The sequence below is a fragment of the Mus musculus genome, chromosome 2 (assembly GCF_000001635.26).
Source record: "Mus musculus strain C57BL/6J chromosome 2, GRCm38.p6 C57BL/6J".
Classification (NCBI taxonomy): domain Eukaryota; kingdom Metazoa; phylum Chordata; class Mammalia; order Rodentia; family Muridae; genus Mus; species Mus musculus.
In genome coordinates, this window is record NC_000068.7 from 168969784 (window position 1) to 169041872 (window position 72089).

The window sequence follows — 72089 nt, forward strand, 5'->3', positions numbered from 1 at the left end:
TACAACAGAAATTGTCCTGGAAGCAAGACACAAAGATCTGGTCTGGTGCCGGGCGTGGTTGCGCACGCCTTTAATCCCAGCACTCCGGAGGCAGAGGCAGAGGCAGGCAGATTTCTGAGTTCGAGGCCAGCCTGGTCTACAAAGTGAGTTCGAGGCCAGCCTGGTCTACAAAGTGAGTTCCAGGACAGCCAGGGCTGCACAGAGAAACCCTGTTTCGAAAAACCAAAAAAAAAAAAAAAAAAAAAAAATCTGGTCTGGTCAGCATTCCTGCTTGGCTGTGGGACACTGAAGGTTGTCCTTACCTCTGTCAGTCACCGGAAGAGAAAGTCAGTGCTAATGAGGCCGTGTGCAGCAGAGCACCCAGGGAAGGTCATGGGGGTCGGGAGCGGCGACATCCGGGGAGTGACATCCAGAGAGCGTCATCCATGGAGCAACATTCAGGGTGCATCATCCAGGGAGTGTCCTCCAAGCGCTATATCGACAACATCTGGAAATGTCATCCAGGGCGTGACAACCCGGAAGGTCATCAGGGGAGCGACATCTGGGGAGGGTCATCCGGTGAGCTTCTACCATAGAGCAACATCAAGGGTGCATTGTCCAGGGAGCGTCTTATGTGGAGCGATATCTATCAACATCCGGGAATGTCATCCAGGGAGCGACATCCGGGGAGGGTCATCTATCTGGGAAGCAACCTCCAGCGTGCATCCGTACGTACAGGGAACGTTGTCCAGTGGGGGTGACATCCAGGGAGCATCTCTGACTTAATTCTCTTTTCCTGTTTATTTGTTTTTGTTTTTAACAAGGGCGAGCTCCTAGCTGAAGATCACTGATGCTTCCGGTTCTGAGTTCATTTGTTCATTTTTGTGTTTGTTAGATTTGCCGCACTCTCCCTCCCCGTATTATTTTCCCCTCAAAAATCTTTTGTTTTGTTTTGTTTTTGTTTTTGTTTTTCGAGACAGGGTTTCTCTGTATAGCCTTGGCTGGAACTCACTCTGTAGACCAGGCTAGCCTCGAACTCAGAAATCTGCCTGCCTCTGCCTCCCGAGTGCTGGGATTAAAGGCATGCCCCACCACGTCCCACTTCCCTTCAAAATCTTAGTGGATGGAGTAACAAGGACCTGGGTTTGGTTCCCACACCCACGTGGTGCCTCACAACTGCCTGTAACTCCAGTTCCAGGGGGACCTGATGCCCCTTTCAGCCCTGTAGGGCTCTGCACACATATGGTGCACACATACACATGTAGGCAAACAGTCACACACATAAAACAAATCTTTTTTTTTTTTTTTAAAGTCTTGTCCATCTGTATGCTATTTTTTCAACAGGATATTTTAATTTATTATTTGAGAATTTCACATCGTGCAATCTGATCAAACTCACTTCCCAGTCCTCCCAGGTCTACCCTTCACCCCATGGGCTCCCTACCCCCAAAAAGATGAGAAAAAAAAAAGCGCAAAACAAAACAAAACAAGTTCTATCTTTGCTTCCCGTGCTTTCACTGGAGCTTGGTCAAACTCCTTGTGGTCAGCTCTTTAAAGAAAACGGAGCCCTTCTTCCCCCCCCCCCCCCGTCCCCCCCCCTCCGTCCCCCCGCCAGAACCATCCTTATCTCATCATTAACACCACCGTGAAAGAAGCTTCCTTGGGGTTACAGTCGGGGAGCACAGAGCGCAGACTTCCACGTGGTTTTTGGCCACAGCATGGACAGCGATCATCCACCTGGTCTCCAGTGTCAGCACGTGTCACAGACCTCAGCATGGTCGCCAGTGACGGTACAGGCCGTGGGTATCAACACAGCCCTCTGCTGCAGCCCAGGTCACAGTGGCCTCCAGGACACGGGACAGACATCAACAAGGCCTTCAGGGCCAGCACGGACCTTAGAGGTCTTTTGAGGAGGTTCAGTGCAGAAAATGAACCGTATTCGTCTGGGGCATCCCATCATTGCCCAGAGCCAGGGTGATTGGTTGGTTGGGCAGCCGTTTGGGGTGCCAGTGGGGTGGGGGAGGGACTGAGTCTGCGCAAGCTCCAGGTTGCTGCTCCTCAGTATGTCAGTCTTATTCAACAGTTCCGTGTCTCAGCAGTTCAGCCTTCTCTCTCAGTTACATGTTGCAGTTCTGCCCCTCTCCACCACACACCTTTCACCACTTCGTTCCTCCATCTATCCTTTCCTTCCCCCCCTCCCCCCCCCCCCCAAACAGCTTTATCTGCAAATATTCATTGCAACTAGTCTTTGATCTAATTCAAGGTTTCTGCTTGCTGGAGCAACATAGATGCTGGGCCATTGCTGGCCGCATCTTGCATATCCTGCTGTTGTCCAGAGTCAGGGTGGATGCTGCGGCTAGGCAGGGCTTCTGGGGGCAGGTTCTGTGGGAGCTCCTGGTCTCCACACACACCTCCCTGGCTTCGATGTCTGCCACCCACTTTTTAAAGACATCTTTCCGTTAGACTTGCCTTCTCCCTCCCGCCTTTTAGTTGTTCCAGAGCTACTGTGGGCGCTGCAGACTCCTTTGTTGATCCCACATCACCCTCTAGAGCATCCGTGGATCTCTTGAGTCCTTAGAGCTTTTGCAGTGGGTGCTGGTGGCTGCTACCATCTTTGTTTTCCTCTGAACGCTACTCTTTAATCTTAGCCTGTCTGCCTCAGGATAAGGCAAACAAACAACAAATAGACAAGAAACAGACAGACAAACAAACTCAGGTCTGGAATAAGAAGGGAAAAGGGGAAAACAAAACAAAACAAAACAAAAAACCAAAATAGAAGAGAGCCCAATGAGGCGTCCAGAGCTCACTGCTTGCTAAAGTCTCATGTTTATATTATCTATTTCTTCCCTATGTTTTCCTCTGTGACTCCTGTATTTCTTACTTTTCTGTTCCTGCGTCCAAATTACCTAATGTGAACACCAGAAGGAGGAAGGAATTATTTGAGGTCTGGGTTTGCAATGGTCTATTTACCATGTCAAGAAGACATGAGGGATCAGCCCAGCTGCCCAGGAAGAGGAGGAAGCAAGAAGTAAATAATATACCCCAAAAATATGCCCCAGCACCCTCTTTCCTCCCTCAGCCACCTCCCAAAGTTTCTACAATCTCCAAATAGCATCTCCATCACCTCAGGACCAAGTGTCCAAGACAGGTAGGAGACATTTCATTTCCAGTCCACAACCCCCTACCCAGAAATGTTTAAGGGGACTTGTGTGGTTCGTTTAGGGGACAGCTTCTGTTGTGTCTTGATCTATAACTTCGTCCCTAAAGAAGATGTAGTGGGTTTCCAGCCCTCTTAGCTGTGACTGTGTCTTGGTTTGTTTTCTGGTTCATGTGATAAAAGTAACTTAAAGGAGAAATAACTTATTCTCACATTCCACGTTAGAGTCCAAGTCACAGAGGCAAGAGGTCAGAAGGGTCACATGATGGTTGTAGCCGAGAAGCAGAGGCTGGAGAGATGACCCACTGGTCATCTCTAGACCATCTCACTGGAGAGATGAACAGCTCTCACCGAGAACTTAGGTTTGATTCCCTGAGCCCACACTGCGAAACTCACAACTGGCTGTAACTTCAGCTCCTAGATGATCCCACACTTCAGCTCCTAGATGGTCCCCAAGAGCACTTGCACTCACAAGCACAAATAAAACCACAATTAAAAATAAATCTAAAGAAAGGGAAACAGAGAGCAATGAATTTGGGTATTCAGGTCCCGCCCGTGAAATGAAGCTGCCAACACTAACACAGAGACTGCCTCACTCAGTTGACCCTGATTAATCAATTCCTTAGACTAGGAAAATCTGATTAGTAAAATCCCTCGGAGGTATGCCCACAGGCATGCCTAATCTACACAGACTTCCACTGAGACTCCCTTCCTAAGTGACTCTAACTTCTGTCAAATTAACAATAAACACTGCCTGTCATAGTGACCTTATTTGGAATTGGATCTTTGCCCATGTCCCTGAGATCTAAGTTCAGGTGGGGTCTCACGGGCACGGGAGTAGTGTGTGTCCCTAAGCCAATATGACTGGTGTTTGTACAAGAAAGAGGGGGGGGGGAGAAAGAAGTGGAGAAGGAGGAGGAGTAGGAGAAGGTACAGACATTGGAGGATCACTGCTTGGGCCAATCAAAAATGCCAGTATCTCTAGAAGCGAAGAAAAATATCAGAAAACAGGCTCTCCCTCAGAACTGTCAAAGTGTGCTTACCCCGGTGACATCTCATCTCAGATGTTCAGCTGCTGCAACTGCAGAGAGTAACCTTTGGTTATATTAAGTCACATAGCCACTAGTATTTTGTTTTGGCAGCTTTAGGAAACCCATACTTGCTCAGCTTGGTATATTGACTCTTGGGAGCTGGATGGTTTCCTTATGGGGGCTACAAAGAGTGTGTAAGATGCGTGGTCAAAACCCTGGTCTCTACCTAGTGAAGGTCAGGAGAATCCATCCCCTGACAACCAGAACCATTCCTTGACACTGTCATTGTCTTCCACTCATTGAGGTTGGTTTAAGACTCTTTTGGCCCTGGAAGTAATGGAAATGTACCCAGAAGCAGTGATATAATTGGTTTGTAACTGCGCCTCTTAACCTAGCCTCCTCTGGTTTTTAATCCCACTTGGTGAAATATTTATTTCTCAGGTGTTATATTCAAGTTCTGAATTTATTTATTCTATGTATATGAGTATACCATTGCTCTCTTCAGACACACCAGAAGAGGGCATCAGATCCTATTGCAGATGGTTGTGAGCCACCACGTGGTTGCTGGGAATTGAACTCAGGACCTCCTGAAGAGCAGTCAGTGCTCTTAACCACTGAGCCATCTCTCCAGCCATCTCCATCTTTTTTCTTTAAATGTCAGTGTTCACACTCAAACTTCTGTTATGACGTATCCTGTAAGCTTTGGCCTACGTATTGTGTTTTGTTTTTGTTTAGGCTCAAGATATTTTCTGCTCTCCCTTGAGATCTGGTCTTTCACCATTGGTTGTCCAAGACTGAGGTCTTAGTTCCCATATGTTTGTTAATGCGGTGCCTGGGTTTACATGTGAATTTGCCACAACCTATAATCACCTCAGAATAGGGGTTAAGTTGAAGAATTGTCTAGAATAGGTTGGTCTGTGAGCTATTTGTGGGAACTGTCTTCATCCCCCCACCTCCACCCAAGAATATAGGCCTGGCTGGCCTGAAACTCTCTGTGTAGACCAGACTGGCTTCAAACTCACAGAGATATGCCTGCTTCTGCCTTCTAAGTTCTGGGATAAAAGGTGTGTGCCATCATGCCTGACTTGATAGTCTTGATTGTAAATTGACTTAGAAAGACTTATCCCATTGTGGGCAACACCATCCCCTAGGCAAGAGGTCTGAACTGTGTAGGACAGGAGAAAACTAGCTGAAACAAGCAGGGTGCATGATACACTCATCTGCGTCTGCTCCTAACTGTGAAGGTGATGTGCCTAGATGCTTAAGTTCCTGCCTTGACTTCCCCAAAATGATAGACTGAAACCTGGAACGGTAAGTCCAATGAACCTTTCCCTCCCTTAAGTAGTTTCTTGTCTGTTAGACCTGACTAAAAGTCCTCTGTTACCTTATTGATCCCTCTGGCCGGTCTATGCATTTTATAGCTATGAATACAGTATTTCAAAATGGAAACCACTCGACTTCAGTTGTATAGATAGACTCTATGAAGGCCAAGGGAAGTGACTTGTTCAGGGTCACATGACTGCTTCGGGGATGGGGCCCGCAGGAGTAATTCCAACCCTGGATGAGTTCAAAGATGCCCTTGACAAAAGCGTTGGGACAGAATCCAGCAAGCACAAGGGCATTTGGCTCTCCTGGATCTGGAGTTTGGGAATTCCACTAACCACACGACAGTCCATTTGGTTCCTCGAGAAAGCCAATGTCCTGCTTCTTCCTGTGTGTGTGTAGTCCCATCTATCCTTTGTCCCAAAATAGTGAGTGTTTTGGAACATTCTGGCAAAACCCCAATGATCGTGAATTTTCAGCAGAGGGGTTCTGCTAATGGAATCGTCAACTAGCCCCTGATATGTGCAATTACTATCCCTCTTCCCTTGGATTTGATGAAGCCATTTAGATCCCCCGCAAAGTGGACGCTTCCTGCTGTGTTTATGAAACAATCACAAAAACTAGTGGTTATCCTTTTGGAAGTTGCTTACAGATCCCATCCTCCACTCACCTTATTGACACGTACGCATCAAAGCATGGCTGAGCAACGATGATAATTTTATAACAGCGAAGATGCATCAAATTAATTATGTCAAAACAGCAATCTGCCTACTTCCTCTCTAAAATGTGTAATTATTAATTTGGGGGAGGATATGGAAAGCGCCAGCCACACCGTTAGAGCCAAGGCTCACCCTCGGGAGCAAGGCTTCCGTTTCCTTTTGAGATGCATTATTTGAGAGTTTATGTTTGGCAGGATCCGTTACGTGATTGGCACCCCCAAAATATTTTAAAGATTCTCAAGAAAGTTCTAGAACATTGTCTTGGAATAAAAGTCGGTGGCTAAGACTGTGGGTGGGTGTGTCCTCAGAACATTCTTTTTTGCCTATAATGAGGACCAAGCTGTCCTTGTTTGTTGGAGTCTCTGTCCAGCTAAGTAGAGAGAGTATGTAAGAGGCTCCCCGCCCCTATTTCTTAAGTGCCATGTTAAATATATACACTTAGCCTTCCTCAGTCAGGGCTGAACCTTTATTATTTATTTCCACATAGGTGTATGTGTGTCTCTGCGTGTGTGTGTGTGTGTGTTTGCGTGTGTGTGTGTGTGTGTGTGTGTGCGTGTGTGTGTGTTTGCATGTGTGTGTGTGTGTGTTTGCATGTGTGTGTGTGTGTGTGTGTGTGTGTGTACTGGCCAGAGGTCAACCTCAGGGGTTCTTTTGATAGTGTCCCATCTTGGTTTTTGAGACAGAGTTTCTTCCTAGACAGCGTTCACTGATCCATTAAGCTGGTCAGCCAGCAAGCCTTGGAGATCCTCCTGTCCCCACCTCCCCAGTGATGACATTATTAGCCCTGGTCACTGCACTTTGTTCTTTACATACATAGGTCTTGAGGCTCAGGCTCAGACCTTGTCCTTCCGTGGCGAGCATTTACCAAGTGATCTCTGCAGCTCCAAGGCTATTTATTTAGTTTTAGATTTATTTATGTGTATGATTTGCTTATGTGCATGCATGTGCATACCATGTGCACGCAGTACTCTGGGAGACCAGAAGAGAACATCCATCCCTTAGAACTGGAGTTACAGGAAGTTCTGAACTCCCCGTGGATGCTGGGAACTGAACCTGGGTCCTCTGAAAGAGTGACAAGTGCTCTTAACTGCTGAGCCACTTCTAAAGCCCCAAGGCTGAACATAAAAAAACCCATCTTTATTCATTTTTTGAACTTTTCATATATGTATATAGTATATTTTAATCATATTCATCCCACCCCCTCTAACTTCCTTCCCTCCCTCCTTCCCTCCCTCCCTCCCTCCCTCCCTCCCTCCCTCCCTCCCTCCCTCCCTTTCTTGCCCTCCTCCTTTGTGACTCAGTGTGGGGAATTGCAGGCTGGTCTCCAGTCGAGCTGAGGTTTGAACCCGATGGTCATAATTTACCTACATGACACGGTAGGCGTTCCCTCATGTTCTTGGAACTCCAGGCACTGCCTAAGGTACCACCTCCCACAGCCCCCACAAGAGAAGCATGGTCAGTAGTCATGTAAGCAATGTCCCAAGCTTCTGACCTTCAGGCTAAACTCCTCCCCAGTTACCTAGCAACAGTGAAGACCATAAAAAGGGGTGCTCAGCCCCCACCTCGCTCTCTTACTCCTTTGTCCTCTACCTCTCACTTCTCTCTCCTCTTCCCTTCTCTTTGTCCTCTCTTCTCTCCTTTCTCTTTCTCTCTGAGCCTCTCTCTCTCTCTGTCTCTGTCTCTCCCCTTCTCTCTTTCCCCTGCATTTCTATAATTAAGCTCTTAAACCATGGAGTGTCTCTGCCCTTCAAGTTCCTCTGCGCCCTCTGGTCAGTGTTGGGAACTTCTTCCCCCATTCCCTCTCTTCCACAACCCTGGTGGCTTTAGCAAATTAGCTGGGGGGGGGGGTGTCCCCAGGCAGGGCTGCCCCTTGGCCACCCCTTCAAGAGTGAGATAGAGGAATGCCCACCCAGGGATGAGTGGATAGGGTAGGTAGCAGCCCTCTCACACCTGACTGACCAGAGAATAGGGAAACTCTGCCGGGGCATTGGGCATATTTTTCCTTCCCTTCTTCCCCAGGGCCCCATTCTTTATTTTGTTCCCAACAACTGAGTCTAGTCAGTGCTGGCTGTAAGCGCATGATTGGGTATGGGGCCATTCACTAGGCATGCTCACCCTGGCACTGGCCACACCCTGAAGAAATCCATCTCAAGCTTTCTTAGCGCCCACCAACGCCAACCCCTCAGCGGGAGGCGGAGCCCCGTGAGCCCCTTCCTTCCGGTTCTGGAATGCTATTTAGGTCTTGTGACAGAAACCATGGTAACTGAGTTCCCTAGGGCACATGCAGTCCTGAGGCAGCATTTAGCAGTCTTACTCTACCTCCGGCTCCAAGGACGTTCTTTCCATTGCTTTGCTGCTGTGCTGTCTAAACCTTGGAGAGGGAAGCCTGGTGGAGCTGAGGTCACATTCAGGGCTGAACACTCAGGCACTGTCAGCAGTTTGGTAGCCGGCCTGTGAGTGACTTCTAAAAGCCACGCATTCACTACAAGTTCTGATTTCAACCCCATGGTACAGTTAGCCATAGACCTCACGTCCTCGGGAGACCTCACACCTCAGTAAGCAATTCAGGTTCGTAGGTTCTGGGGGCTGCAACTGTGGCTAAGTTATCTGCTGCTTTTCCTTATCTATTTTCTAAGTTTTAAATATACATGTATGATGTATGCACATGGTGTGTGTTGTACATTCCACGAATTTACCATGCTACTCAGCAAACAATGCTCAAATTCATCTACAGATGCTTTAGTTACCATGAGATCCTACTGCCCTCGTCGGATGCTCGATGCGCTTCCAGTTCAGAGCCAAGGATATAAAGGTCTGTGTCAGAATAATGGTGAATCTGCCAGAATGAGTGCAAGCCAAACACCCCATTTCTTGGTGCTACAACCCGAATAAAACATATTAGCCGTTCCCTCCAGATGGTTCTCTATAGCTTGTTACTATTATAATTTGATATGCTCATATCTATGTGTAAGAAATCTTGGTTACTTATAAAGTCAGTGTCTCACTATAGAACGGGGGTAATTTTATTATTGTTAACTACTACTGTTATGTGTGCATGCAATCCCATGTGTGTGAAAACAGGGATGTGGAAGGCAGGTGGTGACAAGTTTCGGGAATCAGTTCTTTTCGTCCACTGTGGAATCCGGGATTTGAACCAGGTCACCAGGTTTGAGCAGCAGGCATGTTTACCAGCTGAGCCATTTCTTTGGTTCGGGTGAGTAGTTTAAAAATACTGATGCACACCATAAACAAAGTAGGAAAAGTGCAGGTTCGAAGCAAGAGTTGCAGATGTAGCTCAGTTAGTAGAGTCCCTGAGTTCAGTTTTCCAGTATCACATAAGCCTGGTGTGATGTCACAGGCCTCTAATCCAAGTACCTGAGGTGTAGAGATAGGGGGATCAGGAGTTCAAAGTCATCTCCAGCTACACAGAGAGCTAGAGGGTAGCCTGGGCTACATGAGTCTCAAAAGGAAAAAAGGTTTGAGAGGTTTCCTAAAGCATCCCGGCACAAACATTTAAATGAATTTACTTCTTTTTATGTGTATGGGAATTTTGCCTGCAAGGGGCTGTCCACTACACTAATGCCTTCAGAGGCCAGAAGAGGGCTTCAAGTTCCCTGGAACTGAAGTTATGGATGGCTGTGAGCTGCCGCGTGGGTTCTGGGAATTGAATCTGGGTCTTCTGCAGGGACAACCAGTGCTCTTAACTGCGGAACCATTTCTCCAGCCCCAACACAAACATTTCAAATTAAAAATAAAGAAAAAAAAATAAAAATAAAGAATTGGGGGTTGGAGAGATGGCTCACTGATGAAGAGGGTGGACTGTTCTTTCTGAGGGTCTGAGCTTGGGTCTCAGTTCCTGTGACAGACAGCACACTGCGCCCTGTAACTTCAGCTCCAGCGGAAGGAATCCACTGCCCTCTTCTGGCCTCTGTCGGTAACTGCACCAGCACGCGCACGCTCACACACATGTGCGCGCGCACACTCCTTAAAAAAAAAAAAAAAAAAAAAAAAAAAAAAGCCGGGCAATGGTGGCTCATGCCTTTAATCCCAGAATTTGGGAGGCAGATTAAACTCAGGCGGATTTCTGAGTTTGAGGCCAGCTTGGTCTACAGAGTGAGTTCCAGGACAGCCAGGGCTACACAGAGAAACCTTGTTTCGGAAAAACAAACGAAAACCTCGAAGTAGTAACAATAACAAGGCCACCCTTGTCCAGTTTTGTACCACATGCACTAATTGTGTCCTTGTCCTGGTTTAATTTTTCAATTTTTAATTTTTGTCTTTGCTGTGATCTTTTTTAACCCGTGTCCTAAGCCACCTTTAAAATAACTCATTGATTCTTTTAGATCAAGGCCATAAAGTTACAAAAAAGCAAAATAACAAATACGTCTTAGTTATTCTAAGATCCTACCGCACGTTATCGGATGCTCGTTGTGCCTCCTGTTCAGAGTCAAGGATATAAACGTCTGTGTCAGAATAATGGCGAATCTGCCAGAATGACTGCAAACCAAACACCCCATTTCCTGGGGCTATGAACCGAATAAAACATATTAGCGTACACACACACACACACACACACACACACACACACACACAGACACACACGCAGAGGGCGTTGGATCTCATGGAGTTAGCATTATGGGCGGTTGTGAACAGCCTCCCCTCGATGTAGAGAACCAAACAGGTCTTATGGAAGTGCAGCAAGTGGTCTGAACTGCCAAACTACCTTTCCAGCCCTGGGTTTTTACATTTTAAAAAATTAACATAATATTGGAATATTAGCAAATGATGACGGGGCCAATGTGCCCTGTTTGATTCTTGCTAGTGACCCATTGTTTGCTGTGTTTTGAATGTGACATATGCCAAGCGCCTATGTGTTTGAACTGAATCCTCAATAGGTGCTGAGGATGGTCTTTGGGAGATTGTGGAAACTTTAGCAGCCAGAGCACTGCCGGAGGAAGTGCGTCACTGAGGACGGTGGGCTGTACCCTGCTGGAGGAAGTGCGTCACTGGGGTGGGGAGATGGTGGGCTGTACCCTGCAAGTGGAAGTGCATCATGGGATGGTGTGCTGTTCCCTGCTGGAGGAAATGCATCATGGGAGGGTGGGCTGTACCCTGCTGGAGGAAATGCATCATGGGAGGGTGGGCTGTACACTGCTGGAGCAAGTGCGTCACTGGGGAGGGTGGGCTGTATTGGATTGTGTAAGATGTGAGCTCTCTGCTTCTTAGTCACCCTGTGACTTAACTACCTGTCTTGCCGTCTTCTTGTCCCAGAATTAAGCAACTTCGGCCCCTCCTTTCCTTCCCTGTGATAGACTTTGCACTCTCAACCATGAGCGTCAGTCAGTCATCCCTCCCTCCCTCCCCTCTCTCCCTTCCCTCCCTCCTTCCTCTCCCCCTACCCCCTACTTCCTCAAGTTGCCTTCTTCTTGTCTAGAAAAATAAGTAAGAGACTCTTAGGATGGAAGAAGGATGAAAACTCAGCCGAGGAAGTTCTTCTTGGGGCTCTGAATCCTGGGTACTATTTGGGGATGCATTTGCATTTCTGGAATCTATGGGTGTCGAGATGGTCAGAGAGCTACCATATTAGAGCAGAAAAACATAACAAGGGAAGAGATGCAACTTAGGGAGATGACGGAGACATCTGTCGGCGGACCTGAGTTCCCAGCACCTAAGTCAGGATGCTCGCGACTTCTGTGATGCCAGCTCCAAGGGATCTAACGCCCTCTTCTGGACTCCAGGGATCCCTGTAGGTATGTATGCATATACATAATCATGTTCACATAAAACAAATAAAATCAATCTTAAAAAAAAAAAAGCCGGGCGTGGTGGTGCACGCCTTTAATCCCAGCACTCGGGAGGCAGAGGCAGGCAGATTTCTGAGTTCGAGGCCAGCCTGGTCTACAGAGTGAGTTCCAGGACAACCAGGGCTACACAGAGAAGCTCTGTCTCGAAAAAACAAAACAAAAAAACCCAAAAAACCAAAAAAACAAAAAACAAACCAAAAACCCCCCCAAACAAACAAAAAACCTAAAAAAAAAAAAAAAAAATCCCCTGCTTCTTAAATGTTTCTCTTCTCTGGCAGCATAGAGGAGGGTGAGCGGCAACCTTGGATACACTCAAACCGCTCGGGAACGGATGCTCATCTCACCTGCCAGCCTCCTGCAATGCCAAGTTGTTCTGCGGCCCAACTGGCGTTGTAACCAATGAATTCAAGCCCTGCCAATCAAACAGCTACCGCATCAGAAGTGAGTTAGCACAGTTTGATTTTAATATTTATGACAAACCAAGTGTCAATTTAAAACTTTCTTGCTCTGGGCATGTGTGTACCATACATACACATAACTGTGGTATGTGTGTGCAGGTCAGTTCTCTGCCTCCCCCATGTGGGTTCCAGGAGTCAGGCTTGGCGGCTGAGCCATCACCAGCCCCAGGTACGAAGTTTTGAGGATAGAAAGTTATTCTTTCAGTATCATAAATTTTGCAGTGGTCTGTTCTCCACCCCCCCCCCCCCGCCCCTCCTCCCTTTTGACAAATCACAGACCAGAGAGGCCGGCTATGTTAGTATCATTCTTTATCTCTTTAAAAACAACTTCTCTCAGGCATGTTTTAACACATACTTCAAGGAAAGCATGGCCATTTTTAATTTTTTAATTCATGCAACATCTATGTTTTTGTTTGTTTTATGGTCAAAACGTGAAAGCCACATATATAAATAGTAGGCTAATATTTCTTAACCTTTATGTTTGTACCCAAGAGAATACGTTTTTTTTTTCTGGAACAGATTTTTTTCTTTAAATTCAAATGTTGTGAGTATAATTCTTGCCTTCCTGGTTTCATTTTTTAAACTTGAAAGCATTATTTATATGAATACCTCAAGTATTTCCTCCTGAGAGAGCACCTGGGTTTTGTTTGTTTGTTTGTTTGTTTGCTTGCATAACCACCTAGGTTTCAATAGTCACATCTTGTGAATGGGGATGGTGAAAATGATGTTTCTGGTCTTCGGGACAGGATTCATTCTGTTTGGAACGTACAGAAGACCCTTCCATTTCTCAGTTGAATGGCTGTGCCTCCCACTCCTGCTCACTGCAGTTCTATGATTGATTGCATCGTTGTTCAATCTGGGAAGTTTTCGGTTTGTGGACATGTGTGTATCGGGTGGGTTCATGCGCACAAAGTGCAGGTATATAGAGAGTGTTGCTGTATCATCTACCTAGTGTTAAGACCTGCATGGAGTCAAAGCAGCAGAGATAGCTAGATGGCCTCTTGGAGCGTCAAATGGCAAAGAGGCTGAGGAAGGTGACCATCAAACAGAAGAGCCCCGTGGCCCCTGAAAGGGCAAAGCCCAGAATGGCATAGGAGAAGAGCTGCTTCTTGAGAGATGAGTTCCTGGCATACTGATAGTCAATCAAACACCGTTCCAATGTCAGCCCTCGATCCAGCCACACCACTGTCATGGCCTCAGCACCAGTAAACCTGGCTGCTGTGTCAATGTCCTGGAAGAATCACTGGTCTGGAATCCCTGTCTGGCCATCTGGAGAGGGGAGCTGCCGCAGGAAGGCTGTTTGATGAGGCCTCTGGAATACTCAGGACCGAGACAGACACAGGCCTAATCAGACTCCTCACACAGGAGCCGATCAGAACTGGAGAAACAGTGCCTTGGTGGTCTGCATCTTTCCATCTCCTATCTTTTGCCCTTGGTCTCAGCGCTCAGCTCTCTCACCCTCATATCCCATCCCTGACTTTTTAAGATGGGCTGTGGGCATCACACTGAGGCCTGCTTGCTTGTGTACCTGTCTTCCCAGGCCACGCTTGTGTTTTGATGTCGGGGGGTGACATTTACATTAAGTCACAAAGCCCACGGATTTCTCATGCTCATGTCTGCTTATTGACACGTTTGCCATGTTGATATGCATGGATTCATTACTTGCTTCTTATTGTTTATCTGTCAGTGGACTCTCAGGATGATGCCTGCTATGACTCCATTTGACTATGGAACACCCCACATAGGCTCCTCATTTCAATGCTGTATTTGCAGATGGCTGGTGTTATTTGTGGGTATTTGGGAAACATAGAGGATGGGACAGCTGGAGAAAATAGTCACCAAGAGTGGGTCCTCAGAGGGCATGGTACCTCTTATCATTTCTCACCTTGCTTCCTAGTCAACCATGAGGTGAACTGCTCAGCTATGCCTTCACTGTCATGGTGGACAAAACCCCAGGCAACTAACTAAATGACACTTAGCCTTCTTAATTAGTCCGTCAGCAGGCATTGTGTCACAATTCCATAGCTCAGTGCTTGTGGGTGATCAGGAGGAACCTGGGCATGCAGATCTCTCTCTGACATATCAATTTCATATTCTTTGGTAGTCAGATTACTAGCTCATCATAAGAGTTTTGCATCATTAAGTCAACATCTGTTCCAGTATGTTTTCCCGCGCTCTGACTTCTTGCAAAATGAAACCATTTATAAAGGTGCCTGTGCCAGTTGGTTTTGAATGCCAGCTGTCCAGAATCTAGACTTATCTTGTGGTGGTTTGAATATGCTTCACCCAGGGAGTGGCACTATTAGGAGATGTGGCCTTGTTGGAGGACGTGTGTCACTTTGGGCTTGGAAGCTCCACCCAGGGTGGAAGAGAAAGTCTGCTCCTGGCCTCCTTTGGATGAGGCTGTAGAACTCGGCTCCTGCAGCACCACGCCTGCCTGGAAGCTGCCATGCTTTCTGCCATGATGATAATGGACTGAACCTCGAACCTGCAAGCCCTAATTAAATGTTGTCCTTATAATAGTTGTGTTGGTCATGGTGTCTCTTCACAGCAATGGGAACTCTAAGATACCCCCACCCCTCATAAAAAGGAAGGAGGCAAGAAAAAGAAGGAGGAAGAAGAAGAGGAGGAGGAAGAAGAAAGAGGAAGAAGAGAAGGAGGAAGAAAGAAGAGGAGGATGAAGAAGAAAGAGGAAGAGGAGGAGGAAGAGGAGAAGAACAAACCAAGTCTATTCTGTGTTGTCTATATACTCACTGGGTCATGGCCAAACTCCTAGTGGCCAGCCTCCAAGAGGAAACTGAGACCTCCAGCACCCCTTCCAGAAGCCATCACCTGTAGAGAGCTCCACTTCAGTATCCCCAACACTTTTTTTTTTTTAGTTCTCCTTGATGGCTTCATCTCTAGGCTGTTCTTTTTTTTGGGGTGGTGATGGATGTAGGAGTTGTCATAGAGGCTTTGTACATTTCTCTTTCTCAACTGTGTATCAGCAATCATCAATAACATTGCAAGGGAAGCTTCCTTGCCATCCGTGGTCAGCAGGAGCACCAATCCTAGGCTTCCGCATGGTTGCTGGAAACAGCATGGACCATAAGCATCCACTTGGTCTCCAGCATCATCCTTTGCCAAGGACCACCGTTTCTGGTGGCAGTATGGTCTGTGCACATCAACATGGTGCTCTGCCAAGGTATGGGCCCCTGACCAGCATGGTCTCCAGGAGCAGCATGGACCATGAAGGTCTTCTGAGGAGGTCCAATCCGGTCAGTGGGACATTCTTCATCTTGAACATCCTGTCACTGTTCAGGACCAAGGTAATTGTGTGACTGGGCAGCTTGTTTGGGGCTTGAGTCTGCACCAGCTCCCGGCTGCTGTCTACCAAGCTGCGGATGGTTGGGTACAGACTTCTCTATCAACGGCAGCTGGCAACTGTTTTGGACTCAGAGTCTTTGTAGCTTTTCACCAGTGAGAGTCTTCTCTGCAGCTCAGCTTCACTTCCTCAGGGAGGAACTCTCAGCTTTGGTTACTCTGCCAGGGAGGGCCCTAGTGAATCTGCTCTGTTTCAGGGACTTCCTGAAGCTATTTATTTTGAGTTACCTTTCTCCTTAAAGAGCTTCCTTGCAGGGTGGAATGTTTCACAGCAATTACTTTTTGCTTAGTTAGGATTCTGGGACCAAATGCTGTAGCTAAGCAACTTATAAGGAGATAAGGTCAAGCTGGGCCCCTGGTTTCATAGGGTGTGGTTCTCGTGGGAAAGGTATATCACAACGCACATCATCTTGAGAGAGTAGTAGAGGAAGAGAATGGGGCAGGATCTAGCCTTCCCCCAATGACCTACTTCCCCCAGTGACCTACTTCCCTCAGTGACCTACTTTCCCCAGACAGGCTTACCTTTTACCATGGACCAATGATGCTGTCACATTCCAAGTCCATCAGGATGAATCCATTCACATCAGAGCAGCCATATTTCACTGGACCTTTGAGACAGCCTCACAGACACCAGCAGGTAATGAATGCAGTTAACCACCACACCCAGGGTGTGCAGAAGAACACTACAGCCACGGGTTTTCTGGTCTTGGTTAATTTGTCATTTAGAATGTCAGCTCACAGGTGGAGAAGGACTCCCCCAACTCTAGGACTCTCTCAGTGGTTATCATGGCGTTCCTGGCGTGTTATTCTCACGTGGCCTTCTATCTTCATCAGCGGGAGCGTGGGCATGAAGTGTGTTCTCATGCGCACAGGACCTGGGACTCAGCCGGGAAAGCGGATGCCAGTGTGACTGTGACAGGCAGATGAGGCTATCAGTTGGAAAAGTCAGGTGATAGAGTCTCGCAGACTCTTACTTCAGGTAGGTGTGGGCACCCCAGAAGACCACTCAGTGTGTGGAATGCTGCCTTCACACCAGTGTGAAGACATCGGTTGCCACCTCCACAGTCTTGAGTTGCTCCCCCCCAGAGGGAATGTTGTGATGTGTGGGCAGGTGGGTGAAAGAGAACCTGCCATGGGCCCACAGGCCAAGGGTTAATTTATAGCTTGCAACCTTGATGTTGCCTTGTGTTAGTGACAACCACCACAATCCCGTGGTTAGCTCCATTTGGCAGCTTGATCGTGTGCCACGCGTGAAAGAGATGCTATGCTATGCAGCAGGAATCGATCTTGCAGGCTGGCCTCCTGAACTGAAAAGCAGGACAGACCCATGCGTGAAGTCAGGGGCTCCCTGGGGCATCTAGTAGGCTGCAGGTATGAGATAGAGGATGAAGAATGCCCGTAAGGGACAATCAACATGGGGTTCATGGGTTCCTCATTGGCCTTGGGCATCTCAACCCAGTCACTTCTACAAGTGTCACGAGAGGAGGAGGGGACTTTACAAAGGTGGATCCCCCTTCTGCATTTCAGGGTGTTCCTGTTCTTCTCGGGTGACTTACATGCTGTTCACCCCCTCTCCTGTGCTAACCCATCCCTTGTGGTGCCCCAAGGAGATAAGGACCTCTGTTGGCTCCCTCATTTCTTTCGTGTTTGTGGCTACTGAGGCACAGAGGTTACCTGGTTGCCATGGTAACTTGGTGGACAGCTGATGTCCAAGGTTGCCTTCTCCCGCTGTAATAAACACCACGACCAAAAGCGACCTGAGGAAGAAAGAGTTTATTTCGTCCTTCAGTTTACAGCCTCTCATGAAGGAAGCCATGACAGAAGCTCAAAGTAGGAGCGGAAGGCAGGGCCATGAGGGATGCTGCTTACTGGCTTGCTTTCCCATGGCATGTTCTGCCCTGGCTTACAGATACAGGACAGGCCCACCTGCCTTGGTGTGGCACCGCCCACAGTGGGCGGCGCCCTCCCATGTCAATCATTAACCAAGAAACTGCCCCACAGACTTGCCTACAGGTCATTCTGAGGGCGACAATTTCTCAGCTGAGGTTCCCTCTTCCCAGGTACATCCCCCGGGTTGTTTCACGTTGTTTCATGTTGAGAAACACCAACCGGAACAGTAGTTGGCTGGTGTTTCAGTGACCTGGCACCCGAGATGCGCCGCCCTGCCCCTCCCCATTCCCACCGCGGTTCATGTCTCCTGATCTGAACTTTGCTATCTGCTAAGGATGAGAGAGTTGTGCAGGGCCATGCTTCTTTTGTGTATATCCTACTGCCGTGCGAGCATATGACCTTGCACTGGGTCGCCGGTGCTTGTCTCTCCACCCAGAATTCTCTCCTCCTCTTGTAACAACCTTTTGATGTTTCCCGAAGCCATCTTGTCCAAATGGGCATGGGCAAAGTGTGATTCTTTGCACGGCAGAAGCCAAGGGACTCCTACAGATATCTGAATGGGAAATGTCCCACATAGATTCAAATATTTGAACTTATGGTCCTCAGTCATTGGCACTTTTAGGCAGTGGAACCTTGCCAAAGGAAGTATGTCATTGGGGGCAGGCTTTTATGGTATATAGCCTCACCTCTCTTCCTGTCATCCCCCCTCCTCCATCTCCTGCAGCTTCTGAATTGCTAGGATAGCCTCTAGCTCCCCCTGCCATGCCTTCCTGGTGTTACAGAAGTCTGCCATTTGGAACCATTAGCCAGGGTGGTCAACCTTTTCTTCCTTAAGTTGCTTTTGCTCATGGTATTTTATCAGAACAAACTCAAAGTAACTAATATGTGTCACTTCCGGAACTTTCTCATTCCATTGCAGGCCAACATGGGCAAAGTTGCTACCTGTGATGGTTTGGATATGAAGTGTCCCCCAAAAGACACTTGTTGAGGGTTTAGTCCCCAGGTGGTGGGGGCTGATCCCCTCTGTCCTCTGCCCTGAGCCTGCTGTGATTGCTTCGTGAGAGCGATGACCCAATCACGATGCAGTGAACCAGCCTGCTGCACCATGTCCCCTGAAATACCCTGCCCCATGCTGTTCTGTTCTAACCAGGAACCACATCTCTGAACCTGTGAGTCAAAGCAGGCTTTCCTTTCTTTCTTAATTCCTGAGGGTTTTGAAAAGTAACACATTCTCTCAGCACAGGCCGGCCAGCCTCTCATCAGCACCAGGCAGCACGGTGAACATGGTCCGAAGACAGTGGTTCCTTCTGGATGCTCCACGTTATTTATTTATTGGGTTGTTTCCATTATTTATTTATTTATTGCGTGTGTGTTGGGGGCACATGAGGACATGCATGGCATGGCATACGTGTGGAGGTCAGACGACAACTTGCAGGGGACACTTCTCTCCTTTGGGTCCCAGGAATGAGGTTCTGGTGGTGAATCTCGGCAGTAAGTGATTTTACCTGCTGGGCCATCTCACAGTCCCAAACATCTATCCTGCTTTCTAGCTCATGTCTCCTGTAACCTCTTCTTCTGGAGTCTTCCTCTTCTGACCCGTATGCCCTTTTGCCCACTCTGTATCTCCTTCTTCACCCAATATTACCCTCTCTTGGCTCTCTTTTCTACGTTTTTAAGACTTCTCGAACATTGTTTACCTATGCACAGGTGTGTATTGCAGGCTAAGACCTGCGTATGAGGGAGTGCGTCTGGTTTTTTTTATCATCCTGAATTTGGGCTACCTCACTTGATGCTTTCCAAATCTGTCCATTTTCCTGTGTTCGTTTTCTATGACGGCTGAATAATATTCCACTGTGTATGTAGGTATCACATCTTCGTGGCTGCTTGTCTGTTGATGGCCATCCTGGTTGATCCCATCTCCTCGCTGTTCTGAATAGGGCAACGGTAGCACTGGTTGTCCAAGTGTCTCTGTGGGGACATAGGGAGTCCTTTGGATTTATGCCCAGGAGGGGCCTCGCTGGGTCATACGGTAGATCTACTTTTAATGTCTAGAGGAACCTCCCGGGCCTTACTGTGGCCCCGCCTCTTCTCTTCTATGTCAGCCTTGCTCTGTTAACAAGCAGGTCTTCCTCTGACTTGGTCCATTCGTGCTTGTGGCATGATGCTGCTCTTCCTCTATTCAAGTGGTCGAGCCACTTTAAAGGCAGATGTTGGAGCATAAACAGATGAGGTGCTCATGTGATCAAGACGTGGAAGGGTAGACCCTGGGCGCAAGCCCCGAGACACTCCACTCATAGAAAAGTTCCATGTGCGTGGCTCTTTGGGAACCTTTTTTTTTTGGGGGGGGGAACCCCCTGTGGTTGACTTTCTGACTATGTGCCAGCCAGAGTCCCTCAACTGAGCAGCTTCAAATACTTTCCCTTTGGCGGGCTGTACTGATTAAGATTAATGGCCGCACGCAAGTTGCTCTGCTGAAATATGATGATTCGGCGCTCTCCACACCTCCCTGCTGCCTAAAGATGGTTTTAAATTTGGTAGTTTTTAAATTTGGCAGGCTTTCCTTTCTTTCTTAATTCCTGAGGGTTTTGAAAAGTAACGCATTCTCTCAGCGCAGGCCGGTCAGCCTCTCATCAGCACCAGGCAGCACAGTGAACATGGTCCGAAGGGCCTGCCATCAGCCCCTAAGATGACGTAGCAGCTCTGACCTGAGCATAAAGGAGATGAGGGTTGGAGGCCCCTAAATGTGTCTCCATCATCCGTGCCCCTGGAGTCAGGGTAGCAAGATAGCATTTCCAAACAAAGGGACTTGTCTGAATAAGGAGAGTGACACGCGGTTGAAGTCTTGGTGTTCTCTGAGAAGAAAAGGATGTTTTAAAAAAGGCTAAGCCACAGAATTTCACTGGAGTGGTTGATGGAGGTGGCGGTGCTAACAAAGAGCGCGCTGATTTAAAGGACTATATTCTCAGTACAGTTGATTTTATCCAGCAAAGCCAAGACACAGCATTTTCTGGAAATAGGTCAAATTCTGCATGTTTTGTATACATAGCATGCCTCACTAGAGGGCGCTATTTAGTTGTGTATTTAACATTTTCTTTTTTTCCTTTCTTTTTTCTTTCTTTCTTTCTTTCTTTTTTTTTTTTTTTACAAAAATAATAAAAATGACGATGGCCCAGGCTATGAATTCTGATACAATTCTTGTTGAACATGTTATGAGAATTCCTCCCAGACACTGTTTTATTTTTCAGTTTCTATGTGTGAAATTCCATTTTAGGAAGTATAACATGACCCCGAATCTGTCAGCACCTGTGAAGTCCCGCTGGCATGCCGGCATGACAGAGGTAAAAGACATAAGTTTAAATTACTGCAATCCCATAGGCCTTTGGGCCGTTGTTTCTCTATATACATTACCGCTCAAAGGAAATAAATTGTAAATATTAATTCTATCTGCTTGTCCGCTTAGATCCTTTGTGAAGAGACAAAGAGAGACCGTGTGGTCTGGGGACAAGCCTCTGTCCAGTTTTCCAAGGACTTTTGTCATCTGAAATTGTTTTCAGGACAGTCTTTCAATTGGCTTTCCAGGAGGCTGATTCTGCAGTTCACACCGCAGGCAATAACTCTGACCGCCACCCCCCAGCCCCACTCAGTGTTAGTCTAGCAGCTTTGCCTTTCTCTTTAGACCCAACTCAGACCCTGCCATATGGATACACTGTTTAAAAGAGTGTACCAAGATGCACCACCTCCCCCCACCCCCAGAAAGCAAATGGTATCTCCCTATTGTCAGAAAATAACACAACTCACATCAATGACCTTTCTTCTCCTCCCTCCTTCTCTCCCTCCCTCCCCTTCCTACCCCTCTCTCTATTCCTCCCTCCTTTCCTCTGTTTTGCCTTCCTTCCCTTCCTTCTAACCCCCCCCCCCCCCCCCCCCCCAGCAAGCTCTCTCTACATAGCCCCGGCTGTCTTGGAACTCACTCTGTAGACCAGGCTGGCCTGGAACTCTGCCTGCCTCTTCCTCCCGAGTGCTGGGATTAAAGTCATGTACCACCACACCTGGCAATTTGTCTCAATTTAACCTGTTTTACTGAGTTCCATGTGATTTAATCTGTTACAGTTTAAAGCTCAGGTTTCCTATGATAACGATATGGCAGACCTTGAGAGATTTAGGTCCCTAATCATTAAAAAATGGATTTCTGCATTGTGTAAAAATCTTTGTCATGGTATGCTTGAGAAATCTTTCCCAAAATCATTTATAATTTTTTTGTAAGTGCCCATGTAATACATGGACAGATGTTTTGACAAAACTCAAGCACCAAACATTTAATTTTTTTTTTGTATCTAACATTTGTGGATGTGCATGTGTGCCTTCGTGTAGTGTTTAGGTGTGTCCCTCAGAGCTGTCCATTTTGCCTGTTGGAGCAGGTTCTCTCATTGGCACCTGGTTTCCTTGTAAGTGTAGGGAGCAGCGAGCCCAGGGATACTCCTGTCCCTGCCTTTCTAGGAGCCTGCTTTTTATAATAGGTGTGTGGAGGGAGCTCAGGCAGGTCCCTGTGCCTGTGTGGCAAACACTGGGTCCACGGAGCTCTTTCTCAGCCCCTATCACACACTAAAAAAGAGATTTGTGTGTATTTATGTGAGTGTGTATACCGCAGGTGTGCAAATGCCCACAGAGGTCTCTGCAAGATCTGCCAGTGCTTTTGACTGTCAAGCCATCTCTCCAGCTCCAGCCGCGGTGTTTTTAAATGATAGTTCTTGTTGTTCGAGCTTCTGACACTGCGCCTCCCCACCTCCGTCCCACCTTCATCACTGCAGGGTCACCAGAAATGCTGCCCATCTCTCCAGAATCACCTCTGCCACCTGCGTTCTCTCTCTCTCTCCCTCTCCCTCTCTCTCCCCCTCCTTCCTTCTCCCTCCCCTTCCCCTCCCCCTCCTTCCTTCTCCTTCCCCTTCTCCCTTTCCCACTCCCTTTCACCCTCGTTCTCTGACACCCCCCCCCCCCCCATCTCAATTGTACAACAGACCTTTGAGCCACTCCACTGTCCACCCCGGGAGGAAACTGATTTGTATCCTTACTCCAACCTCTGGGTCCGGCTACTCCCTGCTGTGTGGCACAAACACTACTGAACGTAGATTTATTTTTTATTTGAAGCCACAACAGCTAGTAGATTTGACTCCTCTTTTTAGCTAACCAAACAAAATTTATGCCAGCAAAAACACTGATCACTGTTAGGTTAAAAACTGCAAGATGAGGGGCTGGAGAGAAGAGAAGGTTTGGAGGTTAAGTACCTTGGCTGCTTTTTCAGAGCCCGCCCCCCTCCTTCCCCCCTTCACTTCCCAGCATCTGTGCGATCTGCTGAACTGTCTCTCTCTGCCGCCCTCTTCTGGCCTCAGTAGGTACCACACACCTGAATAAAACATTCAGACAAACTTGTACACATAAAATAAAAATAAATATTAAAAATAAAAAATAAAAATCAAAGCACTGACGACCAAGGAGATGGCTCAGTCATGAAGCTGCTTAGAACGAAAGCGTGAGGACCGAGTCCCCAGAGCCCACGTTAAGAGGTTAGGTGTGGGGTCACGGCTTGTGATCCCAGCTGGAGAAGTGGAGACCACAGGATGTGTGGTGCTCCCTGACCAAAGAGAGCTCAGCCTACTCGTGCGCTCCAGACCAAAGAGAGAATGGACGTCCAAAAACCAGGTCCGTGGTACCCGAGGAACAGCACATGCGATTGATCTCTGCCTGCCCTGCACACACGTGCCGTTCCACACGAAGGTGCGCTCACATACACACATGGACACGTGACAAAACCTCCTCTGAAGTGTGTGCACATGGTAGAACAGTTGGAAAACCAACCCAACCCAACTCCACCGGGAAAAGTCCTACTAATCTGATCTCCGCAGAGAACCAGGGCTGCACTTCTGAGGTTTCTTGTCTATCTCCATGCGTGTTGTGTGCCAGTAGGGCCCATATATGTCAACACCGGGAGTCTGTAATGTGACTGACTCTGCTGACGAGGGTGGGGACAGAGGCTCCTCCTGCCAACCCATTGGTAAAGCGCCTGATTGCCCCTTAAAGGTAAATCAGGCTTGGCTGAGCAAGGCTTCGAGGGCTGTAGCCTGTCTTTACCACATCTCATTGTGTAGTTCAGAGGAGCCTTGATCCTACAATCCCCTTGCCTCAGCCTTCCCAGTGTCTGAGGTCACAGGTGTGCACACCACTATACCTTCATTTATTTAATTTAATTTTTTTTTTATTTTTTTGCTTCTGGAGTGCACATTTGTCAATCTCCATAGGAGAGTTCTAACAAATTGAGCGCACATATCCATATCAAAACATGGAAACTTGTTCACACCTGTCTACGCTTGTCAAGAAGTTAATCAACACCACAGGCGCTTCTCCGTCGCAGAGCTCTGTCATCCCTATGCAGAAGGATAGGGAGGGGCAGGTCAAAGGACTCTCCTCTACAGACAAGTTTCTATTCATTTAAAAAAAATCCTATTCATCCTCTAGGAAGAATTTAGCCTCTACTCTTACTTTTGATGTTTTTCTAAAGTTTTAAAAAACATACTGCATTTATTTATTTATTTACTTATGTGTGTGTGCTGTGTTCGTGTGTGTACGTGGCTGCGCATGGCACAGGTATGGAGGTCAGAGAACAGTTTTGGGGGGTCAGTTCTTTCCTTCTACCCTGTGGGTTTGGGGGATTACATTCAGATCTTTAGCATGGCAGCAAGGACCCTGACCTGCTGAGCTGTCTCACCAGCCCTCGCTGTTCTGAGCGCCAGAGGGTGGGTAGGATCATGTTTGTTTGAGAATGTTTGTCTTGCATCATGGGTAAAGTCATCTCCCACCCTCATAAGGGATTGTCTTGGCTAGTTTTATGTCAGCTTGACACAAGCTAGTCATCGGAGAGGGGGGACCCCCAATTGAGAAAATGCCTCTGTAAAACCAGGCTGTAGGCAAGCCCGTGGGGGACATTCTCTTAATTAGGGATTGGTGTGGATGGGCGTAGCCCATTTCCTTGTGGAAGGAGAGCAGGCTGAGCAAGCCATACGAGCAAGTCAGTGAGCCGCACCCCTCCATGGCTTCTGTGTCAGCTCCTGCCTCCAGGTTCCTGCCTTGTCTGAGTTCCTGTCCTGACTTCCTTCAGTGGCGGACTATAATGGGGACGTGTAAGCCAAATACACCTTTCCCTCTCCAAGAAGCTTCGGTCATGATGTTAGCAATCATAACCCTAATTAAGACAGGGATCAAGTGTTTCCCCAGTGTATCCTGAAAGATACAGAGGACAAATGACTTCTTTTTCAAACTGGAGATCACTTAAAGTCTCAGGTTCTGCTATACATTCTTTTTTCTTTTTCTTTCTTTTTTTAGATTTATTTATTTATTTTTATGAATGTGAGGACACTGTCACTGTCTTCAGACACACCAGAAGAGGGCATTGGGTCCCATTACAGATGGTTGTAAGCCACCTTGTGGTTGCTGGGAATTGAACTCAGGACCTCTGGAAGAGCAGTCAGTGCTCTTAACCACCGAGCCATCTCTCCAGTTCCTCTGCCATACATTTTAAATAAAAAAAATTAGCCAATTATGTTATAATCTTTTAAAATTTTCTTTTCTTCCTTCCTTCCTTCTTTCTTTCTTTTTAAAAAAAAATTATTTATTATATCTAAGTACAGTGTAGCTGTCTTCAGATGGTACCAGAAGAGGGCATCAGATCTCATTAGGGATGGTTGTGAGCCACCATGTGGTTGCTGGGACTTGAACTCAGGACCTTTGGAAGAGCCATTGGTGCTCTTAACCACTGAGCCATCTTTCTTTCTTTCTTTCTTTCTTTCTTTCTTTCTTTCTTTCTTTCTTTCTTTCTTTCTTTCCCTTTCCCCCCTTTCCCCCCTTTCCCCCTTTTCCCCCTTTTCCCCCTTTTCCCCCCTTTCCCCCTTTCCCCCTTTCCCCCTTTCCCCCTTTCCCCCTTTCCCCCATTTTCCCCCTTTCCCCCCTTTCCCCCTTTCCCCCTTTTCCCCCCTTTCCCCCCTTTCCCCCCCTTTTCCCCCCTTTCCCCCTTTCCCCCTTTTCCCCCTTTCCCCCTTTTCCCCCTTTCCCCCTTTTCCCCCCTTTCCCCCTCTCCCCCCTTTCCCCCCTTACCCCCTTTTCCCTTTCCCTTTTTCCCTTTTCCCTTTCCCTTTTTTCCCTTTTCCCTTTCCCTTTTTCCCTTTCCCTTTACCCCTTTCCTTTTCCCTTTTTCCCTTTCCTTTTCCCTTCTTCCCTTTTTCCCTTTCCCCTTTTCCCTTTCCCTCATTCATTCATTCATTCATTCATTCATGTTTTCTGAAGCTTGAGTGTCATTCCATATTCTGAGTCTTTGACATTTACCCCAGAAAGCAGAGTGTCACCGTTCCAGCCTCTCTTGCAGCTAGGACACAGGCACTGAGGGATGCTTACAATGGAGCTGGTGATGGGTTTGAGTGTGGAAGCATAGACTCCACTTCAGTAAGTGCGCGTGGGTTCCCCTGTGGTTCTGGACCACCACTGCAGGTGCTTTTGTGGTGTGTTACCCCCAGTGTGGGAGCCTAATCTATGAATTCGGTCTGCAGGGTGAGGGTTTGTAGGGGCGATCCTCTCTTTAGCCACTCTGTTCAAGGTAGTTTTAAAAACTTTTGAAAAAGTTGTTCGTCCCACAGATTGTCTGGGAAAAACAAAAAGCAAAATGTCCATCTTGAAGTACTCTGAGTTGTTTGTGCTCCTTGTAGCTCTGAGTCCTGACTTTAGAATTGTAAGGGGAGGGTTTGTTACTAAGGTCTTGTTCCCTAATTGGTCCTTGACTTGTCAATAAAGAAGGCAGGGGGCCAATTGCTGGATGGAAGGCATAGGCAGGACTTCCGGGTCCCTGGGGGACAAGGAGATATAGGGAGAGAGGGGGGCTTTTTTGTTATGCTTTGGAGGAAAGTGGGCACTGCAATCATGCAAGGCCTCACACACAAATAAATATATAATTTTAAGTAAAAAAAAAAATGGGGAGAAAGAGACCAGACAAGGTATTCGTGGTGTGATCTGACATCCAACAAATGTCCCTATGGACTCGTGGTAAAGTAATGAAATTTAATAGCCTCCAGCAATTCGTAGAATCTATTACGTGTATAAAATGATGCAGCTCAGTAATTACAAATTTCAAATAAAATTAAGTAGCACTTTTACATGGGATGGAGTCATCTGTACCAGTGAGCGGGTAGGAAAGAAACGCAAGGTCCCATCAGTGTGGAGTTGGTGGAAGACCCTCAGGGGACAAGCTTGGAAATCCTACACTCCTCCGAGCCTCCATTGGCAGCGTCACCTGCAGGGATTTATGGATGGAAGTTTGGACAGGGGCCCAAGAGGGTCATGAGGGGCACTGTTGCTTGGATAGCAAAGGATTCTCAGCTGCTGTAAATTATCTGACGGTGCTGTGACTTTAGTGACATTCATTCAAATGGAGGAAGTGGTTTATTTATTTATTTATTTATTTATTTATTATATGTAAGTACACTGCAGCTGTCTTCAGACACACCAGAAGAGGGAGTCAGATCTCATTACAGATGGTTGTGAGCCACCATGTGGTTGCTGGGATTTGAACTCTGGACCTTCGGAAGAGCAGTCGGGTGCTCTTACCCACTGAGCCATCTCACCAGCCCGGAAGTGGTCTTAAACTACCAACGGAGATAAGGTGCCTGTGGTGGTTTGTATATGTTCGGCCCAGGGGGTGGCACTATTAGGGACGTGTAACCTTGTTGGAGTAGGTGTGTCACTGTGGGTGTGGCTTTAAGACCCTCATCCTAGCTGCCTGGAAGCCAGTATTCTACTAGCAGCCTTCAGATGAAGATGTAGAACTCTTAGCTCCTCCTGCACCATGCCTGCCTGGATGCTGCCATGCTCCCGCCTTGATGATAATGGACTGAACCTCTGAACCTGTAAGCCAGCCCCAATTAAATGTTGTCCTTATGAGAGTTACCTTGGTCATGGTGTCTGTACACATGAAATCCTAACAAAGACAGTGCCCATAACTATTAATAAGCAGTATACATTTGCTGGAATTTTATGGGGACTTGATAAAGTGTTACTTGTTTTTTCTTTTCTTTCCTTTTTTCATGTAAGTTCTAAGTCAGTGGAGTGACGATTGCAAAAGGCATCCAGAAGGATGTGGAAATGTCAGGCTCTTACTAATGAGTTTTTTTAAAGATTATTTTATATGTGCTATGTATGTGCAGTACCTACTGAGGCTAGAAGAGGGCACCAGAACCCCTGGGACTAGAATTACAAATGGTAGTGAGCTACTATATGGGTGCTGGGAACTGAACTTAGCTACTCTGCAAGAGCAGCTAGTGGTCTTAACTATTGAGCCCTGTCTCCAGACCTCACGAGCATTTTATTGAAATATATAGCTTATGTGTGCATCCACACATACACCCAGGCCAAGGTCATGCCTGTCAAAGACTTATTTCAAAGATTCCATGTTTCTGGGGCAGAGTGAGAAAGGGAGCAAGTTGTGACCATTCCTTTCTCTTAGCTAGAAAACTTGGATCAGCAGTTTTTGCTCATTATATTGTGGTGTGTCACTGTGATTATGTTTCCTTCATAAGGAAACATGTGGAACAGAGAACAAGTGTTCCTGATACACAGATGGTTTTTCTCTCACTGCCATCCCTGCTGGTTATTTGAACTGATTTTCTTTGGAGGGAGGGAAAGAGGATGAGAGAGAGAGAGAGAGAGAGAGAGAGAGAGAGAGAGAGAGAGAGAGAGAGAGAGAGAGAGAGAGAGAGAGAAGGGGAGAGACAAGGGGAGGGGAGGGGGAGGAGAGGGGAGGGGAGGGGAGGGGGAAGGAGAGGGGAGGGGAGGGGAAGGGAGGGGGGAGGGGAGAGAGAGATCCTGCCCCAACACTGCCTTGAGTTTTCATTAAAATGACCCTTGTTTTCATCCTCTCTCTGTGTCTTTGGATGTGTGCACATGTGCATGAGGGCGCCTGTAGAGAGTGGAAAAGGGCATCAGACTCCTGATCAGGAGTTGCAGGTTGTTGAGAGCTGCCCAACGTGGGTGCTGGGAGTTGAACACCCGTCCTCTGTAAGGACAGCAAATGCTCTTCCCCGGGGAGCTCTCTCTTCAGCCCCTCATTTTCATTTGAAAATGCATGCATGTTTGAATAGTTTTCTAGTGGTTGGACACAATGGGAGGTGTTCAAGTAAAACAATTATTTGACTTTGCAAGATGTGGCTGTGCACGCTTTTAATCCCAGTACTTGGGAGGCAGAGGCATGTGGATCTCTGAGTTTGAAGCTAGCCTGGTCTACAGACTGAGTTCCAGGACTGTCAGGGCTATGTAAAGAAACCCTGTCTTGAAACAAACAAACAAACAAAACTGACTTAAAACAACTAATCTATTATTATTATTATTTATTTATTTATTATTATTATTATTATTATTATTGAAGAAAACCACCCAAACGTGTACGTTAGAAACCGAAGATTGTGTTCACAATCCGAGTGATTTCAGTTCCTGTAAGTGATACTTACCCAACCTTGCAGCTAGTGTCACTCATGGTTAAACAGGGGCAGTCACAGAGTCTCCACACTGAACCCTATCACCGGGGCTTGTTCACTTCCTGTGTCTGGACAGAGCGGTCCCCTGGGCTCCTTGGGTCTCAGCTGCAGGCTCTCCCTAACTCTCAGAGAAGCTGGCCTCCTCACATGGCTGGGGTTTACTGAGCTGATGAGGTGGCATCCATAGAGCCATTTCTGGATCTTTACTCTCTGGGGGACTCCTAGGTGTGTATCTAAAACCTGGAGGGTTTGCCATCTGGATTTTGCTAGGTAGGTGACTGTTTGTGAAACAGGTTAGCCACACTCAAAAAGTTACAGAAAATTAAAAAAAAAAAAAGTAGAGAAAAACAAGGGAAAAAAGACAAATATTTGAAAAGAGGAAGACTGACTTTTTTTTCCCTACTTGTCTGTTCAGTCCATTTGAACTTAAGATGGAAATAAACTGCTTTGAACCCGCCCCTGAAAATTCAGTAAGATGCAGGACATCATAGTTTACAGAATTTGAATCTGCTACTTCTTTTCTGATGGCTCTTCCTGAAGACCCACTGTGTTCCACCAACCTATGCACAGAGTAGCCTTCCCTCCCTCCCTCCCTGCCTCCCTCATTTCCTCCCTTTCCTTTCTTCCTTTCCTCCCTCCCTTCCTCCCTCCCTGCCTCCCTCATTTCCTCCCTTTCCTTTCTTCCTTTCCTCCCTCCCTTCCTCCCTCCCTCCCTCATTTCCTCCCTTTCCTTTCTTCCTTCCTTCCCTCCCTCCCTCCCTTCTTCCCTCCCTCCTTCCCTCATTTTCTCCCTTTCCTTTCTTCCTTTCCTCGCTCCCTTCCTCCCTCCCTTCTTCCCTCCCTCCCTCCCTCCCTCATTTCCTCCTTTTCCTTTCTTCCTTTCCTCCCTCCCTCCCTTCCTCCCTTCCTCCCTTCCTCCCTCCCTCCCTTCCTCCCTCCCTCCCTTCCTCCCTCCCTCCCTTCTTCCCTCATTTCCTCCCTCCCTCATTTTCTCCCTCCCTCCCTCATTTCCTCCCTCCCTTCCTCATTTCTTCCCTCCCTCCCTCCCCTCCTTCCTTCATTCCCTCCCTTTCTTCCCCCTTCCCTCCTTCCTTCCCTTCCTTCACTCCCTCTCTCCCTTCTTCCTTCTGTCACCTCAGTCATTTTCTTCTGTGTGTGCTGGTGTCTAGATAGCTGTCATGTCTTTCTTCCCTCTCCCTTGTCACTGGGGTCAGCCATCCTTGTCAGCAAGATGGACACTCTGCTTCCTATGAGAACTGATTTCCTAGTGTGCAGTCCTCCCTCCTGCCCAAAGCCCGCCCAGAGCTTCTTTGTCAGGACCGTGTGATGGTCAGGTGTCAATCAGTGCATCATGGATTTCGGGAAGGACACTCGACAAGAGGACGGGCCAATGCTTGTATACTTCACAGAATGTTTTATTTCACTTTACGTAGCAGATGACCCAGGGAGTTGGGGAATCTGAAAATGAAGCTCCTGTGTGGGAGTGCTGAAGCAAGGAGTGGAGGAGGAGTCTGGTCCTGCTGAGAGGGTCAAGTTCTGCAGTTCAGGTGTACCAGAGGCCAGCTCTATCCTCAGTAATTTAAAAATTCCCTGGTTTTTATTTTCTGTTTTTGAAACTGTCTCAAGTAGCCCAGGCTAGCCTAGAACTCCCTACATAGGAATTGCTGTGTAGTTGGGGATGGCCTTGAGTTCCTGGCTCTCTTGCCTCCACATCCTGTGGGCTACAGTTACTGTTTTGCAGGGCGCTAGAGATGGAACCCAGGCCTTCATGCCGGCAAGGCAGGCGTTCTCCTCACTGAGCTATGCCCCCCAGCCTCTACGCTCACTATTTTCATTTTTTGGACTCTGCCAAGTTCCCTTCTCTTGTGTAGTCACTTCAGATAGGATTTTTGTCTCTTTCCATCCAGAGTCTCGGCACTCACAGCAGTGTGTCCTCAGACGATGACTTCTGTGTCACAGGTATGGAATCTAGGCTCCAGTAGTCCGTAGTCTGTGTGAGACCCCCTAGCTTTTGCCTTAGACCTGTCACCCTAAGGCTGCTCAGGAGCCACACTGGGAGATTGTTTGCATTCCACCCTGGCTGTGCTCAAAGTCACCAGGCTTGGCCATCTTGTTGGTGAGTGTGACTGTCACTCTCCTGGGTCCCAGGCTGAGAATCTTCATTGAACTTGGGAAAGAAGAAGAGACAGGTTCCCTCAAACAGACTGATTTTTGGACTTGGCATCTTTAATGAGCTCTTCCGAGTTGGTTTCTGTAACCTCTGTGGGTTATTTATTTGATCCCACATGGCATAGATGCAAGATGGCTTTGATTCGCTTTCTGGGTGACTGGGATGAACCGCATCATTAGGCATTTGGAGGAGGTCTAGCTAATTATGCAAAATAAAAGAAAGGGTGCTTCTACCTCTTTTCTGGAAAACGTGCTTCTCTGGGCCCCGCGCGCGCTCATGAAAACCACGTCACTTAGCAAAACGTGGAAGAGGCAGAGGAACTGGGTAGAAGCAGTTTTACCAAGTGCCTCGGTGACGAAAATGTCTTCAAAGGGAGTTCTATCAATTTTATTAAGCTACATTGTGCACTTTACACGACAGGCCTATCAAGCACAATAGCATTTGAATTAGCAATCAAGTTTTAATAGTATTTGACACTTCCCCACCTTGTACTGGCAGAAACTGTCTCCCTGAGGGAGATGCCATGCGGGGAACAGTCAGCCCCCCAGCAGGGAAAGTGGGTGGCGTCCGAAAGTTCATGGATTTGTTTGAGCATGTATTGCCCATGGGAAGAGTGGTATTTTACATCCAGGGCTATCTCAGGAGAATTCATTTAGCAGGTGAAGCACTCTGTGCCAGGGTGAGGGCTAAAGTTTGGATCCTAAGCACCACGGAAAAGCTAGATGGGTGTGGCAGCTGCTTGTGATCCCAGCACGTGGGAGGTGGAGATAGAGGAGCCCTGGAGCAAACTGGCTAGACAGCCTAACTCCGCTGGTGAGGTCTGGGCCAATTAAAAGACCCTGTCTCAATATAGAAAGTGGGAATGGTAGAAAAAGACACCTGAGACCGACTTCTGGTTGCCACATACATGCAAATAAATGTGGATGTGTACCATTACACACATGCACACACACACAGACACACACACACACACACACACACACACACACACACCACATGCCAAAAGAAGAGCAGGTGCTTACAAATCTCAGAAACCAATTTAAGTGAGATAGAACGTACCAGAAGGGTATTGGAGGTGCTCAGCCAGTGGGAAGGTTGAGGATCTAAACTTTCCAGAGCACACTAAAGCGATGCCCGTGGCACTGGTTGTCATCATAGTTTCTCTTGTCACTATGACTACCAAAGCCCTGCTTTTGCTATTCTCCACCTTGGCAGGTGGTTCTTATCTGTCTAATCTCATTGCATTACCTCCAGACATGATTGCTGTTTTCATTTTAAAAGTTATACTTGGTCTGTCTGTCTGCCTGTCTGCCTGTCTGTCTGTGTCTCTCTGTCTCTCTGTCTCTTTCTCTCTCCTTGGAGTCCTCCCCCACCGTGTGTGTGTCCATGTGTGTGTGTGTGTAGGTCAGACAATAACTTCTGAGAGTCAGTTCTTTCCTTCCACCTCGTGGGTTCTGGGAATTGAACTCAGATTGTCAGGCTCTCCTGCTGCAGGCCATGACATGGCTGAGCCACTCACTGACTCTCGATGTGATTCTCAGGCTTCCAGCTCTCTCACGGCCTCATCGAGCCCCCTCTGACCTCTCAACCATTCTACCTTCCAGACGGGTCTGGAGTCTGACTATGCTCACTGCTCCTCAGTTATACTTCTGGCTCAGGGCTCTTGCACACAGAACCCTGTTCCTTCACTCTGGCTGATATTGCTCCCCCCCCTGCCCCCCAAAAACCCAGGCTCCTTGTTTCTTTGGAATCTTCAAGGGAAGGAAAGGGTTTCATGTACAAAGCTGCTGCCTCCCTCCACTGGTGGGGGGGGGGGTGGGCAATGGGGTGAAGGCGTCTGGACTCTCTCTGACTCTCAGCAGTAGGATGACTAGAACTTTAGATATTCATGAGGTGGCTCCCCCACCCCCCACCCCCCACCCCCCACCCCCCACCCCCCACCCCAGGGCATGCTTAGAGAGTTTTGATAGTCTTCCGTGACAGATAAGGGTTAACACCTCAGAGGAGGAGCTCTACCTCAGAGGAGCTAAAGAGAGCCAACTGCACCAGTCCCCAGGCAGGTGGCCTTTGCGTCCCAGGCAGGTGGCGACAGGCTGGAGGTACAGACAGGTGAGTGTCTAGTTCAGCAGCTGAAGGCTGATTGCTGAGAGTCTCTGTTGTGGTTCAAAATGGCTTGGAGGAGAATCTAAGGCGAGCAAATCAAAGCCAAAAGGAAGCCCATCTCCTGGCTGTGGTGCTTGTTTGTATGTAGGTCTCTGTGTATAACGGACAACACTGTAACAGCAAAGGGACTGTGCGCGTGTGGAGAACCTGGGGTCCCTGTGCACTCTCAGTGGCCATGTCAGATGGCATTACAAACAACAACAACAACAACAACAACAACAACAACACCCCAAAAACCAAAAATACAAAAAAGTCTGTATGGGCCAGAAATCCGATTTTCAGGCATCCATCTTCAAGGACTTGAAGTCAGAACTTTGAAGCAACAGGTACATGTGTGCTTTTCTCATGACATTATTCGTAGTGTCCCTGTTCTGTAGAACACCCAGATAGTCTCCATCTCAGAGATCTTCCTGCCTCTGCCTCCTGAGTGCTGGGGTTAAAATTGTGCACCGCCGCCGCCACCACCACCACCGGCAGGGTTTAAGTTTCTAAGGTGTCAGATTTGAACATACCTTTATCCTAATTGTAATAATTAGGCCGCACTTTAGCTGGATATGGAATCTTTTTTGCTTCCCAGTTTCCAGGATGGCTGCCGTGGCCCTGAGGGGGCCGGGCACCTCCGTGCTGTCTTTAAAGTTGTGTTTATGAGGACGGAGACTGACAATAAGCTTTCCGCACATGGTCTTAGAGACTGATGGTTCTTGGAGTTTCTCCCCTCTGGTTTTGAGAGCTTTTCTTGAATAATTTATTTCTTTTTATTGTTGCTTTCTAGAACTCCCAATACTTGAGTGCTTCATGTTGAATTTTAATTTCCTTAGTGCCTCCATTTCTTTTTCTGCTGCTTCTGTGTCTGGGAGAATCCTTACAATAGCTTTCCAAGCTAGCTTTAAAAATATGTTTATTTATTTTTTTAGTGACAGGGTCTCATGTAGCCCAGGCTGGCCTCGAACTCTCTATGTAGCTGAGGATGGTCTTGAACTTTTGATCCTCCTGCCTCTTCTCCCAAGTGTTGGGATTGCCGAAGTGCACCACCACGCCTGGTTTGTCTGTTGTTGGCGGAAGGAACCATGGTTCTGTGAATGCAAGGTAAGCCATGTATCTAGCCCCTGATGCAATCTTTTGGATTTCCAGTTGCTGTATTATATCTTTATATCTTTCTTTCTTTTCTTCCTTTTTTCTCTCTCTTTTGTGTGTGTGTGTGTGTGTGTGTGTGTGTGGACATTAGGGTGAAGGTCAGAGGGCAATTTGTGGGAGTAGGTTTTCTTCTTCTACCTTGTAGATTCTGGGATAGAACTCAGGCCTTCTTCAGGCTTGATGGCAAGTCTCTTTATCCACTGAGTCATCTCACTAGCCTATACCATATCTTCTACTTCCCCAAAGTTATTTCTTATGGGGCAGTGGGCCGTGCCAGGAAACTTGGTAAGGTAGAGCCGGTCTGAGATCCCTGCACCCAGGTACCCACCTGAGAAGGTAGGCGCTCCTTGCTCCCTCCTAGAGTCCTGGCCCGCAACACGTGACCACACTCCCCATGTTGGTCGTGTAGCCCAGAACAGAGTTCTCCATGCTCATGAGGTACCTAGAGGCCCTAAGGGTTTAACCAATAAGCTTCCCTTCCCAGACATTCCTCCCTGTAAAAGGTATTTATTATCTGGTCCACCCCGAGGAGTTGGCATCATCCATTTCCATGGTGAACAGTTGATAAATGATATGGATAAACAAGGACTGTCTCTTTCATCAGGAACCACCATGGGGAGTATAGAGAAGGCCTTTGCTTACAGAGCCACAGTGACAGAAGGCTACTCTGCACTCCCGGACAACTGCTACCAAGCTGAGGACGATCAATCACCAAAGAGCTAAGCCGGAGCTCCCATTTCCCCAGCCCCGGGCTCATCATCGCCCTCAGCCCATGGCCCTGATTCCATTCCCAACTCTTCATGAGCCAGTGGCGCCTGGGTGTCCATGAGTTTGGGAGCACCCCGTCCCGGACTCATTGCAGGCCTGTGGACCCGAGTGCTTCATTCCCAACTTCTCTGTATGGGTTTTCCGGCCCCAACTGGATGCCTGGGTGTCAGGGAACCCAGCTTCGGCCTCCCACATCTTAGGCTGTGTTTTCTTACCCCCTGAGTGGTGTCTAGGCGCTTCCCTAATGCCTAGCATCTGAGGCAGCAGCGCAGGGTAAATGCAGTCTAGTATGCTTCTTGAGTTTACCTCCCCAGTGGTGCCACCCAGCACCCAAGCAGTGGGGCAGAGCACAGACCCACGTCTGGCACTTCCGCATTCTGCCTGCCCAAGCAGAGTATCCCACACCCCAGTGGCGGGGCGGATGTGGACCCACAATTTCTCACTCTGTGAATGTCTTTTTCTGCATATAATCATCATGAATGTATGCATGTGAATGTGTACGCACATACATGTGGAGGCTGAAGGACAATCTGGTGTGGCTGCTTGTATTGCGAATGCTAATTATGTTCCCCATAAAACTGCAAGGAGCTTCTGGGAACCTGCCCCCAGTTGGTTCTGATTGGTAAATAGAGATGCCAGCAGTCAATAGCTAGGAAGGACAGACAGAGGCGGGATTTTAGGACCCTGCCCCCTCTTGGGACCGGAAGCAGAGAGGAGAAGGAGGAGATCCATCAGGTTGGAAGAGTGTGGAGTGACGCCATGCTTGAGAAGAGAGCAGGACAAAAGAGCACGGCCCTGAGGGTTGCCCAACAGGGTCTAGAGCGGCCAAGATAGAACATAGAATTCAGTAAGTAGAAACTTGGCATTTCTGCCGGGAGGTAGATTCTAACAGCATGGAGGTTAGGCAGTGGCCCAGCTCTTGTGCCATTTAAGGCATATTAACATATAAAGGCTGAGTGTGCGTCTTTGGTCTTTCGTTTGGGAACATTAACCATTGGGGATTGGGGCGAGCAAAACCCGGCCACCAGGATTAATATTTAACGTTACAATGTGGAGTGTCAGCCTCAGGATCATCACCCTCTCATTTGATTCAGGGTCTCTGATGGGCCTAGAGCTCCCCAGTTAGGCTAAACTGACTGCTAGTGAGACCCTGGAGCCTCCTTTCTCCACGTCCCCAGTGTTGGGATTACAAGCATGTGTGAGGCCGTTCCCCCTCTCCCTTCTTTATGGCCGTTTTACTGAGGTGGGGAGGAGGGGAGTTCAGGCTACTGTTTCCCATTGGAGACCTTCTGGCGAGCTTTCTACCCGCTTCAGCATATCTCGTGCTTTCCCTTCTGTCTCACTGATCTGCAGAGCGGCAGAGCACCTTGGCTGAACTGTCTTTGAGGACTTTCATTGGGGCTCCAGCTGAGCACATCACAAGGTCGAAGTTCACCAGTGACGTCAGTGTCAGTCAGTGTCACGGGGCACCGGTCACCAGCCGTTTGGTGTCTGTGGTCCCAAAGGCTCTGGTGTTTGAATCCTTGGGCACCAATTGGTTGTTGGAGGAAGTACATCACTGAGGGTGGGGCTTGGGAGTTTCTAGCCTTCCCTCATTTCCGGTCTGTTTTCTCTGCTTCATGCTTGCATTTGTGGGTATAAGCATGTAGCTTCTAGCTCCTGCCATTATGCCTGCAGCTCCCGGCCATGCCTCCTGCCACAATGGTTTTAACCCTGTGGAACCATGGGCTCAATTTTAAATCTTTCCAATCTAGAGTTACCTTGGTCATGGTGGTTTATTACAGCCATGGGGAAGGAGTAGTTTCTATCCCATTTCCTGTCTCTCAGGAGCCAGGAGAAGAGGGACCTGAACAAGAGAGAGAGAAAGAGAGGAGAGGCTGTGGAGATCTCGAGGACAGATTCAGCTAGCCATGACATGCTGTCTGTGTTGTGGTAGTAATGTTCTGAAAATAATCGTTTTTGTTGTTGATAAAGCCTTCTGTAAAATTTCATGCTGAAGATCCCAGGAGTGAGCATCCAGTTCCCCTCATAGTAGTAGAGAGATGCCTCGAAACACACACACACACACACACACACACACACACACACACTCGTGCCAGCAAACCACTCTGGGAAGCCTTTTTTGATAATCTAAAATATCTTTTAACCAGTTTAAAAAAAGTGAGCCTTTGGGTTCATCTTTTGAAAAACAATCGATTTTATATTTAAGCTCGTCTCTGTGTGCGAGCCCAGTAGGCCTTGTGTCCATTCCCTGGTTATGCCATGGTTGGATTCTAAATGGTACATACACTTCACCAGACTTGAAAACTGGTGTCACTCACTCAGGGGTCCTCCGGACTGACCTCCAATCAGCTCCCTTCATTTTGGAGACAGTATTCCCCACTGGTGACTTGTATCGGTACTTCTTTCTCTTATCCAGTTCCCCATAGGCGCATGCAAATCATGTTGGATTTGACCTAGTAGCCACATTCTAATTTGCTGGCGTGATGTGGTACGTAACTCAGATGGACTTTAAGACTCATCAGAAGGCCTTGCTGTGCAATTGGAAGTCAGACTGTCCTTTATGGATGGCCTCGTGCATGGCTGATCTAAAATGTGCTCCCACCCATCGGAAATCCTCATACTATTTTCCTTTCATTAGAGGAGAAAAACAGAATTCAGCTGGACATACACACTGAAATGAGATCCTTAAATAAACAGTCCGGGGCTTAATAATTTATGGGAAGATGCAAGGGGAAATGAGGAAAAGAATAGAATCAGAGTAGACAAACACCACGTCCCTTTGAACTGTCCCACACGAATCATCAGAACTGTGTGTCTCCAATGTACAGGGCTATTAATGAGGTGGAAGGCGTTGGGGGTGGATAAATAATATATCACACGGAATCCACATCTTCTGTGGACACCGGAGACCGCTGACACCTATCAATTTGTCTTACACCAGGTGCTATGAATTCACTCTGCTTGCAGCTTGTCAATCTCTGCTTTAGGCTTAATAAATGTTGTGATTTGCTGTGTGTGCTTTTTAAAAAAGTATTGTGGTGAAATGCAAAAGTAATTACAAAAAAAAAAAAAAAATCAGCCAGACCGGTGCTGCTGGTGTGGAGGCAGCCTGCGCAGTGATGTAACTCCTCATACATCATTTCCACAGCTCTCAACCTCACAGTTTAGGGAAAGAAAAAGACCGTCGGGAAACTTCCCGTTAAAAGACTCTACACACTGATTAGGGTATCCGTGGTTGTAGATAGGAAAACATTATCATTGTTCCCGTGAGGAAGTTATGGGGAGGGATAGGAAACAGAGAGTCAGGAAGTAGGTGACAGGAAGTTAGATATCCACCCAAACAGCAAAACCGGGTTATATAGAGCTTAAAAAAAAAAAAAAGCCCTAAAATCATTAGTGGCCTAAGAGAAGTCATCGTCATTAGCCGTAGCAATGTCTACGAGAAATAAATAACAGCTGAAAACAATAAAACTCGTGGTAATGTGTGGCACTGTAATATTGATGGCAGCATGTGGGGACCGCCTGACAGCTGTTAAACAGATGTGGCAATTAGCAAACCTTATGGTCACACTGCTGAGATTAGTATGCAGCGTGTTCCCCGGCAAAATTAGCCGACTTCCTTCTTTGTGTGGCTTCCTCCGAGTGGAGCTGTACTGAGTGTGAGCCTCCATTTAGGCAGCTATAGCCTGAGCCATAGAGGCGGGTACGTGCTCGTGCGTGTGTGTGCGTGCGCATGTGTGTGCATGCGTGCGCGTGCGTGTGTGCGCAGATACTCGTATGCATTTTTTGATGTCTTCTGAAAGATTTAGAGAAACTCGGAATTTTAACAAGAACAATATCAACTCGGTGCTGCAGCAGATACTTCAATTATAATCGCTAATGGACAAATTGAGAGATAAAAAGACTTTTCTATCATGTTGAAATTCAATGAACAGTTTTCAATTAGGCTTAGGATATAAAAGGGCGGGGGTGGGGGGAAAAAGAAAGTGACTTTTCCTTGATGTTAACATTGCCGAGAAAGATGAGAGGGACTTCGGTTTTTCGTTCTGCTCAAGAGAGGCAGATAATGCTGCATATTTAAATTATAAATCAGGTCACTATCTGCCAACTTAAAGCAATATCAATTAGAACCTAGGTGGATGAGGCTTTAAAATGCCTTATATTTAATGATAAAAGCATGACTGTTAATCTCCATGGCCATCAAAGAGATAATTTAAGGTAGTAAGAAATCAGAGAATGATGTCACAAAAATAGGCCCTTGCAGCTTTTTGGACGGTATTATCGTAATTAATGTACTTCGAATGACTTTTTTTTGTGTGCGTGGGTTATGAGCTTTCAGGGAAGCCTTTACTGCAGGCATAAAATATAAAACTCGAAAGAGTGGGTTTGACTAAGGTTGACTTGGAGGGTCCTTAGCCTTTTTGCTCGGGTAATTCCTGTAAAATAATAGTTTCATTTACAGGCGCAATTTATAATGGTGGATTTATGCCAGTTCGTCGGATATAAATCATAGTAATAGCATGATCTATTGTATGTCACTTGAGTGAATACAAATTAAATATCGTTAAATTAAAGAAAAACTGTTAAAATAACATTAGGTTGTAACCGGAGCTTCTGAGATAAAGGAAGCACGGTTCCGATGAAGTTTTGCTCCGGGGGGCGGTCTGATTTAATACCAGAAAGTGTCGCTCAAAGCAGGTTTACACATGCGAATAAATATGTCAATAGATGCCGGGGGAGACAAAGCTGGAGATCCACACTAGAGTATTCTTTCACCCTAGACTCAGGGCGACCTAAAAATTAAACACCTCTTTTCAGTGGGGTTTTGTTTCCTGTGATTTTTTTTAAATCTCCTCCTCAGCAGCTGCAAACGAAGTCTCTTAATTTTCTGGTGATTGATTTTTGCTCCTGACTTGTGCCCCTGACCACCCTCTGCCCGTTTCACAAACCAATTGTCCCAGTCATTTTCAGTCACGGCCCCACCCTGTACCCAGGCCCAGGTAGCAGAAGTCAGCTCTGCAAGCCACCAGATCCCTGATGTTGCCTCTGTGGGGAGACAGCATCTGCAGGGACCCTTCCAGCCCTCACAGTCGACTGTGGATCAGGAAAGCCCGGGTCATTAATAAACAAGAGTCATTAAAATGCAACGCTCCGTGAGAGCTTCTTCCTCCCGCAAATCAGAATTCTCTTTCTTCCACTTCACGAGTTGATTACAACTCATCTTCAAAGCCAACCAGCGCCATTGTGCTGAGATAAATGAGGAGAGGAGGGTGGGGGTGGGGAGCAGGGACCCAGGAATTATGACTTTAAATCCTACATAGGAAAACTTTATACACCCCAAACCATACGGTAAGTGGGCCAGTTTCAGAAGAAATAAGTTGGATTTTGGTGTGTGTGTGTGTACGTACACACACACACACACACACACACACACACGCACACACTTGAGCGCGTGCGTGCACACACACATGCACACACACACACACACGTGTGTGCACGTGTGCGTGCATGCACTCTTTCACATGTAATCCAGCACATTGTCAGAACTCAATAAATGTTGATGGATGACAGGGTGACAAACCCATTATAACATCAATTAATTTGCTGTCAAGAGAAAGTGGGCCCTTCAAATTACCCAGTCATAATTGCGTTGGCTTTACTAGCAGTCCCCCTCCATCGCAGGTTATGCGAGGAGTTATCAACACATATGCCTCAGAAAGATTCAATAAAAGGTGGCATTTCTTCCCCCCCTACGTGCCTTGATAGAAAAGGAGGAGATGTAGTTTATTGTGGTGGCGGCTGAGCTATGAATATGTGGTTATCCTGATGGGCCAAGGAAGCAGCATGGAGATGTTGAAAGAGATCCTCCAGGCAGAACTGGACAAGCAGGACCAGAGACTGAAGTGAAATTGTTGATGGCTGAGTACTTGGCTTCAGCATCCTAGGTATCCTAGACAGGAACAAGAAGGGACAAGGCCATCGAGGTCCCCGCTGCAACTATGACACCTGGCAGCTACCTGGGGACTCTCACATCAGGAATTAAGATAACTTGTGCTATGATCCAGTGCTTGGAAAATCTAAGTTAACTCCCATATCCCAACTGAACACAAAGGCAGCATTTTAAATGCATGCAGTCCGGATAGCAGGACCACGAAGAGCCATGCTCACGCCTGGGCGAGCCGGAGGATATGCAGCCATTGCCTGTGTACTTTCTCATCAATTTAATAAGCACATCTCTGATCATGCGCATTGCAGAGCACAAAGAAGTTTGGGAAAACAGAAAATTAAAAAGGAGGTGTATTAAAACACACAACTTAATTTTAATTTATTTTTGAGACAGAGTCCATATATCCATTCCTGGTTTATCTGGAACTTACTCTGTCAACTAGGCTGGCCTTGAGCTCACAGAGATCTACCTGTCTCTGCCTCCCAAATGCTGAGATGAAAGGCATGGTGACCTGTATGTGTGTGTATGTGTATGTATGTTTGTATATGTGTGTGCATATGTGTATATATGTGTATATGTATGTGTGTATGTGTACATATGTGTATATATATGTGTTTGTGTGTATATGTATGTACATATGTATGTGCATATGCATATGTGTGTATGTGTGTGTATGTGTGCTGGGAGTAGGGGTGCTGTGTGCCCTGCTTAGAGGACAGTTTATTCTCTTCTACTGTATGGGCCTCAGGTTGCCAAGTCTGTTGGAAGGCCTCTCTCCCCCACAATTCATTGATTTTTTTTTTTTAAATTCAGTCTTAAGGTGTGCTTCAAAGGTTTACAGCACAGTTATTTGAAAATATGCTCAAAACTTCATTCTGAAGAAGACTACAAATTAAAAATATACAAAGCAGGGTTTGTGGGTGGCTCAGCAGCTAAGGGTGCTTGTGCCTAGACGATGCTTGGCAGCCTAAGTTCAGTCTCCCAGTCCACCTGAAAGTGGGGTGGGAGAACTGACTCTGTAATGTCGACCTCTGACCTCGACATGATCCGAGGGCTCATCACACACTTGTACACAGATAGCTGTTGTACACTCATGAATATACACACACACACATACATACACACACATACAAATACACACACATACACATACACACACAGACACACACATACATACACACACATACACATATGCACACACACATACACATACATACACACACATACACACACATACACATAACACACATACACATACATACACACACATACAAATACACACATACACACACAGACACACACACATACACATACATACACACATACACACATACATACACATACAAATACACACACACACATACACACACACACACACACACACCAATAGTAAATTAGAAACGTATAGAAGTTTACTCATCTAGATAGGGGCATTCTTCACTTTGCCTCAGGTGCTGCATAGTGCTGTGATTAGTCTGGCTTTAAATTTTATTTTACATTTTCTCTTTTGTATGTGTGTGTTCACATGTGTGGGTATGGGTGTATATTTGCAGGTGCATCGGACAACCTCATGTCAGGTTTGTTAGGTGCTTGCTTTTGTTTACGACGGGGTTTCTCATTGGCCCAGAGCCCTGCCACACACACTACACTACCTGATCCCGAAGCTTCCACGCACCCACCTGCCTCTCCCTCCCACCTCCCCATCACTGGGGTGACAGGCATGCAAAAACCAAGCCTGGCTTTTGACCTGAGTTCTGGGAGCAAAACTCTGGGAAGCAGGCCCCTGATTCAGCTCTGATCCTGGTTTTAGTTAAGTAGGGCATTCGTCTTGATTTATTATTGTTTTTTAATTTTGACTTTAAAAATGTTGCATCAGGATGACTTATCTTGAGTCCTAAGTTTTGTTTTTTAACTTCTGAGGGTCTGTGGTCCCCTTGCCTAGATCCAGTTCATGGACCCAGTTCATGAATCCAGTGGCATTAGGACATTTTTTTCATACACACATATCCTCGTGCTTTGTTTATACCCCCTACCATCCACAAATTTACCGTCCTACCTAAATAACTTTTATGAAAATATCACACCTAGGCTGACTTTGGCATTTGTAAGCCCCATTGAGCAGCATGCTGAGTTTCTGGCTAGCTGCTCTGAGATGGCACTGCGTTCTATAGGTAATGGGTGAGTCTGGTTGTGTGTTAATGTAGATTTTTAAAAGTTGGGCAAGATGCAGAAAAGCTGCAAATGAACAATGTAAACCAAGGTGGCATGAAAAATGTCAGGGTGGGTGCGAGAACCTGGAACCAATATTCAAACAGCGTGCAAGTTTCGATTTTTCTTTGTTACCGTGTCAGTGTTTCGAAAAGTCTAAATTATGCCTGTAAAAATTTAACATATGTATACATATGTATGAAAGTTTACAACTTAGCAGGGGTGGGACAGACAAGCACAATAGTGGGTTTCACCTTGAGTAAAAGGCAGAACGAAGTGCTACAATTTGGCTTTCTTTCCTTTCTTTCTCTCTTTCTCTCTCTCTCTCTTTCTTTCTTTCTTTCTTTCTTTCTTTCTTTCTTTCTCTCTCTCTCTCTCTCTCTCTCTCTTTCTTTCTTTCTTTCTTTCTGTTTTTTTAAAGAGTTATTTATTTATTATATGTAAGTAAGTACACTGTAGCTGTCTTCAGACACTTTTTCTTCTCACTCTGGCCCTGCTCGCATGCTGTAGCTGTCGTCAGACACCCCAGAAGAGGACATCAGATCTCATTACGGATGGTTGTGAGCCATCATGTGGTTGCTGGGATTTGAACTCATGACCTTCAGAAGAGCAGTCAGCGTTCTTAACCACTGAGCCATCTTCTCCAGTCCCCACAATTTGGTTTGTTACAGTGTTGGAGTCATGGGGCGTTCTGGCATCTTCTCAGAGACCCATAAAGGCATCCTCTTCTATACTCCGCTTCAGTCTGCAACTTCCTCATCTCCTTGTCCAGCCTCCTTTGTCTCTCTCCTGACTTATGGCTCCAAACATGGCCTCCTGCCTCCCCATGGTTCTCAAATCAATTTTGCCCCATAGGGCAAAATTTGTTGCTGTCATAACTGAGAGAGTGCTGCTGTCGCTAGTCAGGACAGGACAGGGATGCTAATGAACTCCAACAGGGCATGTGACAGGCCCCCTCCCTAGTAAGGAATTACCAGCCCCAAACACCAATGGTGCTCATGTAGAGCTTCTAGGCTCCTCTTTCCCACTCACAGAGGCCCAGTTCAGCAGGCAAAACAATTTTTATTTTCTAAAACATAAATCTTTTACTTTCTGAAGTTTCTTTTCTTGCCTTGGACTTTTATTGCATTCTCATTGCCTGAGGAGTGAAAAATCTGAATCCATACACAGGAGCACAAAACCTCCATTGCTTAGTTCTGTCTCTTTCTCTGCCTGTCTTTCTGTCTCTCTGTCTCTGTCTCTCTCTCTCTCTCATTCCCTTCCCACTCATCCTTTAGAGGCATACCAAGTCATTGCTTACTGGTTGGACTTAGCAGAAGGTATTTTCCAAATCAGGGCCAATTTCTCATCCTACTTTGTGTGGTAGTTTGAATGAGAATGGCTCCCATAGGCTCAAGTTTTTTTTTTTTAATTAATTTATTTTTATGTATATAAGTAAATGTAGCTGTCTTTAGACACACATCAGAAGAGGGCATCGGATCCCATTACAGATGGTTGTGAGCCACCATGTGGTCGCTGGGAATTGAACTCAGGACCTCTGGAAGAACAGTCAGTGCTCTTAACTGATGAGCCATCTCTCCAGTCCAAAATATTTATTTTTATATATGCAAATACACTATAGCTTTCTTCTTCAGACATCCAAAAGAGGGCATTGGATCCCATTACAGATGGTTGTGAGCCACCATGTGGTTGCTGGGAATTTAACTTAAGACCTCTGGAAGAACAGTCAATGCTCTTTCTCTATTTCTCTAGCCCCATCAAGTGTTTTAATACCTGGTCCCCGCTGGGTAGTCATGGTACACACCTTTAATTCCAGCACTTGGGAAGCAGAGACAGGTGGATTTCTGAGTTTGAGGCCAGCCTGGTCTACAGAGTGAGTTCCAGGACAGCCAGGGCTACACAGAGAAATCCTGTCTTGAAAAAACAAAAACAAAAAAATTCTGGTCCCAAGTTGGTAGAACTATTTGGGAAGGATTAGGGGGTGTGGCCTCATTAGAGGAGGCGTGGCCTTATAAGAGGAGGTGTGGCCTTGTTAAAGGAGGTATGTCACTATGGGTGATCTTTTGAGTCTTCAAAAGGCTCACACCATTCCCTCTCAGTCTTTGACTTGTGGATTCAGATGTGAGCTCTCAGCTGTTCCTGCTGCCATGCTTATGTTCCTCCATTATGGACTCTAACCCTTTGCAACCATAAGCTCAATTAAATGATTCCTTTTAGATGTTGTCTTGATTATGGTGTTTTGTCACAGAACTATAACCGTAATGAAGACACCTTGTCACTTGTGTGCCAGTGCCATTCAATTTCAGCTTATGGAAATCAGCCTGCTTGTGCCAGTTACATTTAACTATCATTTTGGAACAATCCCCATTCACCAGAGAAGAGAGTCTCAATTAAGGGATTTCCCAGATCAGACTGGCCCGTGAGAAGGTCTGTGTGGTACCGTCATGATTGTTGATTGATCTCAGAAGGACCCAGCCTGTTGTCGTAGATGGCACCGGTTCATGGGCAGGGCCCTGAACTGTGTGTTGAGGAAGGCTTGCTGAAAGCAGGCAAGCAGGCAGGTGGGGTGGGAGAGGAACAGTAGTCTTTCTCTGATCTTGACTGTGAATATGATGTGAATGGCTGACTTGACTTCCTGCCTTGACTTTGCTCAAAGATGGACTGTGACCCGAAACTGTAAGATAACAAACCCTTGGTCTCCTTAGTTGCTTTTTGGTGGGGATTTTAGCACAGTCCCAGAGAGGAGATGGATACTTCCCTGTCATGGCAGCATATTAACAGGATTCTTAGTCTTTTTGACCTCAATTGCTTGACTGGTCACTCAGTTATGACTCTCAGGCCCCAGAGGGCAGGATTCTGTGTGCATGTCCTGTTCTCACAGGTCCTGTGAGGTACATAGAGGCTCTTCATAAATACTGTTGATAAGTGGCACTTAGACCAGCTTGTTTATATAAATGCATAGTTCTCTTAAGACCTCAATCAAGGTAGGCTGTGCTGTGAATGAGAAATGTCCCCTAGAAGCTCTGGTATTTGAACATTTGATACCCAGTTGGTGACTTTGTTTTGAGGAGGCTGTGGGACCCTTGAGAGAGAGAGTGTTGCTGGAGGAAGTACATTTCTTGGGGGTGGGCTTTGAGTGTTTATAGTCTTGCCTCATGTTCTGTTCACTGTAGAGAGAATATCTTGAGTAATGTTTGGATGTATCACTTGTCAATTAAAAAAAAAAACTATGGCCTATAAGAAAAGGTAGCATAGAAGGCGGGGCATCCAGTAGGCAGACTGAATTCTGGGATAGAGAGAAGGTGGGGTTGGGAGTCTTTGCACAGGGACAGAGAGGAGGGGGAGGATTGAGAGCTGAGTGGAGTTAACCAGCCATATGGCAGAACTTAGATGAGAACAAATGGGATATTAGTTGTGATCTAATTGGGGAACCAAATTATGACAACCGAGGCTTATGGCCAAGGTGTTTGTAAATATATTCTGAGTCACAGAGTTGATATTCAGGGAGCTTGGAGCCAGGATGAAAAAGTTCAGATTTTACAGTTCCCTTCCTCTCTCACACTGGTGTTTGAAGATGTGAGTTCTCGGCTTCCTGTACCTGCCACCATGATGTCTCACCCTCTGGAACCATAAGCCAAAATCAGCCCCTTCTATAAATCGCCTTGGTCCTGGCGTTTTATCATAGCAATAGGAAGACATAAGTAGACATTGTTAACATTCCTTCTGCTGCTCCATTCTAAGGTAAAATATGTGATTTTCAGTGCCATCTTGTTTGGGAGCAGTCTTATGACTGTCTACCATCCTGGTTGTGGGCAGAAAAGGTTTTCCTATAATATTGCTTCAGTGCCATCTTAGCTAAGGGCAGTCATGCGAGTGGCTATAACTTCAGTGCCATCTTTGTTATGGACAGTTCCCACCTCACTGCCTGCTCACCTTAAGACAAAATGACCTAAGGTCTCCAAAGACACTTCACTTAAGATAACGTTGACATATGATTTCTATCCTGCCTTGATAAATGATTTTAATATTAATTTAAAGATTTACAACAGTAAAAGGGTTAAAGACTACTGTCTTAAAGATGTGTTTAGCTTTGTTTTTGCTACTGATATTACTGTCATTAAGTTACAATGTTCTCTCTTTATTTACTAGATATATTCTAGCACAAATAATTAAACAAACATAGATTGTTTAACTCAGATCATTACCTTAAGTTAAAAACTACTGCCTTAAATATACCTTTAGCCTTGTTTTTTTTTTTTTTTTTTTTTGCTGCTGCCATTAAGTTGCAATGTGTTCTTTCTTTGCTAGATACGTTCTAAAACAAATAATTAAACAAACACAGGTTGTCTAACTCAGATATGCTTAATAGATCCTGGCTCCCAATCTTGTCAGAAATCTTCTAAATGTAACGTTAAATGCTTAAGCTTATTGTGATAGACAGAGACTCCCAAAGCCTAACAGCGACTCCCCGCTCCCCGCAAGGTCTCCGAGAAGATATTGGCACAGTGACAGGACTGCCTGCATTGCGGTATAATAACCACTGAGAAGCACTGCTTCCTTGCCTTGCCCGCTGCCAGAGCTTGGCCTAAACTGTGGACAAACAAAAGGTATGCAGAGAGTTAAATGTCTCATATTGCCCAAGACAAGCTGAGTCATTTCTCTCATGCTCCTACTCCACAGGTAAAAACTCATCTTCTGGGCCTGATGGCCAGATTAACTGCCCAAGCTATGATGGAGACCACAGGGGTCTGGGAAAACTGTCTAGGTAGTAGGCTATAGGCCAACCTCTGTCGTTTTAATTAGTACATGACACCTAGATTATAATTTATTCTAACCAAATTTCTAACTACATTGACAGCTAAGCTAACTGTAGCTCGACAGCTAGGAAACAGACCCAGCTCCTTACCGCCAGGTAATCCACGACTATATTAGCTCATTAGTCAATTTTTCTTTTTGTTTTTTGTTTTTTGATTTTTTTCGAGACAGGGTTTCTCTGTGTAGCCCTGGCTGTCCTGGAACTCACTCCGTAGACCAGGATGGCCTCGAACTCAGAAACCCGCCTGCCTTTGCCTCCCGAGTGCTGGGATTAAAGGCGTGCGCCACCACGCCCGGCTATTAGTCAATTTGTTAACTTGTTAAGACTGTCAGATTTATTATCAAAGACGCACAGATTTCCCTTGATCGCGGCTTCCTGATGAAGGGCACACAAGTTCAGATGCACGCTCTCACAGATGTAGCCTTCTCTTACTCCCCCAAACTCAGCTCCCAGTGACTCAATGCTCCAGATTTCCTTTCCTTGCTATGTCACTGTCCTAACACCAATCAGTATCGTTCTCATAAATGACCCTACGCTAATACAGCATTCCACTAACCGGGCCAACTGTGCAGTCACAAGTTCACATTCTAAGTTTCCTTTGGTTGTCTTTTTAACTTTAGACTTAAAGTGTTTCTCATGCTAAATTTATATGATCAACTATCGTGTTCACAAGGTCAAGGTTTGGAGTTTCCGCTATTTGTCTTTTAAATGTAAACTTAAAATTGTTTCTCATTATGATACATATATATATATATATTTGTCTCCTAGACAGAAGAAAAAAAGGCCTTCATGTTCCTTCTGCTCCACAAAAAGTTTTTGTCTCCCCTCAGCTCACCTTTAAGACTGTTCATGCTGCTAACAAATAAGCTCCAGAAAATCCACCCAGATCTACCTCTCGTGCACCAAGCAGACTCCATCTGGATAAGGACACCTGCCAATCATTAGCCTGAGCCCCACTTGCTCCCTGTTCCAGAGGGTGGGAGTCCTTTCCTGTTTCTGGGATTGGGACTCCCCTCACCCCAACCGCCAAGTCCTAAGGGTTTCAAATGTACACCTAAGGAAAAAAGATGTCCCCAAACGTACTTAACTTTATTCTCTACCTCTGATATGTGTGCTTCAGCATCTTGTCAAGTCCAGGCATCTACTCAAAGTCTACATCCAGGACAGCTCCAGAGGAGCAACCCATAGACACAGCCAGATGTGCCTGGCTTACTATAAAAGGGGCTGTTTTTTCCTCTCTCCCTTACTCTCTGCCCTCCTCTCTGCCCTCTCTTCCTGCTTCTCCCTCTTTCCCCATCCCCTCTACCTCTCTGTCTGCATGTTCCTGGCTGACCTCCCCTCTCCCTCTCCCCCTCCCCCTTTTCCTCTCCCTCTCCTTCCTCTCCCTCCCCCTCTTTCTCTCCCTCCTTCTCCCCCTCCCCTCCTTACTCTCCCTCTCCCCCTCTCTGTCCTTCTCTGTCTCTTCTCCTTCCTTAACTGCCCTTCTCACTCCCTAAATAAACTCTATGCCCTATGGCTGGTGCCTCAGTGGGGAGGGATGCTCAGCATGGGCCTGCAGAGGCATCCCCTTCCACTTCACTGTACCTTGCTCCATCAAACCTATCCTTGGCTCCTTTTCTTTTTTCTTTTTTTAAAGATTTATTTATTTATTTTTATGTATATGAGTGCACTGTAGCTGTACAGATGGTTGTGAGCCACCATGTGGTTGCTGGGATTTGAACTCAGGACCTTCAGAAGAGCAATCAGTGCTCTTAACCGCTGAGTCCTCTCTCCAGCCCATCCTTTTCTTTTTTTATAAAACACAACCAATGTGTTTGCATCTCTGGATTGTGATAGTTCTGATGGGCTACATAACGATACCAACCGAGAAATAAGGAACAAGATAGAAATCCAAGATGGCGGAGCTCAGGTGAAATTAGTGGTTGTTCTGGGCTCTGGACAGGACAGAGGGTGACAGCAATTTCTTGTTGTTGAAGGTAACATGTCCCAAAGTCCCCCAGTGGGTGCCTGAAGGCATTGACAGTGCTGATTTTGTATACACCATGTCTTACCTGTATATACTATTTGTTTGTATTGCCTGTATATACTGCTACGGTTTTAGGATATGAACTGCTTCCCCCACCCCAAGTCTCTAATGTTGAAGCTTTGGTCATCAATTTAATGATCACAGGTGGGGTTGCCCTAATCAGTGTATTAATCCATTGACAGTAGAAAATCTTAACAGATTATCATTGTATGTATGGACATTTGTTCAAGTGAATGCTGTGGTACTCACGTGTAGGTCAAGACAGATTTCAGCAGTCAGTTTTCTCCTCCCACCTCCAGCTGGGTTCTTGAGGGTTGAATTAGAGTTCCAGGCTTGCTTTACCCACTGAGTTGCCTCTCTGGTCTTGGATTTTATTTTATTTTTGAGACAAGATCTTATGTATCCCAGTCTGGCCTGGAACAACTCATCTTCCTGTCTCTACCTCCTGAGTGTTAGGATCACAGGGTGTACCACCATTCCTAGTTTGTGTGCTGAGATTCAGGGCTTCAGGAGTGGTAGGTAAACACTCTACCAATAAGCCACTTGCCCCGAGTTATTGGTTGATGGATTCTTAATCTGAGGCAGCAGTAACAGGAAGTGGCAACTAGGGGGTGGGGCATACTTGGGAATGGCAACAAGTGGGTGGGGCTGAGTTGGGAAGTGGTAATGTGCCTGCCTTTGAAGGCCATATTTATGACTGGCCTTGTCTCTGGCCTCCACCAAGTGAGCAGCTGCCTCTGTTCAACCCTCTCACTGACCCACATTTCATCTCAGCAAAGGTTCACAGCCTCCCCTCGGTCCTACAGTCATGACATTCTGTGGCACCACAGGCCCTTTGCAGTGCAGCTGGCCAAGGATGGATTGAAATCTACGAAGCGGTGGGACAAAGCAGCTTCTTTCCCTAAGCTGTATTTCTCCATGTTTTGCCATAAAAATGAAAAAAGAAGAAAGCAGAAAAACAACAACAACAATACCCAAACCCAAAATTGTATGAATGTGGTCTGTTTCTCTCAAAATAACTTCTACACTTGCCTTCTCATAAATAAAGCACACGACACGTTCTCTGTGTTATTTCTCCATTTCTGGTGTCTTTATTCACATAGTTCAAGACATAGCAAGTAAAAATAAGAGTTATTTGATTAGAATAACTAATCAAAGAATGGCATCCCATTCTTTGATGGTTGGTTTAGTAATGGAGACAGCAATGGAGATTCCAGCAGTGGGTGGCGTACACAGCGTGCATACACTGGACATAGGGCAGTCCATGTCCTGAGCAGGGCAGTCTCAGATTTCACCATGCTATTGAGGACAATATGCAACTTAAAATGCAGATTATGGACCAGGGAGAAAGCACAATGGTTGTTGAACATGTATAGGGCTTTGGGTTCATTTCCAATACCAACCTTTGTCCCTCTAAAAGAGTTCTCTTTAGTCTTCAAGTTTACAAATAGCCATAAAAATCTTCATTTTGGTAACATAAAGTCAAATAAACTCAATAAATAAGAGTAAAGTTGGGCAAGGTGGTGCATGCTTGTAATCCTAGCATTCTGGAGACGGGAGCAAGAGGATCAGGAGTTCAAGGTCACCCTTAGCTATTTAGCAAGTCAAGGGCAGTCTAGACTCCATGAGACTCTGTCTCAAGAAAACATCATCACCATCAACAAAAAATAACACCCACTAAAATCAATACCAACCTAGATTCTTATTAAAGAATGTGACTTGCTTATTTCTAGACTTTTCCATTTAGTGTTTTGGCACTGCCACTGACCACAGATGACTTAAATAGTGGGAAGCAAACATGTGGATAATGGTGGAGGGCTAAGGAGTGGTTAATATACTGGTTAATTTATTAATAGGAGGGACTGGTGAGATGACTCAGTGGTTAAGAGCACTGACTGCTCTTCCGAAGGTCCTGAGTTCAAATCCCAGCAACCACATGGTGGCTCACAACCATCTGTAATAAGATCTGACACCCTCTTCTGGTGTGTCTAAAGACCGCTACAGTGTACTTAGATATAATAATAAATAAATCTTTGGGATGAAGTTAGCATGGCTGGAGTGAGCAGAGGTCCTGAGTTCAATTCCCAGCAACTACATGATGGCTCACAACCATATGTGCAGCTACAGTGTACATAAAATAAATAAATCTTTAAAAAATTATTAGTAAGATAGTGAACAACATTATCAAGAACTGTGGATGGCCTGAGATTTCATGTTCTTGCAACAGTCTCGCAGACACTGATGGAAGAAATGACTCCTGGGTTAGACACAAAGGGACTCATTGTCACAGTGCAGCAGGCAGCCTGTGGCTCAGGTTTTGGTTGATTTCTTTTGTCCCTTTGTTTCCCACATAGGCAAAGTGGAATATGTTTGTGAAACTCCCTGGAAAGACTTGAACAAATGTCAATTCATCCAAGATGAGGGACTAATAACAGACTGAGGTAAAATATCACATCTAAGCCTAACTTCTTGGGTCAATAAATGTATCGGGGTTGCTCACAGGAACGTGTGTGAGGGGTTACTTACAGGAATAGAAATGACTCACAGACATTTGCATCACCCAAAGCTCACCCTAGTGTGGATGAGGACTCAAGAAAGCTAGGACCCAGGAGCCATCTGTATGACTGGCTTCCCCGCTGCTTGACAGTCCAGAGTCTTCTCTAGGCGTCTGAGCTGGCCAGAGAGGCTGTTGTCCCAGTGGTCCTTCACTGCATCATCAGTCACACTGGGGAGAACCCTTGGGAATCTTGTTAGTTTCAGGAACTTCCTAAGACTTGCGAGCTGGTTACTTTAGGAGTTTTAAGAGCCTCTTTTCTCTATCCTCCAGCAAATGTTTCAATTTAGAGGAAACTGCTACATTGGTAAATCCAACCTGGGTAGTGGGTTAACTTGGTAACTGAGGATCATTAAATTTGTGTGATTTCTAGTCTTCCAAGAAGGATTCTAGGAAATGTAGGGTAAAAGGTCAGAGCTCACTTCTGGGTTTGAAAAACCCATGAAAGCTCACCAATCCTTCAGCTTGAAAACACATCAATTCCTGAGCTTGAAATCCCACCAACCCCTAGGCTTTCCCCAAGTTCAGAACTTGACATCCCACCAATCCCCAGCCTGGAATTCTCTACCATGGACGACTCCACCCGAAGAAACCCTAAATAAACCTGCCTCCTGCTTAGTCCCTGCTGCAGCATACTGACACCCTGCCCTGGGGGTGTTCACTGTCTTTTCCCACAAACCTGCTTGCTTTGAAAACATCTCCCAGCAAATGACGAGACAAATGGTGTCCTAAGGCGAGCTGTGTTGTGGAGTCTTGTGAGCGCCGGACTGGCCAGCAGTAACGACGCTGCAACAGGATCCTTCTGCACACGTTTATTGGGAGAGCTTGATTGCAGAGGCGAAGAGACCCTGAGCCCAGAACTGGTGCTGCTTATATAGGCCTAGGAGAGGCGTGTCTCACACCTGGATTGGTTATGCACTAAGCCTCATTTGCATGTTCCTCATCTGATTGGCTACTCTCTCTCTGTACCTCACAGAGCCTCATTATCATACCTCATTTGCATGTCTCACATCTGATTGGTTATACTTCCAAAGCCTCATCATGCCCGGGCCAGGCAGTGTCTTTGCAAAAAACTTTACTGCATATGTACACATTGGTTGTTTGTCCAAACTTATGCGTGGTGGCCAGCAGTAGTCAGTGCCACTCTGCAACGGCACATGTGGCTTCCCACAGTGGAGAACTGTCCACCCGATGTCACAATGATGCTGTGTAGAATTGTCCACCAATGTCACAATGATGCTGTGGAGAAATGTCCACCCGGTGTCACAATGATGCATTGCACTGCCAGGCAGGCAGGGACTCTCTGCTCCACCACTTGAAGACTGAAGCAATGTGTCTGGACATCCATACTTACATGCAAGATGGATGGAGCAGGAGAAGGTTGTGGGCACGTTTGAGCTTTTATCTATCAATATATTATTTTTATTATTATCAGATAGTTATACAAAACAATGACATTTCCATGTGTGTATAAAACATGTTTGATTGTACTCATCATTACTTTTATCTCATTTGTTTTTTTCTCTATATATAACATTTTATTTTAAAATTTGTTATGGTGATTATTGTTATTGCCTGTGCGTGTGTATGATGTGTGTGTGTCAGAGAGAGAGAGAGAGAGAGAGAGAGACAGAGAGAGAGAGAGAGAGAGATGGAAAGAGAGAGTGTGGGTGTCACACCATGCACACGGAGGTCAGAGGACAACTTTTGAGAGTTGGCTCTGTCTTTCCACCATGGGTTCCGAGTGTGTAACTCAGGTCATTAGACTTATGCAGACTAGAACCCTGGCTGAGCCATCTCACCAGCCCCTATGGAAACACATTGCCCTGGGGATGGTACCGGCCCCGTCACAGGGTGGTCCTGGGTTGGCTTTTTGTTACCCACATTTTCCCTGATTTCACCCATTTGTTTTCACCTCATAACTGCCATCTTGCTTCAGGCTGCCTCCTCCTTGTACCAGGGTCCACGTGATGGCTTCCTGAGAGGTCTCCCTCCCGCCTTCAGTCACATCCAACCTCCTTTATCTCTGAGGTGGAAATGGCAATGCTCTTACCTCTCAGGTGTTTGTGGAAAGCGTATGGGATGATGTAAGTCAACACAGCAAGGCCTGAGGCTCCTTTCAAGTCTCGGGGGCTGGAGAGACGGCTCAGCGGTTCAGAATGCTTGCTGCTCTTGCAAGGTGTACCCGAGTTCGGTTCCGTCGCACCCATTCTGGGTAGCTCATGACCCCACCCCTCTTCATCCACAAGTACCCACATGCGCATCACTCCCCTCCATAACTAAAAAACCATTGCATATATGCACACAGCCCTTGAATTCCGTGCTCTCTGTATTGGGTACCTCTCACGAGATACCTCATGAAAACACCCAGAAGCATATTTCCAAGGAAATTCTAAGTCTGGTCAACTTGGCAGCAAAGCTAAACCATCATATCTTCTAAATTAGATGTCTTAAAACCACAGGTACTCGGAGGCCAGGCCCTCTTCCTGGCGCTGGGTCAAATGCAGAGGACATTCTACCAAAGGCCGCTGTATAAGGAGCAGCACTGGGATGGGGAGGGGCCAGATGGGTCGGTGTCTACCCTCAGGACAATAGAATTTGAATGATTTCCCTCCGCCAACCACACTAATTTCCATGGGCTTGTCCCTCTGCAGAGCACATGAGAACTTTTAACATCTGGGCTTGAAAGCCTTTCTCTGTGCCATGATTAATTGTGCATGTTTGGGCCAATAGAGGAGAATCAAATTACCACACGTGAGATAAAATATATGATTAAAAATATTTATTATACGGATGCAGGGAAGAATAATATGTTAAACAGATAAGCATGTGATAATGCATATTTTCCCCATAAAATTTAATTTATCCCTACGGCTGGATATAAACTTTCCTTTTGAACATCTTGCCTTCCAATGGGGGATTTCAGGGCAAAACTACTTACTTTTTTTTTTTTTCTTTAAACACTAAATTGATCACCACTGTAATATTTCAGGGGCAAATGATCTTCACCAGTCAGTTTGATTTCAGAGGCCAGAGTCTATAGTTTTGTTTCTGATTTAGTGATAAGGGTTTATAATGTATTGAATATTTTGTCACCTATCAGCACATGGGGTTGAACTTTCAAATGGAAAAAAAACCCAACCAAACAACCAACAAAGAAGGCAGCCATAAATAATTTACTGCAGAATGATAAAGAGGTTAATAATCCCTTGGGGCCAGTGGGCAATCACTCAGCTTTCTGTTCTTTGGCATGCATGTCCTTATCACTATGGAAGGTGTTTTGATGTTTTTTTTTTTTTTTGAAATTAAATAATCTTTATGCTCCCAGAAGAGGAACTACAGATAATTCTGGAACCCAGAGAGCTATGAGCACTTCACCCAGTTAGGTATAAAGGGAACTTTATCATTGCCTGTTTCCCGTTGTGATCACTTGAGTTTATCCATGGGTAAAATAGCTATTGCATACTTCTGGTGTGTTGATAATAAATCTATGCTGTGTCTATCTCTGGGAATGTATGTATGCGTGTACATAGCTCTTTGATGTATATAACAGAGTGCATGTGTTTGGGTGGCCGTCTGAAGGCCAGAGGAGGGTACCAGGTCTCTTCCTCTGTAGCTGTCTGCCTTGTTCCTCGGAGACAGGGTCTCTCACCGAACCTGGAATGCCAGCAAGCCCCAGAGACCCTTCTTCCTTTGGCCCCGTTCAGTGCGGGGTTACAGATGCGCACTGCCATGCCGGTACTCTTACACAAATGCTGGCGATTTGAGTCCAGGTCTCCATGTTTGCACAAGAAGGCCTCTTACCCACTGAGGCATCTCCCCAAGTTTAAGTGTAGACTTTAACGATGAGAGAGATCCCGAGTTAGGCCAAGTTCTTCCTCGCTACAGTCATCAAATCGTGACCACCGCAAGAGTCAGGAGAACCACATTGGCCCTCTGAGCTCTGTTTTCACGGAGTTCTGAAGGCTTTGATCCCGCCTTCTTTGCAAGTACACAGAACAGATTCTCGATCATCTAAGTAGATTTGTAGAGAGGAGTTGTCTTGAGGGCTGTAGCGAATTTTAAGAAAAACTTAGGTGTGGGAAGCCACATGTGCCGTTGCTGAGTGGCACTGACTACTGCTGGCCACCACGCATAAGATTGGACAAACAACCAATGTGTACATATGCAGGAAAGTTTTTTGCAAAAACACTGCCTGGCCCAGGCATGATAATGAGGTTCTGTAAGGTACTGAGAGTATAACCAATCGGATGTGAGACATGCAAATGAGATATGATAATGAGGTTCTGTAAGGTACTAAGAGAGAGTAGCCAATCAGATGAGGAACATGCAAATGAGGCTTAGTGCATAACCAATCCGGGTATGAGACACGCCTCTCCTAGGCCTATAAAAGCAGCACCAGTTCTGGGCTCGAAGTCTTTTCGCCTCTGCAATCAAGCTCTCCCAATAAACGTGTGCAGAGGATCCTGTTGCAGCGTCGTTCTTGCTGGTCGAGTCCGGTGCGCGCAAGACTTAGGTGCGTAAAAGACGGCAGAGTGGGGTGCGACACAACACACTAAAGAGACAGTGAGGCCTATCTGCTCCGACCCAGACGGACCTGCGCGTTTCCCGCGTCTGCCTTTGCACGGCTTGGTTTGACCCTTAAACTTGGGAAAACGAATGCGATTGTTTAGGCTTTCACCACCAAACATCATTTCCCCCCAAACAATGTTTCCATCACTACCTGTCCTGGCTCAGAGTTGATCTGGGCCAAAGTAGGGCTTAGCTGTGATTGGCTATTTCATCATAGGAAGCATGAATATTGAGTCAGCAAGGCTAAGCGAACTTCGAACTCGGAACTTCTTGAGCGAGGCACAGCCTCCAGACAGCTGCCATCTGGGAGGTTCTTATTGTCTCTGACCTTCACTCAGATCGGTGTTGGGAGGGGTCTGACCTTTTCTACCCACCGTGATATTAAGTATATCTGTTTGGACGGGGCCCTTGAGTGACAAGTCTCACTGATTATTTTAAGCAGAATATGACCTCTCTCTGTGTCAAATTACACAGCCGCTAGCATTTTATGAGACGCCTGCTTCAGGGTATGGTTGTTAACATTTATAGAATTCTTAGGATTTGCTTAGTTCTTTTGTGTTTAAAAAAAAACGTTTCCTACTATCCTGTGCTATTTAGCGATTGCTGCACAGAAACCAGCTACCGGAGGAGCCTAGCAACATGTGACGTGTTCCTTGCTCAGTTCAGAGTGGCCCCATGAGGGTCCTGCTGCTCCAACAGGATTTGTCATGTCTCAGTGGTCTGTGGCTATTGGCTGGGCCCCTAGGTGATCCAGTGATGCTCTATGTGTCTCCCATCCTTGGCGGGCCATCCTGGACACATTCCCATGGCAGAGGCATCAGAACCCTACATCGCCCAGTGCTTCTTTGAGGCCCAGGTTGGGAACTCCAGCTTCATTAATTTCATTGTGTTCTATTGGCCAAAGCAAGACAACATTACTTTTACTTTGTATTATTAATGTTTTTTTAAAATAATGAGTTAGTGTGTGTGTGTAATATGTGTGCGTGTGTTTGTTTGTGTGCCGGTATGTGTGGAGGCCAAAGGTTAACACCTCTTGTTTTCCTCTGTTGCCTTCTACCTCACTGCATAGCTTTGACCGTCCTCAAACTTGCCATGTAGACCAGGCTGGCCCAAACTCACAGAGATCTATCTCAGCCTCCCAAGTGCTCGGATTAAAGCACTACCACTCCTGCCTTCTCCATCTTTTTTTTTTTTTTTAAATATTTATTTTATTGTTAGTTTGTGTGTGTGTGTTTGTGCATGAGTTTGTGCAGATACAGTCAGAGTCCAGAAGGGGGCGCTGGACCTACTAGACGTGAAGGTACAGGCAGTTGTGAGGCATGGATTGCAGGTACTGGGACCCAATTCTCCCTTGACCTTTTTTTTTTTTTTTTTTTTTTTTTTTTTTAAGTTGCAATAAAAATGTGTCAGCAAACAGTTTACAGGGCTGAGTTCTCTCTTTTCACCACAGGGGTCACAGGGACTGAACTTAGGCTGTCAGGATTGGCAACAAGTGCCTTTTACCAACCGAGCCATCTCATCACTCATCACCACAGAGGCGCTTTCACCGTACAGCTCTGGATGGCCTGGAACTCGCTATGTAGGAAGTCAAGCCCCAGGATTCACCTGCCTCTGCGTCCCTTCTGCTGGGGTCATGGGCGTGCACTTACAGCATCTCCAGCAAGGCTGCATTTTAGAACAGGGAAAAAAAAATCTGCAAAGTGACTTGGCAAAAAAGTGTAAATATGGGGATGGCAAAGACTTGTTTCTCTTCCAGCTCTTTCATCCACCCAGGACGGCAAGGAGATAGCCATCACTCCTGTTTGTGGCAGAAGAAATGAAGGCACAGATGAGGGGCGCATAACAGAGGTCACAGGGCTGGCGAGAGGGAGCGCACAGAGCTGAGAGAGCCCAGTCTCTTTTTGACCGTTCTGGACAATTTGATTAGAACAGATCTCCAGTGGATCACGGACGAGCATTCTTGAAAATGACGTGGTGTCGTGGCGGAAGTGGATAAATGTTCATCCGCCCGGCGGTGAAAGGAGCTGGGCGGTGGGTTTTGATTTCCTGTCGTTCAGCCACATTGCTGAGTTTGCGTTCTCACGCTGCTGAGACAGCAGAAAAGTTAAACTTGATTCTTCCCAGAGATCTCAGCCCCTGGAGGTCGTAAGTCAGTTCTGTTGCTGCGCACCGGGCACCCTTCCTTCGTGTGAGCAATCCTTGGCTCTGTGAAGGGGCTCACCTTCCACTACTGAAAGCCAGCACTGGCTGGGTGAGAAGGTGCATGCTTTCATTCCAGCACTAGGGAGGCTGAGGCAGGCGGATGTCTGTGAGTTCAAGGCCAGTTTGATCTACATAGCAGGTTCTAGGCCATCCAGGGCTACACAGTGAAAGCGCCCCTGTGGTGGTTTGGGCGATAATGCCCCCCCTCCCCCCAGGCTCATATAATTTAAAGTTTGGTGCCTGGTTGGTGGAACTGTTTGGGAAGGATTAGAACTATGGCTTTGTTGGAGGGCTTAGAGGTTTCAAGAACCTATTCCAATACCAGTCTCTGTCTGTCTGTCTGTCTGTCTACCATGTTGTATCTCAAGATCTAAGTTCTCAGCTATGGCTCTAGTGTCATTCCTGCTGTGTGACATATCTTTGCCATGATGGTCATGGACTCTAGCCCTCTGGACCATGAGTTCTCAACCTTCCTAATGCTGCGACCCTTAAATACACAGTTCCTCGTGTCAACATTATTTTTGCTGCTACTTCATAACTTTAATGTTGCTAATATTATGAATCGTAATGTAAATATGTTACATGTGACCATTGCGACAAGGTCACTTACCTTCCTGAAGGGGTGGTGAGCCACGGGTTGAGAACAGCTGCTCTAAAACCATGAGTCCCACATTAAATACTTCCTTTTCTAAGTTCTCTTGGTCACGGTGTCCTGTTATGGGAATAGAAAGGTAACTATAGCATTGTCTCAAACAAACAAACAAACAAACAAACAAGCAAGCAAACAAACAGCAGCAACAACAAAGCCTCATCAAAGCTGAAGGTACACTTGGTTACCTGCAAGTTCCATGTTGCAGTTTAGAACCCCAAACAGGACAAGACAGTCACTACACGGAGCCTGTCTCAGCCACTACCAGTAACAACAGCCATGCCATATTCAGGTGGGGGAGGGAGGTGTTTGCATCTTGGTGTTCAGTGTCCAGTATTGTTGGCAGAACCAAGTGACACCAGGGCCACTGTCTGCCAAAGCATTGGTGGCATGCATTGGTTCTGTGCTGGGCATTGCTCTGATTGCCAAGCCTTCAAATGTGGCTCTTTAAACCACCTAGAAGAGTCTCTGTGTTCACATGTGTGTATTTGCACGTGTGTGCATGCACATACATCTGTGTGTATGCAGTGTGCACTTATGTGCATGTGAGCATGGAGGTCAGAGTATAGCCTCTGTTGTCCTCTCTCTCTCTCTCTCTCTCTCTCTCTCTCTCTCTCTCTCCTCCCTGGAACTTTGCCAAATGGGCCAGTTAGCTTCCAGGGGTCCTCTTGTTTCTGCCTCCCATCTCACCACTGCTGGCTGGGATCATGGTTACACACCACACAAGAACTTTGATGTGGGTTTGAACTCAAGTCTCACTGTGTATGAGGCAAGTGTTTTACTGACTGAGCCATTTAGCAGTCATTATCTTTTGCTGCTTGCCACCACCAGCTCTGATCCTTTTCAGTTTCTTCCCCATTTTGGGGCCTTCTATTGTGCCTCAGCAGGAGAGATGGGTGTATTGGCAAATCCACTCTCCCATTTACCCTCTGTGATGGTTTGTATATGCTCAGCCTAGGGAGTGGCACTTTTAGAAGGTGTGGCCCTGTTAGAGTCAGTGTGGCCTTGTTAGAGTAGGTGTGTCACTGTGGGTGTGGACTTTTAGACCCTTACCGTAGCTGCCTTGAAGCCAATATTCTGCTAGCAGCCTTCAGATGAAGATGTAGAATTCTCAGCTTCTCCTGCACCATGCCTGTCTGGATGCTGCCATGTTCATGCCTTGATGATAATGGACTGAACCTCTGAACCTGTAAGCCAGCTGCAATTAAGTGTGGTCCTTTATAAGAGTTGCCTTGGTCATGGTGTCTGTTCACAGCAGTGAAACCCTGACTAAGGCACTCTCCAAACTCCAAAGCTTTCTAGTACTTCTCGGCCATGTTGGTGATGTTGGTATCTGGGAAGGCTGCCCTGCTGCCCTGGACTCTCTGTTGTGCTTTTGTATGTGACATGTACTCCTCAGGCTGATAGGTTTGGGGGATGTGACTGGCTTCTGAGGAGGAACCCACTGCTGAGACAGCAGAATTCCCAGTCTGAACAATGGCAGATGACAGCAGTGTGGAAGATGGGGCCTGGTAGAGGAAACAGATCTTAATGGTGTAACCGGTCCCTAATCCCACTCTGCCTTTACCACATGTCTCTGCAGTGGTGGTGTTCTGCCTTGTCTCAAGCAATGGGTAACTGGGTCGACAGTGGAGGGCACTGTTTAGCTTAGGTTTCCATTGCTGTGAACAGACACCATGACCAAGGCAACTCTTATAAAGGACAACATTTAATTGGGGCTGGCTTACAGGTTCAGAGGTTCAGTTCTCTTATTATTATCATTAAAGCAGGACATGGAGGCATCCAGGCAGGCATGGTGCAGGAGGAGCTGAGAGTTCTACATCTTCATCTGAAGGCTGCTAGCAGACTGACTTCCAGGCAGCTAGGATGAGGGTCTTAAAGCCCACATTCACACTGACACACCTTCTCTAATAGTGCCACGCCCTGACCTAAACATATATAGACCAACACTCTTTGTAATTGAGGCCCAAACACCTTTCCTGCCCAGCTGTTACTCTCCGACATTTGTCATTGACATGAAATCTGAAAACACATCTGCTATGCAGTCATTCCTTGAGGGACTTCCTGCTTTTCCAGTTCCAGTGTTCCACAGGGACTGGAGGGACAGATTCCTCCACACTGACAGCTCTGTACCCTTTCCTTCTGGCCCCAATTTTTCTCTCTGTCTCTCTGTCTGTCTCTGTCTCTCTGTCTCTCTGTCTCTCTGTCTGTCTGTCTCTCTCTGTCTGTCTCTCTCTGTCTGTCTTTGTCTGTCTCTCTCTCTCTCTCTCTCTGTCTCTCTCTCTCTATCTCTGTCTCTCTGTCTCTCTGTCTCTCTCTCTCTCTCTCACACACACACACACACACACACACACACACACACACACACACACACACACATTGAGAATTTCCATTCTGCCATGGGCTAAGGTGCCTGACCTGTTGACCCTTCCTGGAAAGGAGAAGAATCTGACAAAGGGCTGGGAATAGCTCCTCTTCCTCAGGAGCCCCCCAGAAAATGAGTTCCAACCACTCAGCTTCAGTCTTTTGGCCACTCATCGTCCTTCTGCTTCACATAACCCAGCCTGGAGACTAAGCGAAGAGCCCCACATCCAGAAAGCCCCATGCTTTCTGTGCTTGTCATTTCTCCTCTGCCAAAACACATCCCTCACTCTCTTTTAGGAGTCAGAATTCTTACTTAAGTACCCTCTGAGAAGAGAGCTGAAGGGGAATCCCCAGTGGAGATGAACGTCAATATTATTCGAATAATAATAACAACCACTTCAGCAAGTGGTTCATTCTATGTTCTGGAAGCTTTTGGTTGGATGGAATAAGTAGCTCATAATTTGAGTTTTTGGACCGTGGGGTTAGGCAAAATTGTTTGTTCGGGAATTAAATATATAGGACTGGGTGCGTGGGAGGAACTTAGGTTCCCCAGAAATAAGCAGGATGATAATTTTAATGTCATTTTAAATTTAAGTGGGCTAGAAATTACCCATGAGAATGTTGCCTGTTTTTTGCTTTCCTTTGTGTCGAGATGGTAATTTCCTGGCATTTCTTCCTTCTTTAAAGGCCTTATTGAGATTTCTCCATCTGTAAGAGATTATGCTAACCAGGGTTTCATGTGTACAATGGAGTGTTAAGCAGGTGGGAATAATGGGGTGCAAACACAAAGAAGTTGTAGTTCGTCCTTTACCCTACTTAAAACTTTGTTAAAGCTGGAAGCGTTCTTCAGCCCACAACTTTTCTGACTGCTTGGTGGATAGAAATTTCTCTCTCTCTCTCTCTTTCTCTCTCTTTCTCTCTCTTTCTCTCTCTCTCTCTCTCTCTCTCTCTGTGTGTGTGTGTGTGTGTGTGAGAGAGAGAGAGAGAGAGAGAGGGAGAGAGAGAGAGAGAGAGAGAGAGAGACTCAGAATGTGGAGGTCAGAGGACAGCTTTCTGGAGTTCATTCTTTTTTTTTTTCCATCATGGTAGTCTCAGGAATTGAACTTTAGGCCTAAAGGACCCCCGCCCCTCCTCTCTCCCCTCCCCTTCCCCTCTCCCCGCCCGGTTCAGCGGGTCTATAGTCTTTGGATTTTGCTCTGCTTTAAAGCACCAGGATGTGCAGGTCTGAGTCTCTATGAATGGGTTCGCAGCTCACAGGCATCATACGTGGCCCCGAGGCTTCTTTGAGTCGGCCTAGGGTTTGGAAGGAAAAGTGCCTTCCCCATGCTACTGACAGAAAGCACTGTGAGACCCAAGCAAATCATGTAGGGGAGCCAAGATCAGTTCCGCCCTGACCGCCCTGACCGCCCTGACCGCCCTGACCGCCCTGACCGCCCTAACCGCCCTGACTGCCCTAACCGGGTGAGAGATAGCTTAGTAAAGGCACTTACCGCCAGACCAATGGGGTGAGCTCCATCCCTGTGATCTACACGGTGGAAGGACAGAACCCACTCTGATACAGTGTCCCCTGACCTCCACCCATATACCATGTTATGTGTGCCACGCCCCCACTCCCGTGACAAGAATAAGCGTGGAAGTTTGTTACTAAAATCAAAGATAGGTTCCGGCCATAGACGTGGTCACAGGGCTGTGGGGTGAATTTTCCGAGGGGTTTTATTTAAGCTGCCACCACATCGTGACAGTGGCCGCTGCTTTAGGAGGCATCTCTGGGAAGAACCCCAGGAATAAGAGTCCAGTGCATCCAGGTCTGTTGTGACACCTGCCACCCTTGCCGAGTGCCCTCTTCCTACCCCAGCCAAGAACCATAGCAGAGGGACACATGGAGTCAGCATCTCCTAGCTTTCTAGAGACACGTGGGTCTTATCAGGCTGGCGGGGTGGGCTTCCAGGCCCCACAAAGCCCCCTCTGAGAAGGTGAGCTACTGAGATGAATTCTTCTACTTTAATGAGAGTTTCTGGGCTCACAGCACTGCTCTGCATTTTGCTTTCCTTGTTTAGTATAAATGCGATCCAATTTAATCTGCATATAAACACACCCATTGCATATTAAAATCAACATATTATAAACATCAGGCTGAACGCTTTCTTGAAGAAGCAAGCTTAAAAAAATCCATGCATATTAATATCACAGATAAGCCAATTATTATATTGAGTCATAAATAAAAAACAATATGATTAATCTAAATCTGGACGCTCCGTAAAGCCAAATGTATGATATTCCGATTAGCCTGTTTTACAAACAATATCATGAACCCTTGCATTTTACATGTAATGTGTTTAAAATTAATTTCCCAGGGCGATATCTTATTTTGTCTCACCTATACTAATAAGGTTCATGAAACATTGATATTACTTAATATCACAATGCAGAGAGGAAGCCATTTCTCTGCTTTTAATTGAAGCTCAGCTTCGGTTTCCATGGCCACCATGAGGATGTCCAGGTGTATAGAGTTCTTGATGACGTCTCCGAAGAGGACAGTGAGATGCTGACCTTGGTTTGTTAAACACTCAGCATTCCATACCATGTGATACTAATAACCTATGTAACAAAGGAACAATTTTTCTGACCATTTGCTACACTTCAAGTCCTCTGCACAGCAATTATGGAATTTAGTCTTTATATTAACCTGGAAGCTTGGTATCACCATCAGTACCATTACATGGGAGGAAAAATGAGTTTCAAAATTATTTTCTTTCCTTTAAAAACGACTTAAAAGTTTTATTTCTTTATATGTATGGGCTTTTTCCCCCTTGCATGTATGTCTGTGTACCGTGTGCACTGCAGTACCCATAGAGGCCAGAAGAGGGCACCGAATCAGCTGCCCCTGGAGTTTCAGATGGCTTTGTGCCAATGTGTAGATAGATGCTAGGAATTAAACTTGGGTCCTCTGGAAGAGCAGCCAGTGCTCCTAACCTTTGATCCATCTCTCCATTCCCAGGGGCTGCTTTCCACTCAAGTCAACTGTTACATGGGACAGTGTCAATCCAGCACTGTTGGGAAATCCTCCCCCTACTCCCACCATTTGTGTGTGTGGTAAGGGTCTGAAAGTCACTGAAGGAAGACTCCAGGCACAGATAGTACACAGAGACAAAGAGCATTTATTCTGCACAAACAACCAGCATGCAGGGGTCAGCCATTCAAAATGGCATTCCCAGACAAAGGTGCAAAGGCCTTCTTATAGGGAACGAACTGGGGGAACTCTCGAGGTGATCAGCGGTCTCCATTCCTATGTCATGAGAGTTCCATCATGTGATGAGGTAGGGCTGCTCAGCACAGATGGCCCATTCTGAGATAAGATAGTTCCTAATTTTTGTGGTCATCCCCAGGCTGTTCTTTGGGAGGGGGTCTTACGACCTTGTTTCTGGATTTTACGGTCTGTTCCTCGAGTTGGTGCCTATGGCCAATTCCTGGGACTTATGGTCTGTTCCTGGAGCTGGTACCTTATGGCTTTCTTTTTGAAATTTGGCCTGGTCCTTAAACGGAGACCAATGAGGGTTTATGTTGTCCTTTCAGTGTGTGTGTGTGTGTGTGTGTGTGTGTGCACTCGTGTGCAGCACAAAGGAGAATTCCCAGTGTCTGCCTCTCTCACTTTGCATCTCATTCCTTTGTTGCAGGATCTTTCACTGAACGTGGAGCCAGACTGGACACCAGCAAGCCCCAGAGACCCTCCTGTCTCCACTCCTTGAAATGCTAGGGTCACAGGTGTGCAACGGCCATATTTGGCTTTTTATGTGCACTCTGAGGACTTGAACTGAGGTCCTCACAGTAGCTCAGCAAGTGGTCTTACTGTCTCAGCCATTTCTCCAGCCCCACGTTGTCAGAGTTTTAAAGAGAAGCTGGCAACTCAAGCTTTTTATGTGAAATAACTGTTTAAAAAAAAAATAGTAGCAACTAAATAAAATTAAAAGTGACCACTCTAGAGTGCTGTCCCGTGAGAGTCAGAGAAGTACATTCTCACACCAGGTTACAGGTTACCGGTTTTTAGCTTTGCTTTGTCTGAGGCCTCCTTCCAGGCTTGCTCTGTGTCCTGCTGGACGTTGGTGGGTGGAAGCTGGTGCTGAGCTCACTGGGATTTTGGTGTGAGAACTCTGGACAAGTCTCCATGCATGAAACTGGATCTATGATTATAAAATACCCCAGAGCATGCTCTTTTAATGTATGTGTTCACATGGGTGCAGGTGAGCATGTGTGTGTGTGTCTGCATGTGCACGTGACTCACGTGGAAGCCAGAGGATAGCCATGGGCGTTGAACTCAGGAAGGTTCTCCTGCCTTTTCGAGACAGAATCCTTCATTGAACCTGGATCTGAGCGATTAGGTGAGGCTGGCTGACCCCAAGGTCCAGGGATTGTCTCTGCCTCCCCGATGCTGGGATTACAAGCCCACAGGACCATGCCTGGCCTTTTCTGTGGGTTCTAGGAATCGAACTCAGGTCCTCGAGTTTGTGTATCGAGCATTTGACCAGCTGAGCTGTCTCTCTCAGATTGGAAGGATGCTTCTGTTGCCATTTCTTCACTCTTTCTATGCACGCACGAGCGGCTGTGCCATGCCTGAATGCAGGGAAGCCACAAGCCAGGTCATTTTCTTGGACAGCAAAATTCTCTGAAACAAAAGCAGGGAAAAAACCATTTTGATCATTTCGTGCTAAAGAAGTACACCCGTTTCCCTGCAAACACTCAGGGTTTAATATATTACAACCGAGTCTGACGAAAATGTAAAATTCATGCACTCTGAAAACAGAATTTTTATTAATTTAAGCGGGAATCCTAAATCAGTTTTCCCGTAAGAATGCAATCAACGGCTTAGTTTCCTCTCAGACAGACTTGACCTCACAGTTATTTGTTTTAATTCCCCTCCCCTTCCCTCCTCCCCCTTCTGGATATTCCCTCCTTCATTTTATAGAATTCAATAATGGCCGATGTAACAAACGAGAGGATAAAAATATTCCCGAACACTCGAGGGCATACATGGGTGTATAAACAGCAAAGCTCTTCCCCTGAGTCCTATCATTGGTTGGTCCATTTGACTTTATAATTCAGGCTCTCTGCTTATTACTAAATTTAACTCGCGTGTGGAGGTGTGCCACAGAGCTCTGGCAAACGGCAAGCTTAGGATACGAAATCCCAAGTTACCTATTTTATCTGTACTTCTGTCTCCTTGTATATCTGTCCATCTGGGTCTGGAGCCGTTTAACACAATCTCTCAAGGAGAGCATGTCCAAATCTTTGTTTCTTGCTCCTTCTTGTTGGCAGAGCCTGGATCCTCCTGTATTTTCCAGTCACCCTCTCTGCTCACCAGCAAACGCTCCTGGTGCAGACGGTCGGTCCCTTTATTATTCCCTCTAAACTTTCTTTGTTCCTCTCTCTGTCTTTTATTATTTCTACCGTGTCATCAGAAACTGACTGCCGGAGTCTGCCAATTAGCCTTTGTCTGTCAGTGCCAGCCTCAGCGTCCTGAGGAGCTAATGTGTGAGGCGAGGGACCAGCCTTATTTCATATGCAGCACTGTGTCCCTACATAGAGACATGCCATTACTGACAAAGTAGCAGTAGATGGGCTCCGATTAGCTGCTGACAAAGTTTGCATGTGTGTGTGTGCACGCGCGCATGTGTGCTCCTGTGTTTGGGAAGTGGGGTGGGTGGGGTTTGAAGGCACACCCTCTCACACCAGCAGCAAATTAAACTCGGTCCTACCTTCCCACTTCTGAACCAGCTCTCATGGTTCTAACTACCTTGTCCGGTGGTGGCTGTCTACTGGCCCCAGTACCCACTGGATGACAGGTGACAGGGACTGGAGAAATCCAGTTGTCGGTCTCAGGTTCTCAGCTCTCCACCGTAAAGCGCCCCCTGGCTCCCAGTTACTGTTTCTTGGTGTCTTCTAGAGTCTCGTAAAGGGCCAGGGCCAAAAGGGGGAGTGGGTGGGTAGGGGAGTGGGGGTGGGTGGGTATGGGGGACTTTTGGTATAGCATTGGAAATGTAAATGAGCTAAATACCTAATAAAAAATTGAAAAAAAAGAAAATAAAAAGGAAAGAAATAAAGAACCCCCCCCCAAAAAAAAAACAAAACAAACAAACAGAACCCAAACCCTCAGGCATTGCTGGGCAGTGGTGGCAGAGACAGGCAGCTCTCTGGGAGTTCAAGGCCAGTCTGCTTTATAGAATGAGTTCCAGGATATCCTAGGCCACACACAGAAACCCTGTCTCAAAAAACAAAACAAAACAAAACAAACCCCCAACTCCCAAAGCAACCTTTCCAAACTAACCAACCAGTCACTCAACCCCCCCAAAACAAACAAACAAACAAACAAACAAACAAGAAAAAACAAACAAAAATCCCAACAAAGCCCCCAAACCAACCTCCAAAACCAAACTTAAAACAATCCCCAAGACCAATCAACCAATCACCCAAAATCACAACAACTTCTCCCCCTACAAACAACCCAAAACCTCAGGCATCAAGACAAACATTTTATGGCATTTCTGAATAATTACACACCCGAGGGGACCCGGGACAGGAGAAGTAACTTGTCTGGGCTTCTAGAATCAGTGAGTGAGTGAGTCAGGATGGGAATTCAGACCTCCCACCGCACAGGCATGGCTGCTGACTGTAGCATAGTTATATCAAAATGATACTCTGGGCTGTCTGGATAAGGGGGAGATACTTTTTCCTCTGGATCTGACCTCTTCAAGGACTTCTCACCATCAAAGTGTCGGCTGCAGAGATGGCTCAATGGTTAGGACCACTTGCTGTTCTTCCAGATGGCCTGAGTTCAGTTCCTAGCATCTGTGTCTGGTATCGCACAGCTTCCTGTAACTCCAGCTCCAGGGGTTCCAATGTCCTTTAGGTATCTCTCCACCCCCCACATTCACACATACACACACCACACACACACACACACACACACACACACACACACACACACACACTATACATACACCACACATGCACACACACACACCATACATTCACCACACACACACACACACACACACACACACACACACACACACACCATACATACACCACACACACACACACACACACACACACCATACACACACACACCATGCACACAAACACCATACATTCACCACACACACACACACACACACACACACACACACACACACTATACATACACCACACATGCACACACACACACACACACACACCATACATTCACCACACACACACACACACACACACACACACACACACACACACCATACATACACCACACACACATACACACACACACACACACACACACACACACACACACACACTCACACTCACTCATACATAAAAATAAAATAAATATTTATCAAATCGTAATGGGATAAAAGGATTGGGGGCAGGTAAAATGGCTCAGTGGGTAAAGGGGCTGTCTGTCTGACTGTCTGAGTCTTATGACCTGAGTTTGACCCCAGGAGAGAAGAGAGTCTGGAAGGTTGGTCCTCTGTTCTGACATGCACACTGTACCTGCAATAATAATGACTAAAATAAAAATTAAAAAAGAAATATTCACAACGCACTATCCAAGATCTTTCAGAAATATTCCTCAGTGCGTATGCACATGAGCAGCGTTGCCTTTTGAAATGTGGTTTCTAGAAGCTTTGCCATCTGTTAAGAATTGTTGAGAACTTTGCAAGTGTTGCTGTGGGTATGGCAGTTCTGGTGTGTGCAGAAGTTTAGGGCCAGTATCATCTTTGCTTTCTCTACCTCCTTGGGACCTTAGCCACTAGAGGGAATGACAAAATGCTGGTTGCTCCCCTGCAACCTCATAACTCATGTCATAACCTCAACAGCCCCCCCATCAGCACAACAGCCCCCCATCAGCACGTCTAGGAGCCTCGGAAGTATATACTATCTGCAGGACTGCCTGCCGTTCACCCGAGAGCAGCACCCCTTTCCCGCTTCCTCCTCTCCTCTTCCTTCTCCATCCCCCATCCTCTCCCCCCCTCCTCAGCACTGAGACCTGAGCCTTGACATCCCTTGTGGCGTGGTCCTAGGGGGAATAAAAGACAGACAGACAGACACAGAGACACGCATGTGGAAAAGCTGGGTCGGATGGGCCCTGCTTGCTCTGATGGAATGGCACCGATTACACAGCAATGGGGAGCCTCAGTGAATGTGCTTCTTGCAGTTGGAGAAAGAGCCGTTAGCTGGTCTCCAGGGTGGGTCTCTGTAGTGTCAACCCGTAAAAGTCTGGAAGGAAGAAACTGAGGTAGTGGGAGCCTGCACATGATGGTCACCCCCTCATAAACACTCACTCTTGTACGAATCGTCAACATTCACACTCTACCCTTGAGGAGGGCTTTGCTATTTCTCAGACTGACCTATAAGGGGAAGAAGACACTGCCAGTTTCCCACGGGTCTTCCGTGACTCACGTGTGTGGTTACTGTTCTCACAGTACACATCCGTGCAGGACGTTGCTCCCTCCCGGCAGAACGTGGGGCTTGTCTATCCCAGGCGAGCACACTTCTGTTGCCATATCTAGCTTCTTTTTGTGAGAATTCTTCTCCAGAGAGACTGTGGACTGGAGGACGTGAGTGAGAAATAAACTCTGCTTTCTCTTTCTGAGCCCTAGCGAACTCCAAACAAAACCGAATCCTCATCAAACATCTCTGTGACAGTGTATGTTGTGTGACACACTGTGACAGGGTAGTTTCTCTCAGAAGCAGGGTTTGACAGTGCCCACCATGCAGCCCCACAGGGCAGCTGAATGAGAGACACCCAAGCACCCAGCGCCCAGCACCCAGTGTCACTACTCTGAGTGAATATGGATGGAGAGATGGAAGAGACTGGGAAGCCTAGTGGTTCACACACTGTGAAGAGAGATGGACCTGGAGACATGATGGTGCTGAAGAGCAGGCAGATATGAGGAGCCTGAGCAACCATCTGCCACCTTAGTGATGTCTGGGACTTGGCTGCCCCCAAGGTCCATGTCTGGGTCTGTGGTCTTGCTGCAATTGGAGTCTGTGTCAATACCCGTGGCCCAGGTTACCACCAAAGGCCACTTAGATGTCGATGGTCCAGGCTGCCACCTGAGACCGTGTGGATGTCTGAGGGCTGTGCCAAGGGACATACTAATCTGAGTGTCTCCTTGTGATGATAAGACAATTGAATCAGAGGGTAAGAGCACTGGCTGCTTTTATAGAGGACCC

General features: G+C 46.6%; 2 long non-coding RNA genes and 1 pseudogene across 2 annotated transcripts; 2 read left to right on the forward strand and 1 right to left on the reverse strand.

The window, feature by feature from the left end:
- The first annotated feature begins 8485 nt into the window (after positions 1–8485).
- On the forward strand, positions 8486–9123 carry 1700017J07Rik (RIKEN cDNA 1700017J07 gene). The gene is made up of 2 exons (NR_040326.1): positions 8486–8777; positions 8944–9123. It is a non-coding gene; the product is annotated as an RIKEN cDNA 1700017J07 gene (long non-coding RNA).
- A 1798-nt stretch (positions 9124–10921) lies between these two features.
- Positions 10922–17590, forward strand: Gm33622. The gene is made up of 3 exons (XR_867024.3): positions 10922–11959; positions 12292–12454; positions 16351–17590. It is a non-coding gene; the product is annotated as a predicted gene, 33622 (long non-coding RNA).
- On the reverse strand, positions 13481–13879 carry Gm4721 (predicted gene 4721; annotated as a pseudogene).
- Positions 17591–72089: the final 54499 nt, after the last annotated feature.